The sequence below is a fragment of the Oncorhynchus masou genome, chromosome 4 (assembly GCF_036934945.1).
Source record: "Oncorhynchus masou masou isolate Uvic2021 chromosome 4, UVic_Omas_1.1, whole genome shotgun sequence".
Lineage (NCBI taxonomy): Eukaryota > Metazoa > Chordata > Actinopteri > Salmoniformes > Salmonidae > Oncorhynchus > Oncorhynchus masou.
In genome coordinates this window covers 15,542,205-15,603,152 of record NC_088215.1, presented here as the reverse complement: position 1 = coordinate 15,603,152, position 60,948 = coordinate 15,542,205, and the positions used below count along the sequence as shown (strand labels likewise).

The 60,948-nt window shown below is 44.8% G+C and overlaps 2 protein-coding genes across 3 annotated transcripts; one reads left to right on the top strand and one right to left on the bottom strand.

The window, feature by feature from the left end:
* Positions 1 to 206: 206 nt before the first annotated feature.
* LOC135524472 (protein transport protein Sec23A) lies at positions 207 to 18,672 on the bottom strand. The gene is made up of 17 exons (XM_064952040.1): positions 18,520 to 18,672; positions 17,031 to 17,256; positions 16,551 to 16,608; positions 16,202 to 16,288; positions 15,048 to 15,284; positions 14,072 to 14,299; positions 12,620 to 12,778; positions 11,660 to 11,775; positions 11,197 to 11,401; positions 10,900 to 10,989; positions 10,602 to 10,708; positions 10,083 to 10,236; positions 9,617 to 9,694; positions 8,419 to 8,580; positions 7,835 to 7,921; positions 1,567 to 1,788; positions 207 to 1,288 (listed from the first exon to the last, which is right to left on the bottom strand). The coding sequence occupies exons 2-17, from the start codon at positions 17,249 to 17,251 to the stop codon at positions 1,199 to 1,201; spliced, it is 2,301 nt and encodes a 766-aa protein (XP_064808112.1). The 5' UTR covers positions 17,252 to 17,256; positions 18,520 to 18,672; the 3' UTR covers positions 207 to 1,198.
* Positions 18,673 to 18,980: 308 nt separating this feature from the next.
* Positions 18,981 to 48,736, top strand: LOC135524463 (coiled-coil domain-containing protein 85A-like). Of its 2 annotated transcripts, XM_064952017.1 has the most exons (4): positions 18,981 to 19,653; positions 20,800 to 21,958; positions 46,193 to 46,250; positions 47,308 to 48,736. In XM_064952017.1, exons 1-4 carry the CDS (start codon positions 19,417 to 19,419, stop codon positions 47,324 to 47,326), a joined length of 1,473 nt encoding a protein of 490 aa, XP_064808089.1. In that variant the 5' UTR covers positions 18,981 to 19,416; the 3' UTR covers positions 47,327 to 48,736. The 2 variants fall into 2 exon arrangements, with proteins under 2 accessions (XP_064808089.1, XP_064808099.1); XM_064952027.1 differs by lacking the exon at positions 46,193 to 46,250.
* Positions 48,737 to 60,948: the final 12,212 nt, after the last annotated feature.

Below are 60,948 nucleotides of genomic sequence, written 5' to 3'. Positions count from 1 at the left end.
AGTATTCTAATTCCTAGTTCTATGCTTCACACTTCCACTAGTCATAGGCTCGCTTGCCAGGGACAAACATTTGAATATGGTGTCCGTTTACACAGACCAGAGAAATGGAAGGATGAATGATTCTCTGGTATTGCTGATCTATTGGACACATTTATATGACATACAAAAACAAGAATGAGGGGAACATAAAATACATAGCTGGTGAATAAGGTTGTCTTGACATACTTTATATGCATAGCATTGAGAAACAAATCAGTCAGACTAAATCAATCAATTACGTTCCCTTTTGTTACAGTAAGTACAAGTGTTAACATCAGGAACAGACTAGAGTAGGCGAGTGAAAGAACAGTGATGAGGGGTTTCGGGGTAAGTAGTACAAAATGCCAGATGGTGCGAAAACGGATATGTGGAAAAAGTATCAGTTGACGAGACTATGTAAAGGATGTGTTAGGAAAAAAATAATAACATTTTTCATTGAACTTCCAGTCTTTCTGTATTCACAAGGAAAACAGTAGCACTACAAGGATAGATTGACAGTTACATCAGAACATTATTTAAATGAATCATTATTTAGGGGAAATTTTATGGAAAAAATAAACTATAGGACGTTATCAAGCACATAAAAATATTTAAAGCGTCTCGAGCAGTAATCACTGACCAAACTACTACAGTAGCTACATGCCTTACCACAGACAGACAAACAAGGAAACCAATTCTAAATCATTAGCCAAATTATTATTATAAAGGTGAAATGGAATGTAAGAACTGTGATAAATATCTGAGGATGCCTGGTCCCAGATCTGTTTGTGCTGTATAAGCCAACTCCTACGGTCATTGTCAAGGCATGAAAAACTGATCTGGGACCAGGCTACAACCGAGGTGCAGTAAGGCTTTTCCAGTATGGGGGAGAAGTTCATGTCAATCACAATTTTAGGGAAGAAAAATTCCAGAAACTTAAAGCAGGAATGATAATAACTTAGAGGATTTGAAACCATCATAGGTCATATGTGGGGAAAGGAAAGGTTACCAGGTCCCTGTATTCATACAGGAACGTCTCTCTCTTTCCTTCTCATCCCTCTCTCCTTTCACGTCCTTCACTTTGGTAGCCTCGTAAACCAGACGTATCGTGAAGTGAAATAGAACGGTGGGCATATCGGTCTGGTCACGAGGCGACCACTTGGGTCCCGGGACTGGGAATTTAAGTGGCGCTCGACACGGCCAGCTTCTTCAAGTGGTCCATGAACACCTGTAGACTGACGTCGTCTGTCAGGATGGGGGCTCCGGTCTCCTATGAGAAGAGACAGAAATGTGATGAGTATGGTGGAAACACTAGAGTAAAGCTTCCGTCAGTTGGATCAGATTCAAAATGGCCAGCAGAATAGAGACAGATGGTACATGAAGCTCTACCACTTGTAAGACTAGAATTCCTTTAAGAAAAATACAATTGACTTCCCATGATGAAACTCCAGCCTTGACAGCCATTTCCAAATCAAGTCCACAGCTGTTATTGTACATAAAAACGGGATCTCAGTTTACGTTTTGAAGAATGAATGAACATTGTATTACCTGCCCCCAGGAGTAGAGGTTGTTGTGTGTCTGGGAGGGGTTGACCTTGGACAGGAGGAAGCGGGCCTGGGAGCCTCCGTGCTCGGTGTCGATGTACCGGGGCATGGGGAAGCGGGTCTGCAGGATCTCCTGGGCGTCATCCACGGGTGCTACCAGTAGATGCTTGAAGTTCTCGTACTCCGGCTGCTCCTGGTAACCCGCCTTACGCCACTGGGCGATGGTCTGGTGGAGAGAGAGAGATACATCAGGGTTATAGTCATGGTAGGATGTTGTGTGTTGGTGTTAGTTATATAGGCCAGGGTTATTGTCATGGTAGGATGTTGTGTGTTGGTGTTAGCTGTATAGGCCAGGGTTATTGTCATGGTAGGATGTTGTGTGTTGGTGTTAGCTGTATAGGGTTGGAGCGAGCGGTCGCATCTACACTTCGGTCCGCAGGTAGTATAACTTTTCATTACATTTCATTATAGTACAACGGTTTGATTTGTCTAATCTTAGCAATTTCTTCTTAGCTAGCTACATAGCCGTCTTTGTATCAAAGATAATTGCGTAATTATCGTATTTCGTCGTCCTAACGTAGTCTACACTGCTATCTGCCCAGCAGCTAGCTAACGTCTACCGTCTACTAGCACTGTAGAAACTATTACACTCAACTGAACGACTCGATTAGTGTAGTGTTAGCTAGCTACATAGTTGTCTTTGCTGTCTTCGTATCCAAGATAATTGTGTAGTTTAGAGTGTGTAGACTTAGAGTGATTATCTTAATTTACCGAGGTTAGCTAGCCAGCTATTTGTCGTCCTTAACGTAAGAGATACTGCTAGCTAGCTAGCTAGCCAACAGCTAGCCAACGTCTACCGAATTAACTTCAACAACCCGGTCAACATTCCGCTTCGCTCCACAGGTAGTATCACATTTTCATTTCACTTCATTACAGTACAACGGTTTGATTTGTTTGATCGTAGCTAGCTAGCTACATAGCCGTCTTTGTATCTAAGACAATTGTGTAGTCTGGAGCGATTTTCTAGGTTAGCTTGCCAGCTATTGTCGTTCTTTTAACGTAACGTAACGTAATCAACACTGCTAGCTAGCCAGCTAGCCCCCGAATAGCAGCACTGTAGAAACTATTACACTCGACGGAACGACTTGATTAGTGTAGTGTCAACAACGCAGCCACTGCCAGCTAGCCTACTCCAGCAGTACTGTATAATTTCAATCATTTTAGTCAATAAGATTCTTGCTACGTAAGCTTAACTCTCTGAACATTCGAGACGTGTAGTCCACTTGTCATTCCAATCTCCTTTGCATTAGCGTAGCCTCTTCTGTAGCCTGTCAACTATGTGTCTATCTATCCCTGTTCTCTCCTCTCTGCACAGACCATACAAACGCTCCACACCGCGTGGCCGCGGCCACCCTAATCTGGTGGTCCCAGCGCGCACGACCCACGTGGAGTTCCAGGTCTCCGGTAGCCTCTGGAACTGCCGATCTGCGGCCAACAAGGCAGAGTTCATCTCAGCCTATGCCTCCCTCCAGTCCCTCGACTTCTTGGCACTGACGGAAACATGGATCACCACAGATAACACTGCTACTCCCACTGCTCTCTCTTCGTCCGCCCACGTGTTCTCGCACACCCCGAGAGCTTCTGGTCAGCGGGGTGGTGGCACCGGGATCCTCATCTCTCCCAAGTGGTCATTCTCTCTTTCTCCCCTTACCCATCTGTCTATCGCCTCCTTTGAATTCCATGCTGTCACAGTTACCAGCCCTTTCAAGCTTAACATCCTTATCATTTATCGCCCTCCAGGTTCCCTCGGAGAGTTCATCAATGAGCTTGATGCCTTGATAAGCTCCTTTCCTGAGGACGGCTCACCTCTCACAGTCCTGGGCGACTTTAACCTCCCCACGTCTACCTTTGACTCATTCCTCTCTGCCTCCTTCTTTCCACTCCTTTCCACTCCTCTCCTCTCCTCTTTTGACCTCACCCTCTCACCTTCCCCCCCTACTCACAAGGCAGGCAATACGCTCGACCTCATCTTTACTAGATGCTGTTCTTCCACTAACCTCATTGCAACTCCCCTCCAAGTCTCCGACCACTACCTTGTATCCTTTTCCCTCTCGCTCTCATCCAACACTTCCCACACTACTCGGATGGTATCGCGCCGTCCCAACCTTCGCTCTCTCTCCCCCGCTACTCTCTCCTCTTCCATCCTATCAACTCTTCCCTCTGCTCATACCTTCTCCAACCTATCTCCTGATTCTGCCTCCTCAACCCTCCTCTCTTCCCTTCCCTTTCTGCATCCTTTGACTCTCTATGTCCCCTATCCTCCAGGCCGGCTCGGTCCTCCCCTCCCGCTCCGTGGCTCGACGACTCATTGCGAGCTCACAGAACAGTGCTCCGGGCAGCCGAGCGGAAATGGAGGAAAACTCGCCTCCCTGCGGACCTGGCATCCTTTCACTCCCTCCTCTCTACATTTTCTTCCTGTCTCTGCTGCTAAAGCCACTTTCTACCACTCTAAATTCCAAGCATCTGCCTCTAACCCTAGGAAGCTCTTTGCCACCTTCTCCTCCCTCCTGAAACCTCCTCCCCCTCTGCAGATGACTTCGTCAACCATTTTGAAAAGAAGGTTGACGACATCCGATCCTCGTTTGCTAAGTCAAACGACACCGCTGGTTCTGCTCACACTGCCCTACCCTGTGCTCTGACCTCTTTCTCCCCTCTCTCTCCAGATGAAATCTCGCTTCTTGTGACGGCCGGCCGCCCAACAACCTGCCCGCTTGACCCTATCCCCTCCTCTCTTCTCCAGACCATTTCCGGAGACCTTCTCCCTTACCTCACCTCGCTCATCAACTCATCCCTGACCGCTGGCTACGTCCCTTCCGTCTTCAAGAGAGCGAGAGTTGCACCCCTTCTGAAAAAACCTACACTCGACCCCTCCGATGTCAACAACTACAGACCAGTATCCCTTCTTTCTTTTCTCTCCAAAACTCTTGAACGTGCCGTCCTTGGCCAGCTCTCCCGCTATCTCTCTCAGAATGACCTTCTTGATCCAAATCAGTCAGGTTTCAAGACTAGTCATTCAACTGAGACTGCTCTTCTCTGTATCACGGAGGCGCTCCGCACTGCTAAAGCTAACTCTCTCTCCTCTGCTCTCATCCTTCTAGACCTATCGGCTGCCTTCGATACTGTGAACCATCAGATCCTCCTCTCCACCCTCTCCGAGTTGGGCATCTCCGGCGCGGCCCACGCTTGGATTGCGTCCTACCTGACAGGTCGCTCCTACCAGGTGGCGTGGCGAGAATCTGTCTCCTCGCCACGCGCTCTCACCACTGGTGTCCCCCAGGGCTCTGTTCTAGGCCCTCTCCTATTCTCCCTATACACCAAGTCACTTGGCTCTGTCATAACCTCACATGGTCTCTCCTATCATTGCTATGCAGACGACACACAATTAATCTTCTCCTTTCCCCCTTCTGATGACCAGGTGGCGAATCGCATCTCTGGCAGACATATCAGTGTGGATGACGGATCACCACCTCAAGCTGAACCTCGGCAAGACGGAGCTGCTCTTCCTCCCGGGGAAGGACTGCCCGTTCCATGATCTCGCCATCACGGTTGACAACTCCATTGTGTCCTCCTCCCAGAGCGCTAAGAACCTTGGCGTGATCCTGGACAACACCCTGTCGTTCTCAACTAACATCATGGCGGTGGCCCGTTCCTGTAGGTTCATGCTCTACAACATCCGCAGAGTACGACCCTGCCTCACACAGGAAGCGGCGCAGGTCCTAATCCAGGCACTTGTCATCTCCCGTCTGGATTACTGCAACTCGCTGTTGGCTGGGCTCCCTGCCTGTGCCATTAAACCCCTACAACTCATCCAGGATGCCGCAGCCCGTCTGGTGTTCAACCTTCCCAAGTTCTCTCACGTCACCCCGCTCCTCCGCTCTCTCCACTGGCTTCCAGTTGAAGCTCGCATCCGCTACAAGACCATGGTGCTTGCCTACGGAGCTGTGAGGGGAACGGCACCGCAGTACCTCCAGGCTCTGATCAGGCCCTACACCCAAACAAGGGCACTGCGTTCATCCACCTCTGGCCTGCTCGCCTCCCTACCACTGAGGAAGTACAGTTCCCGCTCAGCCCAGTCAAAACTGTTCGCTGCTCTGGCCCCCAATGGTGGAACAAACTCCCTCACGACGCCAGGACAGCGGAGTCAATCACCACCTTCCGGAGACACCTGAAACCCCACCTCTTCAAGGAATACCTAGGATAGGATAAAGTAATCCTTCTCACCCCCCCTTAAATGATTTAGATGCACTATTGTAAAGTGGCTGTTCCACTGGATGTCAGAAGGTGAATTCACCAATTTGTAAGTCGCTCTGGATAAGAGCGTCTGCTAAATGACTTAAATGTAAATGTAATGTATAGACCAGGGTTATTGTCATGGTAGGGTGTTGTGTGTTGGTGTTAGCTGTATAGACCAGGGTTATTGTCATGGTAGGGTGTTGTGTGTTGGTGTTAGCTGTATAGACCAGGGTTATTGTCATGGTAGGGTGTTGGTGTTAGCTGTATAGACCAGGGTTATTGTCATGGTAGGGTGTTGTGTGTTGGTGTTAGCTGTATAGACCAGGGTTATTGTCATGGTAGGGTGTTGTGTGTTGGTGTTAGCTGTATAGACCAGGGTTATTGTCATGGTAGGGTGTTGTGTGTTGGTGTTAGCTGTATAGACCAGGGTTATTGTCATGGTAGGGTGTTGTGTGTTGGTGTTAGCTGTATAGACCAGGGTTATTGTCATGGTAGGGTGTTGTGTGTTGGTGTTAGCTGTATAGACCAGGGTTATTGTCATGGTAGGGTGTTGTGTGTTGGTGTTAGCTGTATAGACCAGGGTTATTGTCATGGTAGGGTGTTGTGTGTTGGTGTTAGCTGTATAGACCAGGGTTATTGTCATGGTAGGGTGTTGTGTGTTGGTGTTAGCTGTATAGACCAGGGTTATTGTCATGGTAGGGTTTTGATGTTAGTTATATAGACCAGGGTTATTGTCATGGTAGGGTGTTGTGTGTTGGTGTTAGCTGTATAGACCAGGGTTATTGTCATGGTAGGGTTTTGATGTTAGTTATATAGGCCAGGGTTATTGTCATGGTAGGATGTTGTGTGTTGGTGTTAGCTGTATAGACCAGGGTTATTGTCATGGTAGGGTGTTGTGTGTTGGTGTTAGTTATATAGGCCAGGGTTATTGTCATGGTAGGATGTTGTGTGTTGGTGTTAGCTGTATAGACCAGGGTTATTGTCATGGTAGGGTGTTGGTGTTAGTTATATAGGCCAGGGTTATTGTCATGGTAGGATGTTGTGTGTTGGTGTTAGTTATATAGGCCAGGGTTATTGTCATGGTAGGATGTTGTGGGTTGGTGTTAGCTGTATAGACCAGGGTTATTGTCATGGTAGGGTGTTGGTGTTAGTTATATAGGCCAGGGTTATTGTCATGGTAGGATGTTGTGTGTTGGTGTTAGCTGTATAGACCAGGGTTATTGTCATGGTAGGGTGTTGGTGTTAGTTGTATAGGCCAGGGTTATTGTCATGGTAGGATGTTGTGTGTTGGTGTTAGCTGTATAGACCAGGGTTATTGTCATGGTAGGGTGTTGTGTGTTGGTGTTAGCTGTATAGACCAGGGTTATTGTCATGGTAGGATGTTGGTGTTAGTTATATAGGCCAGGGTTATTGTCATGGTAGGATGTTGTGTGTTGGTGTTAGCTGTATAGACCAGGGTAATTGTCATGGTAGGGTGTTGTGTGTTGGTGTTAGCTGTATAGGCCAGGGTTATTGTCATGGTAGGGTGTTGTGTGTTGGTGTTAGTTATATAGGCCAGGGTTATTGTCATGGTAGGATGTTGTGTGTTGGTGTTAGCTGTATAGGCCAGGGTTATTGTCATGGTAGGGTGTTGTGTGTTGGTGTTAGCTGTATAGACCAGGGTTATTGTCATGGTAGGGTGTTGTGTGTTGGTGTTAGCTGTATAGACCAGGGTAATTGTCATGGTAGGGTGTTGGTGTTAGTTGTGCCAGCTAATCTCTTTTTTTGTCGTTTGTGAGAATTCTCTTAACATGTTGAGAATAGAAAATGACAGGGCATTGTGAATGAACATAATGAATCTACTAATATGTATCCCATTTCCTCAAACCCATCACATCAGGCAGGTACACACACAGGTACACACACCTTGTTTCTTGTTGTAATATTGATAGTGATTTACATAGTCGTTTATGCTTCTGTTTTCCTGTGTGACCTCTCACCTCTCCGTGGTAGATGACCAGCTGGAAGAAGGTGTCCATGAGGAGGATCCTGTCTGGGAGAATACTGCCACTGTCCAGGAGAACAGGCTGTAGAACAGACAGACGGGACAGGATAAGTCTCACATCCATTTTCATACAGAGAAAAGGTAGTGTGGAACTCATTGAGCATGTGAATATTTGACTAAACTAATTAGTTCTTAGGGAAATGTGACCTAATTATCTAATATACCAGACTGGTTTTATAACAGCGTAGACTGGAAAACAAATCATTTAGAAAGTGAATTAGAATTAAATTCAATATTTAATAATTGATTGGCCGCATACACAATTTGCAGATGTTACTGCAGGTGCAGTGAAATGCTTATGTTTCTAGCTCCAACGGTGCAGTAATACCTAACAATACACACAAATGCAAAAAATAAAAATTAAGAAATGTCTGTAAGAAATAACATTAAAAAAAAATACTGCAAAGTTTCCAAGGAGCTAGAAACTGGTCGACAAAGTTTTTCGTGGCCATCTAGTACACTATAGAGATAGAGAGTGTGTCATTAGTGTGTGTCCATAGTATTTGGTAAGAGTCTGACCTCTGGTGGTCCGTGGAACGAGTAAGAGTACAGGATGGGCTGGATCATGATGAGAGACTGGGTCAGGTCCTGGCGGACAAAGTGGTGTCTGTAGTAGGAACACTCATCTGGGCTGTTGTTGAACACCTGCAGGAACGGCGACCGCCGCAGGTGGAACATAAACTAGAGGGAGGACAGAGATATTCATTCTAACGATTATAATGAAATAGGATTTTTATTTATTTAAAAAATATATATATTATATACATATTTTTTTATATTTGGGATATTGCTTCTTGCATCATCAAATGTTCCTGTACATATCCCACCGAGGTCAACTAAACTAAGCCCAGTCAAAACTGTTCGCTGCTCTGGCCCCCCAATGGTGGAACAAACTCCCTCACGACGCCAGGACAGCGGAGTCAATCACCACCTTCCGGAGACACCTGAAACCCCACCTCTTCAAGGAATACCTAGGATAGGATAAGTAATCCTTCTCACCCCCCCTTAAATGATTTAGATGCACTATTGTAAAGTGGCTGTTCCACTGGATGTCAGAAGGTGAATTCACCAATTTGTAAGTCGCTCTGGATAAGAGCGTCTGCTAAATGACTTAAATGTAAATGTAAGTGGAAGTTATGAGTTGTGATTATCTGTGCAATGGGAATATTCTAGATGAATAAAGTTAACATTCAGTTTAGAGTGTTTAGAATATTTATACATTTTCCATTTCTGTAATAAACATGATATTTCAGTGTTCTGTTTGTGACACTCGGGTTGATGGCCACTAGACACAGTGCTGTGTGTTATGGATTAAACTCCTGTCTGTTGACAGTGATTGACTCCAGACTGGAGGTACAAGGACACACTATTGTGTGATTCTGTAGCAACTGACAAAGTCACTGCCTTTTGTTTCAACGTCATACAAGCCTCTGGCTGGCGTTAAGTTGTCAGACAAGGCCAATTACACCGTTCTCTGCTTCTGTGCTGGGTGGTGTTAGGATACAGCCGTTGACTACTTTTTCATGTACATATATCCCATTTGACATAAATATTATTTGTTGCTAAAGTTAGAGGTAAGCACTCAAGTAATCATTCAGATCTCGATGAGCTAGTTAAATCTATTCCACTTCACCTCTATTAGAAGGACTTGTAATTGAAGGGCTCTCATTAAATAGCTTATATAGTTCCAGAGTGTACCACTAGGTGTCAGTCTTACCTGTGGGTAGAGTGAGAGGGACTCCGAGAGCTGGAAGGAGGTGGGGTCGTCTTTGTTGAACTGACCGAATTTCTGACACTGTAACCAAGGAGACAAGACAAACGTCAGCGTCTTGAACTAAGGCATCAACACATTCCTTCAGGACTTCAGTCAAGTGCTGTTGGATACCTAACCTAACACAACTTCCAAAACATCACAGAGGGATTTAAAAACTGTCAGCAAATTAGTATTTGTGTCATTCTGCTTCACATTCCAGACAACTCCTTTCTACATTCTTCTACAATGAATAAGAACAAAGAGACACAAGAATACAAAGGATTCTTCTATCCACAATCACCCACAAGTCCTACATACATTCAGCTATGTGAAGAACAACAGGCTACTCTCTTGGAATAGCCAAGGTGGGACCAATGCCCAATGACATTACAAAGCCTGTCACACATTGGCCAGCCTAGCTGTCACTCACCAGGCGAATGAGCTGTCTGTCCAGCCAGCGCAGGACGTCCGGCCCCTCTTCCGACTCGGCCCTGAACACGCCCAGCCTGGCCATGATGACCGCCGACGCCTCCTGGTCGAAGGACGACTCGATGTGCTGGATCTGGGACTGGGCGTCGGCCCAACTGGATGGAGGGAGAGAGAGGGAGTGGACAGGTTCGGGGCAGGGCGAGACTGACACACGTGTGGGTAAGCACAAATCTCGGCTGCACGTCCACTTCCAGTCATTTAACAGGGCAGGGTGAATGTCAACCTCCTCATTTGTACGGCCGATATGGACTTTGTCTTTAAGCAGTGAGTTACCACAATGTGAGAAATGCGACGTGGCCAAAATGCCGAGTCTTGCATATATATATATATATATATATATATATATATATATATATATATATATATAGTACGGGCTGTCAGTTCATTCACACTTCAGTCAAGAACGATGTAGCAGTTCTGCAAACCCACTTCCTGTTTCAAAGCGAGAGAGAAGACTTACTTCCTGGCGACGGTGGTAACCCTGATCCTCCTCTGGGTGTTGGAGTGTTGGTACTGGGTGACAAACTGGACCGCTCCTCTACCACCCTGAGGAATTGGGGCATTGTGCTGCACAGAGAAAATAACTACAATAGTTGGTATAGGAGGACATTTAATATCAAAACCACGTCCTAAGGAATCACTGAGGTGTGAATGATGAATTGTCACATTACATTGGTTTGGACGACCCAAATCAAATCACTACTTTGAGTAAGAATGAAATGAGGAACAAGTGTTTGATCAAAGGGAAGTGTGTTCACCTGATTGACGACCTCGAAGTACAAGGCCAACGTAGTGGAGGGACTGAGACTGCAGATTTTCCACTGCGTTGTTCCTCCAACACCGACCTCCTGTAACAGAGACAAAGGGCCGTTGAAGTCAATGAAAAACATCTTCCCAATTCACTTCCAGAGGGGAAAATGCTATTAGAATAGAAGGTTGAACAATTCCGCAAAACATTCCTGAAATTCTGGAAAAACTGGGAAATTTGGGACCGTTTCTGGATTATATATATTTTTTAACCCTATTTGGATTCTGTATGGGCCTGAAAGACTCACGTTCTCTGATATACACGGTCCCTTAGCGTTGAGGGAGACACAGTGCCCGATGGCCCCCGATACCTTCAGCTCCCTGGACACCTTGACTTCCAGCGTGCCTCCGAAGGCCATGCGGAACTCTCCGTTGTGGTCCTTACTGAACACCCTCTGGAAGGTCTGCTTGAACAGAGAGGTGTTGAAGGAGTCGCCCATCGCTATGTGACCTCTGACAGGACGGAAACCGGGAGGAAAGAAAACATTCATATCCAGCAGCATAATTCAAATACAAAAATGAAAAGTCAATGAGCTAGTGAGGATGAAGTCTCTGGAAAAGTCATTCTATCCAATGTAGAGGGAATTGTACAAAAGGTATTTTTGGAGACAGTTCTCAATCACCAGGGACATGAGGGATTCAGCACAACTAGGGGAATCAGGTGAAGACAGGATACAGGTAGGTCGTAGGTCGTCTGAGGCTGGTACTAACCCAGTGAGGTTGGATAAACATTTCATCTCTAGAAGTCCGGTCTGATCCAAGGCACAGGCGTAGATGTCAATACTGTGGCCGTTCACTGCCGCACGGTTCGCCAAGGCGTCGTAGTACTGAATAAAACAAAACAAGGGAACCGTTTGCAACATATACAAACAGTGCTGGGTAGCACCTTGAGAACTCTTTGGAGCATCGGTGTCCATGAACATACCTCAACAGAAGAGGTATGGAGAGAGAAGAGAGCGCAAACTTGAGCGAAATATTTGACACATCGTGAGAGCTTGACGTGAGTGAAAGAAAAATAATTAAGCTAAACTATATTAAGACAAAAATCGCTTAAGTTGTTTCATCCATCTTAGCTCTCAAAACTAGCGTAGTCTTAAAGATGGAATCCGCTAGCTGCCCCCAACACAATTGTTAGTGTTTTTTTGTTGCCGAGCTAAGGATTGTCGCACAGCATGGTAAAACAAAATTGCACCAGTGGAGGCTGCAAAGGGGAGGACGGCTCATAATAATGTCTGGAATAGAGAGAAGGGAAGAGCATCAAACACATGGAAACCATTTGTTGATGTATTTGATACCATTCTACCTATAAAAGTTCCAGCCATTACCACAAGCCCGTCCTCCCCAATTAAGGTGCCACCAACCCCCTGTGAATTGCACCAGGTATTGTGTTCTATCGAGCGTGCAATGACATCCGAGAAAAATACGTGTTCGTTGTTTCCAGTAACAACTGTTGTTGTTGTAGTAATATCGCAAAGGACGCGGCAGTTCCACCAATTAAGGATTCCAGCTTTAACTCTAAAAACTAGCCCACTAAGAACAAACAGTGACAAAACAACACCTTTTACAAGATAACCAACCCACATACAAGTTCTCTTTTTCACAGTGTCCATGTACGACATGGACAATAAAACTTCCATTCTGCGCTATCCATTCTGTTATTCTTGGACTGACCTTGGTGGCTTTCTTCAGATGCCGTGCGTTGTCCTTGGTGATGTCGTGCCAGGAGCGGATGGGGGTCTTGAGTTCGTCTCCCACCACCATCCCGGGGCCCTGGGTGGGGGGTCCGCCCATGAACATCATCACACGGGCCCCTGTGTTGGGAAACGTACCCTGGGGGTGGAACGATGGTGGCTATGGTCAGTATGGTCAAGATTTGATTTATTTATTTAGGTAATTCAACCATGGTATCAAACATGGTATTTCTGACTGAGATTTGACTGCCAACACAGAAGCTGCCATTAGGTTATTTTAGTCTGATTTAACTGTGGTATGATATACCGGAATGTACTGGGAATTTCCAGGTGAACAATAACGACAGCAATCGTTGATAACAGCAATCTAAATCCCGTCGGTTTTAGAAGTTGGAACAGGGAGACGCCTCCAGAGCAGAAGCAGAGAAAATGTATTTCATCCCCTACATTCTAATCTCACAGCACCAATGTCCTGTAAAAACCCACTGAGAGGCTTGGAGGAAGTCACAACCTCAGCCGCTACGGAATCACAGTGTCACAGAACACATTAACAATCAGTGTCCTGTGTCCTTGTACCTCCAGTCTGGCATCCCCATCAACAGATATGACAACAATCCAGAACATTCACTATCAATTCTAGTGACCACCGACCCGTACACAAATGACCGTCCCAAACAGAACACGGGATATACTGTGTATTACATGAAGGGAAAACATACGCTAAGCCTTGTGTTAATTACTCTAAATTGAATCATTTCCACATTACAGTGACATCCCAAGTGATTTGACTGTGAAATTGTATGCAAATGCTCCCTCAGTCACGGTAAGGATTCACCAAACTACCGATAACCCTTCAAGAAACTCATTCCTATTAAGTTACCATACAGACCAGAGGCCGGTTTCCCAAAAGCACCTGAAGGGGAAGTTCATTGTTAGAACCATCAGAATGGATGAAGTTAGACTTCAGATGTTTCTCTCTAATCATGACATTATCAGTAGACATCAGCACCAGAGGACCGGACAGCAGGGAACACAGCTGTTTTAACATGTACCTACAGCATGTTAGTTGTGTTACCAGAAAGAGGAAGAGAGGATAGTGGAGAGAGAGCAATAAGTCAAAAAGAAAGAAGCTGACCTTTGACCTAAGAAAGTACAAGTGGTACTATTGGCAGACCGAACTGAAGAGATAATGTCAGTGTGTGAGTGAGAGAGAGAGAAAAAGAGAGAAAAGGAGAGAGAGAGAGAGAGAGGAAGTGTGTGAAAGGTTAGTTGAAACGTGGCCATTCAGTGAGGGCAAGGTTCAGTTTAGTTTTGAAGGTCAGTTGTCTATGTTGACTACATTGAATCAGGTTATTTGTACACCGCACAAAATGTGTACATAGGACTGTGTGCTTGTGTGTGTGTAAGTGTATGTTTATGTAACTGTTCATACCTCCAGCAGGCCCACTGCGATGGACAGTGCTATTCCAGTAGACCGCAGTGGTCTCTTCCCCTGTGGTACAGGCCAGGGATCTCTCTGCAGCTCTCCCAACAGGTCTGTCAGGTTCATGTCTACCTTATGGACCGGCTGCAGGAACCGACAGGTGACGGCTGGATCCTGAGGGGCCACGGGACGACCCTGAGGCCCAGATGCCGCTGGGTTCGTCAGGCCAAGCATCTCCTGAAAGAGAGAAAGAGAGCTATGAGTTCTCATGGACTTTCAACAATGGCATTGTGGAATATTGCATGGCAGCCTAAGAGTTTCTCTTGTCCTGGCCAGTCTCTTGACTGTATTCTATATAGGCCTAACGCTCTAACTGTACACAATATCATATATAAACACTATTTATACAACACTGTATTCCAAAGTACCTCTGACAATGCTTTTGAATATTACATGGCAGACTAAGGGAGTTTTCCCTGTCGGCTGTATTCTGTATAGGCCTAACGCTCTGTTTCTGGGTGTTAGGAACCTAGGGCTTTTTTTCTGTATAGAACACTACCCCTGTAGTGGCATAGACCCATTATTTGTCATTCAGAACCATCCCAAAGAGCCAATCATATCTACTTATCCTATCCTGTGACATCTGGCTGTCTTTGACCTGTATCCTGTCCCCATTCTACTGTTTTATTGTCATTTAATTTCCAATTGATACAAGGACACCTAGACATGATCATATGACAAACGACCACAACAAAGATCCTATTCTATTTCTATGGACAAAGCAGACTTTGACCTAGATCAGAGGTCTCAAGCATACGGCCCTCGGGCCAAATGCGGTCCTTGACAGATTTAATGCGGCCCGCGGTTGTCGTCATAAATATGGCCTACAGTCATCTTAGTACAACTAATCCAGATCTTTTCCCAAAACGAATCAATGCATTTTCAAGACTACTTGCCTTCCCGTATGTAACAGTTACTGACTGACCTGGATCTGTTTGGAGGAAAGCTCCTTGGTTCCTCTGAACACGTAGCTCTTTGCAATGCCCTCGCAGCTCAGCTCGTGGACCTGCACCATGCGTCCGAAGGTGATGAGGCCTACCAGGGCGTTGGGGGGCAGCAGGGACAGGGACATCTGTAGGGACTCCTTCAGGGCCTGCAGGTCCTCCTCCTCCAGACACGTGTCCACCACGTACAGGAAGATGAGGGGGTTCGGGGGGCCGCGCTACATTGGTGGCAGAGACAGGATTGGAGAGGTAATTTTACAGAAACAAAGTGCTGGGTCTTTAGTTGAGTTGACATGGTTTTTCTATGTTGCAGTGTTTTGAGTTCTTCCATGTTGGGATGGTGTCACATGACACCATCAAGTGACTTTTGTAACCCGATGTCACTTTGTAAATTGACAACGTCCATTACAATAAACAGCAAAGACAAAGAATGTCTAAAGAAATCATCACCTTTTATTCGTTATTTTACCAGGTTAAGTTGACTGAGAACACATTCTCATTTGCAGCAACGACCAGGGGAATAGTTACAGAGGAGAGGAGGGGGATGAATGAGCCAATTGTAAACTGGGGATTATTAGGTGGTTTGAGGGTAAGATTGGGAATTTAGCCAGAACACCGGGGTTAACACCCCTACTCTTACGATAAGTGCCATGGGATCTTTAATGACCTCAGAGAGTCAGGACACCCGTTTAACGTCCCATCCGAAAGACGGCACCCTACACAGGGCAATGTCCCCAATCACTGCCCTGTGGCATTGGGATATTTTTTTTTAGACCAGAGGAAAGAGTGCCTCCTATTGGCCCTCCGACACCATTTCCAGCAGCATCTGGTCTCCCATCCAGGGACTGACCAGGACCAACCCTGCTTAGCTTCAGAAGCAAGCCAGCAGTGGTATGCAGGGTGGTATGCTGCTGGTACCTAAAACTTAAAAAGTGATGGTAATATCATGTGGTGTCTACATTTTTCAGTACATTCTTTGTGGCTGGTAACTCAACTTGAGGATCAAAGAAACATTCATATTTGATGTAGCAATTTTGTGGGTTGAGACGCACAACTACAAAGCCAGGCGCGTGTACAGAACATAGCGTCTACGTGCAAAGTTCAGAGATCTCCATGTAGAACTGTATGTGTTTACCTGCACTATGTACTCAATGGTTGAGAACTGTGGCATGAGCTCAGCCGGCTGGTTTACGTCTGATATGCCGGCGTATGACGGGGGGAACTGCGAAGGAGAGAACGAGAAGACAAAAGTGGTTAGCTTCAACTGCTAAAGGAATGTAGACAGGCCACTTTAAAGATATTCCTATTACCACCAGCTGTGTACCTTTGTGGAATATGACTAGTATAAACACAGGAATGTATGTAGTCCACCGACAGATATGGCTATTATTATAGGTCTAAATGGTACATTATGCGCCTCGTTATGCTATGGTGGAATAGTGTTTGGTCCGACAGCTCAGTTTAGTCCATTGTGGTGTACTCACTGGGTTTCTTTGGAAGCAGAAGTTGCACGCCCATATTTTGGCTCTGTAGTCAACTTGGCTACAAAGGGGGGGTGGGGGGGAGAGAGACAGAGCTACTTGGATACAGTGTACAGCAGCAGTCAAACAGACCTGTCACATAGCCTGAGGCTTTTAGAGCTTCTAGAGCAGATGTACATTGGATTGTTACGGTGTGGATAGGGTTGATCCACCACACCTGTCCCTGAGTGATATAGCTACACCTAATCATTCCTAAAGATATTAAAAACTTAGTTGGTGATCCCTTTCTTCTCCTACTCTTCCCTTCACCCGAGACATAAGTTCTCAGAAGAATAAAATGCTGAAGTTGAAAACAAAGAGATGCCAAGTAAGTTGTTGGACATAGCTTAGCTTCTAGCTAAGTGCTTGTAAAAACATCAACAACTAAGAAAAACTCACTCAGCCTAAAACAACAAAATTCACCTCCACTCCTCAAATACTCACCATAGAGGGTTTAGTACGGCCTTGCAGTTGGCCCTGCTACAGAGGACTGGTTCGTACTGCACCGGTGGCAGGTCTGGCCTCTCCTTGAGTGGGGTGAAGAGGCAGGAGACAGGCACTACCAGCCGGGTAGCTTCCAGCCTGCTCGAGGGCCACAGGTTCCAGCTAAAACGCACGCCGTCCCGATCCTCATTCTGTTGGATAAACTCCTGGTACGTCGCCATGGCAACTTCAATGGGAAAGAAAGTGAAGAGATTCTTAATAAACCCGTCTGGTTAAATAAAGGTTAAACAAATAAATATGGAGAGAAGTTAGTCCGATAGCTAAACTAGCTCTAGCTCAGGGCAGGTAGTCTGTCGTAGCTTCTCCGAGAGCTGTTTGAGTCTGGAGTTCGGTGTGAGCTAACTCTCACTTTCAACTCTTTCCATGGCTTTGTTCCAAGTTCATAGGTGGAGGCCTATGTGGAACATGAATGACGATGACGCTCGTCATCAAAACCTGTTTGGCATGTTTTGATACTTAAGAATCCCTGGGCTAATTTTGAATCCTGATATTGGTCACACCTATTTCAACTACGTAACATTTCAGGGACGAGTGAGGCAGGGGCTTACATGCCTCGGTAGGTATGAACGGCAGTAACCAGATGTCTTAGATATCTATAGCTCTGGAAGTCCAGACATATGCTGTGTTTTGGACAATCATGTGACATGTACACATTTTTTGTTTTATCTGATCTTATCTAGAAATGAGAAATACACAAAAAGTATAATAAATTGTCGGACAATGGCATTGGAACATCTGATGTGAAAAGGGGACATTGAGTTCAATGGAAAAGCATTTTTTTTTTAAAAGCATCCACTCTCTCATTCAGGGGAACCCTCTGCATCAAACAGCTCTACCAGGTGATTGACAGCTGGCCTACAGGACCCTTCACTCGAAGTAGCATCGATCCATTGATTACACAACGGAGTGCTTAAATGGACAGACTAAAAACGGTCTCTTCTAGCTATGCTATATACTGGCACATCTTAGCTATTACTGGCCATTACTAGGAACCAAATGATGATCATCTTGGCAACATTTAGCTACACGCATGTTGTAGTAGTTAAATGGTTAGACGGGTATCACAAATCACATTTTAGGATCTCGTCCCTGGTAGAGATGGCTTCCTGAAATGAGGCGGATGCTAGTAGCAGCAACAAGCTAGTTAGCAACAAGCTAGTTAGCGACAGGTTCTAGTTGATTTTAGGTAACATTTTTATCAAATTCCGGGAGTGTTTCTAAAGTCAATCTGCCATCGACATATCATGTTAACTTGATATAAAACACGATCATGCAAGTTATATTAACGATATATGTTAACTAGGCTAGCCTTGCTAGCGGACTTTTTTCGGCTTTTTTCCTGGGCGAACCACCAAGGAAACGCAAACAGAATGGCCTGCAAGACACTTTTCATCAAATTGATGCAGGAAGATCAGACGGAGAACCATACCTTTTATACAGATCCGGTTGGAAATCCAGACGAAGGTAAATATATATTAGACTGTAATAAATCGGATCAGCATTTAGGTGATAAATACCGATGCGCAAACAGAATGAGAGGGCAACTCCCGGCCGGTGTGCCTCTACTTCAGTAGAATGACGTGTTACTACATATTCTGGCTCTCGTGTCCATGATGTAGGATTACAAGCACGCACACGAGGATCATGGGAAATGAAGTCTTGAATGTATTATAGGCCCATAATAAAGATGACGAAATGCTGTAGCCCATGGATTTTGATCTGTAGATGGCGCTGGGTCCCAACGCATACCCGTCACCCTCGCATCATTTGATGGAGACACTTGGATGGAGAGAGAGAGAGAGAGAGAGAGAGAGAGAGAGAGAGGAGGTTCTGCTAGTCACTGCAGTCACGTTCTCTCCCTCTATTCACGCGCAGTGCACTTGCCTAGCGATGCTTCAGCGGTTCCTCCTCCCTTATGTATTGGACTGTACAGCTACAAGAGGCGGGAGATGCGCATCAGCAACCCGCTACCCGCCGAAGCTCTCTCCACTTCAGGACGGAAGAGACTAAATGTGGATGCATTCAGGTGCAAACTTGCATTAACAAAAAAATAGTCCATGTCGGGGTTTCGGGATGTTATATAGCTGCACGTAGCCTTTTCTAGGGCTATATTTCACTGTTGGAAAAGGGATTCGGCGGCGTCCTCAGCTGTTGCATTTGGGGGCTGAAGTGTTTGGAGCACAGAGAGAGGTCAGGCAACTATGCATTTGATTTCGAACGGTAATTCCGGATCAGTTTGACTGCGAGCGGAGGTTGACTGTCAGTGCCCTCTGAGTTGTATTTCAAGCCTTTTGTCGCCGGTATTCCCGACAACGGAACCGTAGGGATGGAAAAAGCTAGTCAGCCACAGCTTTCGCTGTCCATAACAAAGAGTGAAAGTCCAGCGGAGGACATCTCAAATATACAGGACGAGGACCTTCTCAAGTGGACCAAAGAGGATTTGGTGCGGCGGCTCCGGCGGTCTGAAGCCGATAAAATGAGCGTGATACTGGACCACAGCAATCTGATCCGCGAGGTCAATCGCAGCCTCCAGCTGCACTTGAACGAGATAAGAGGGCTGAAGGTGAGGAATGGGCGCGCATGGCATTTCTAAAAAGATGAGATCATAGTTAACGGCGGGGAGGCCGCACTGGCGCACCTGAGCGCGCACAGCATGAGAGGGTGTTCGGGGTTGAGTTTGCGCGTTCTTTAAAGGGCGCCGCTGTCCACACGATGAAATGGAGGCAGGAAGTATATAAGTTCATTTCATTTGACAAGATCTCTCTCCCTCCCCCAGTGCATGTATCTGTGAGCGCGCATGAGCCTACCTGTGTGTGCATCCATCATTTTCCACCAGAAAGCATAGTGAGAGGGCATCTGGGCTGAATGTCAAGCATCATCATTCTTCTCCCTTTCTCACTCACTCACCTGTTGTCTTTAGTCTTCATCTCCTTTGCAAAAGCTTTGGTGTGTAGGCCTGTGGCGCAACCTTGATGCTTGCTCTTGGAATATCACCAACAAATTCTACTAGGCGACAAGAGTAAACCGATTTAACCCAGAATACTCATTAAACTCCCCAAATATATGACTTCTCTCTCCCAAATCTTATCTGGTGCAGTGTAACTAGCAATAATAATCCCGGCATAATCTTATTATTTCTCCAAGCTACATAGCCTTGATTTAACATCCTACTCCGATACTCTGAGTTTCATTAAAATGAGATAGAAGCGACTGAGATGAAGCACATGGTGATGAAGGATCCTTGGCTGCTTCAGAGAGCAGGCCCAACAGGCCCAGCCCGAAGCACCATGGTACCTAATTAAACTACACGTGCTGGAGGGTCTGAGGTGCATGTTATTATGGATAATTAGGGGAGGTGGAGAACTTTGGGCAAAGATGCCATCATGTTGCAAATGAGAGAGAGAGAGGTATGTTCTGGCCTGGTGCTTTGCTTGCCCTCCCTCTCTCAGCTCACTCACATACTATTTGCCCTCTACCACTCTTACATCCAACATTTTCACATCCATATTTATGTAATACAGAGGTTTATGAGCAGCTGAACTTCATTTTTATTTGACTCTGTCTTTGATTGACATGATATTAAAGCGAGGTTCCCTCGAATATGAGATTTCTACCTCAGCAGGGACCTAGATAAGAGGGAATGAATAAAATAGCACTAATGAACACTTCTCACCTCTCTTTCTCCACTCATCTCGTCTCCTCTCCTCAGGACATCAACCAGAAACTGCAGGAGGACAACCGGGAGCTGAGGGACCTGTGTTGCTTCCTGGATGACGACCGTCAGAAGGGCAAGCGGGTGTCCAGGGAGTGGCAGCGACTGGGGCGCTACAGCGCCTCCATCATGAGGAAGGAGGTGACGTTGTACCTTCAGAAGCTCAAGGAGCTGGAGGTGCGGCAGGACGAGGTGGTCCGGGAGAACCTGGATCTCAAAGAACTCTGTTTGTTGCTCGACGAGGAGAAAGGAAGAGGTGGTGGAGGGGTGGGGGTTGGTGGAGGAGGAGGAGGAGGGGGGGGAGGTTGTGTGGTGGGGGTGGCAGGAGGGTGTAGGAATTCTATCGATAGCCAGAGTAGTTTGTTGCTGGTCCCCGGGACAGGGTTGTTGATGAGGGACGTGGGGGACGGGAGTAGTACGTCTAGCGCGGGGAGCGCCGACAGCTCCGATCACCCCCACCACAAGCAGCTCCACCTGGCTACACACGCCGGTAGCCTCGGGGGCAGTGGAACTGGGAGCCCGGAGCATCTCCAAAAGCCCCGGGCTGGCAGTGTGAGTGGAGAACGTGAGATCCCCTCCAGCCCTGAACCTCCTCACCCCCAGGGCAGGCACCGTAGCACCAGCCTGGAGTATCCCTACGCCATGCCCCAGCTCTGCCGGCCCCGCTGCGGCTCCATCTCGGTGCCCGACCACACCCATAGCGCCCGTTCCATGCGGGGGCTCAGCCCCGAGAAGTACGGCCGCAACGTGGGACGCCGGAGCCCCGAGTCCCAGCACCCATCCACCAAGCACCACCACCTCCACAGCTCCGACCTGCTTCTCTCCCAGAAACAGCAGCACCTCCTGGGGTCGGGTCAGGGCGGCAGCGCTGGGGAGCTCTACCAGAGGCACCACAGGGGGAGCATCGGGGGCGGTAGCTGCTGTGGAAGCCCCGAGCCCAGACAGGCACATCTAGGGTTGGGGACTCCAGAGCACCAGCACCATGAGAAGGGCTGTGTGATGTCAGCCGGGGGCAGTCCAGAGACTCACAGGCACCAGTATAGTGGGAGTCCAGACCACATGAAGTTCGGCAGCCCTGGGAGAGAGGTACAGAAGAGACCGGCCACCGCTGAAGAGCTGTCACCGCATCACAGGAGCATCTACAACGGCATGAACGGTAGGCGTTATAAGACTGGTATACGACTGGTATAAGACTGGTATAAGGACTGTTATAAGGACTGTTATAAGGCGAGTAAGAATACAGGGGTTAATTGAGATTTCAAAGAAGTATTCATTCACATACAAACAGAACGCATGCGCACGCACACACACAGACTACAGTCCCCCCAACCACACATACCAGGGAAGTACTGTAATCTGAAATTCAGGAAGTAAACTGAAATTACAATGAAATAATGGAATAAAGGGCATTTATTTTCAATGACTTTTCAATAAATGAAAAACTAGAAAGATATATATTTCAAAGGGTTTTACATTTATGAATGTTAAATTGAAATCACTTCCTGAATTGACTGGATTCAATTTAAATGGACCCCAACCCTGACACATACAGACCCTTATACACTGACTGTACAAAACATTAAGAACACCTGCTCTTTCCGTTACATGCAGTAGACTGACCAGGTGAATCCAGTTGAACGCTATGATCCCTTATTGATGTCACTTGAAGGAGAGGAGACGGGTTAAAGCATCATTTTTAAACCTTGAGACAACTGAGACATGGATTGTGTCCTGTATGTGTGCCATTCAGAGGATGAATGGGAAACACAATATATTTAAATGCCTTTAAACAGGGTATGGTAACAGATGCCAAGCACACTGGTTTGTGTCAAGAACTGCAACGCTGCTAGGTTTTCCCCTCTCAACAGTTTCCCGAGTGTATCAAGAATGGTCCACCACCCAAAGGACATCCAGTCATCTTGACACAACTGTGGGAGGTATTGGAGTCAACATGGGTCAGCATCCCTGTGGAACGCTTTTGACACCATGTAGAGTCCATGGCCTGACAGATCGAGTCTGTTCTGATTGCAAAGGGGGGGGGGGGGGTGGGGGGGGGGGGGTGCAACACAATATTAGGAAGGTGTTCCTAATGTTTATTATACTCAGTGTACATTTCTAAACTGTATATGCACATATCACATATACCTCTGCAGACAGTTAATACCAAAGACATCTACATTTTTCATTAGCTATGTGGCTCATAAAAGTCATTGAAAAAAAGTTTGCTCAGAGAAATAGAGACAGAGAACAAGAAAGAGATTGAGAGATGTCGGGAACTGGTGTAATTAAATTAGAAAAACTGAGAAGAACCGTGATTAGAATCCATTAGATGTGTATAACCATATCTCTGGAGGTATTGGATGGGAACTGAAGGGTGCTGGGAATAGAGGCTTGATAAGAATGAGGTTGAATGAAGCTTGGATGTTTCTAATGGAATCCAAGGTGGCTCCAAATCAACTGCACTTAAAGTGCACACTGAGGTGCAGGGTATAGTGTAGTAAGACGTTCTCGTAATAAGTCATTCCCCGAACTTCCCCTCCCACCTCATTTGCCGCCTCCACTTCAACCGTTCCACTAACATACTTCCTCGTTCTTCCAAATCTGCGGGGGGTTTCCACCCATCTCGTTGGGAGATCCGCAGGTCTTAGGGTGTCAGGGAGAGAATATCAAAGTACCCCCTTGGCTGGTGTTTGGATACCCCACGGAGGCTGATGAGGATTTCTCTAGCTGAGGTAAAAGTGCTGAGTGGCTCTGCTTGGCGGAGAGAGGAAGGCAGGGATGAAGAGGACAGAGAGGGGTAGCGAGAGAGAGAGAGAGAAAGGGGAGAGAGAGAAACCACAGGACATTTTCCGCAAGGTGAAATATTTGCCTTACTTTGCAATATAGAGCAAAACATATAGAACCATAGCATACATATTATCTACATTATAGTACCACTAACCACTGTCCCCAGAATAGGCTAATAGCTAGTAGTAGTTTTCTACACATTGTTACCTTACTTTGCAATATGCGGCGGCAGGGTAGCCTAGTGGTTCGAGCGTTGGGCTAGTGACCGGAAGGTTGCAAGTTCAAATCCCCGAGCTGACAAGGTACAAATCTGTCGTTCTGTCCCTGAACAGGCAGTTAACCCACTGTTCCTAGGCCGTCATTGAAAATAAGAATTTGTTCTTAACTGACTTGCCTAGTTAAATAAAGGTGAAATAAATATGGACCCAACCATATGATTGATCCGTACAATATAGATTAGAAGAACTAACTACTGCTCAAGAATACGCAGGACTGAAGTCGAAGTGCACATGTTTGACTAGTTTTGAACTTTCATTTGCCTTACTTGGCAAAATGAAGAAAAATGCATAGGCGTAGAACTATTTGATCTAGATTAGACCAACTAATGCCCAAATAAAGCCTAGACTAGTAGCAGTAGTTGTAGTAGCAGCAGCAGCAGTAGTAGTACTAGTTGTAGTAGCAGCAGTAGTAGTAGTAATAGTAGTAGCAGTATCAGTAGTAGTAATAGTTGTTGTAGTAATAGTAGTAATAGCAGCAGTAGTAGCAGCAGTAGTAGCAGTAGCAGCAGTAGCAGCAGTAGCAGTAGTAATAGTAGCAGCAGTAGTATTAGTAGCAGCAGTAGCAGTAGTAATAGTAGCAGCAGTAGTAGTAGTAGTAGCAGCAGTATTATTAGTAGCAGTAGTAGTAGCAGCAGCAGTAGTAGTAGTAGTAGCGGTAGTAGTAGCAGAAGCAGTAGCAGCAGTAGTAGTAGTAGCAGAAGCAGTTGTAGTAGTTGTAGTAGTAGCAGTAGTAGTAGTAGTAGCAGAAGCAGTTGTTGTAGTAGTAGTAGTAGCAGTAGTAGCGGTAGTAGTAGCAGAAGCAGTAGCAGCAGCAGTAGTAGTAGTAGCAGAAGCAGTTGTAGTAGTAGCAGTAGTAGTAGTAGTAGTAGGAGTAGCAGCAGTAGTAGCAGCAGCAGTAGTAGTAGCAGTAGTAGTAGTAGGAGTAGCAGCAGTAGTAGCAGCAGCAGTAGTAGTAGCAGTAGTAGTAGTAGTATTAGTAGCAGTAGTAGCAGCAGCAGTAGCAGTAGTAGCAGTAGTAGTAGTAGTATTAGTAGCAGTAGTAGTAGTAGCAGCAGCAGTAGTAGTAGCAGTAGTAGTAGTAGTATTAGTAGCAGTAGTAGCAGCAGTAGTAGTAGCAGTAGTAGTAACAGCAGTAGTATTAGTAGTAGCAGTAGTAGTATTAGTAGCAGTAGTAGCAGTAGTAGTAGCAGCAGCAGTAGTAGTAGTAGCAGTAGTAGGAGTAGCAGCAGTAGTAGCAGCAGCAGTAGTAGTAGCAGTAGTAGTAGTAGTAGTAGTAGCAGTAGTAGGAGTAGCAGCAGTAGTAGCAGCAGCGGTAGTAGTAGTAGTAGTAGTAGTAGGAGTAGCAGCAGTAGTAGCAGCAGCAGTTGTAGTAGCAGTAGTAGTAGTAGTAGTAGCAGTAGTAGGAGTAGCAGCAGTAGTAGCAGCAGCGGTAGTAGTAGCAGTAGTAGTAGTAGTAGCAGTATTGTACACCCCAGGAGGTTGGTGGCACCTTAATTGTGGAGGACAGGCTCATGGTAATTGTGGGAGCGGTATCAGTGGAATGGTATCAAATACATCAAACACATGGTTTCCATTTAATTCTCTCCGTTCCAGCCATTATGATGAGCTGTCCTCCCATCAGCAGCCTCCACTGTTGTACACATCCTCCACTGGTTTTGAACTGTCATTTGTCTTACTTTGTAATGTGGAGCAAGAACCTAGAACCATACTGTCTAGATTAGATTCATATTACTTCCCCAATAGGCATTTTAGGCAGGCTAGCTAATAGTAGTGTAGAATGTTTTCTACTCATTTAGAATCCTCCATGGATTTTGAAGGATTAGGTTTAAAGCACAACTTTGAATTGGATTATGTGTCTGGATAGTATTAGCTGATTGCAGTTGGGCACTCAGTAGTACAGTATGCACTGTGTGTATGTCTGTGTGTTTCTGTGTGTTTCTGTGTGTGTAAGTGTGTGTAAGTGTGTGCCTGTATGTGTATGTCTGTGTCTGTGTGTTTCTGTGTGTGTAAGTGTGTGCCTGTGTGTGTGTATGTCTGTGTCTGTGTGTTTCTGTGTGTGTAAGTGTGTGCCTGTGTGTGTGTATGTCTGTGTCTGTGTGTTTCTGTGTGTGTAAGTGTGTGCCTGTGTGTGTGTATGTCTGTGTCTGTGTGTTTCTGTGTGTGTGTAAGTGTGTGCCTGTGTGTGTATGTCTGTGTCTGTGTGTTTCTGTGTGTGTAAGTGTGTGCCTGTGTGTGTATGTCTGTGTCTGTGTGTTTCTGTGTGTGTGTAAGTGTGTGCCTGTGTGTGTGTATGTCTGTGTCTGTGTGTTTCTGTGTGTGTGTGTTTCTGTGTGTGTAAGTGTGTGTATGTCTGTGTCTGTGTGTTTCTGTGTGTGTGTAAGTGTGTGCCTGTGTGTGTATGTCTGTGTCTGTGTGTTTCTGTGTGTGTGTAAGTGTGTGCCTGTGTGTGTATGTCTGTGTCTGTGTGTTTCTGTGTGTGTAAGTGTGTGCCTGTGTGTGTATGTCTCTGTGTGTGTGTAAGTGTGTGCCTGTGTGTGTGTATGTCTGTGTCTGTGTGTTTCTCTGTGTGTGTGTTTCTGTGTGTGTAAGTGTGTGCCTGTGTGTGTATGTCTGTGTCTGTGTGTTTCTGTGTGTGTGTAAGTGTGTGCCTGTGTGTGTGTATGTCTGTGTCTGTGTGTTTCTGTGTGTGTAAGTGTGTGCCTGTGTGTGTATGTCTGTGTCTGTGTGTTTCTGTGTGTGTGTAAGTGTGTGCCTGTGTGTGTGTATGTCTGTGTCTGTGTGTTTCTGTGTGTGTAAGTGTGTGCCTGTGTGTGTCTGTGTCTGTGTCTTTGCGTGGACAGATGCGGTGGCTGTGTACAGAATATTCCCACCACAAGTCTTAGTGACAGCGAGCGTCCGGTCATTTGTCACTGTCTGTCGCCAGGTCATTGTCTGAGGGCCACAGTATACCCACTGACCTGAGGGTCACAGTATACCCACTGACCTGAGGGCCACAGTATACCCACTGACCTGAGGGCCACAGTATACCCACTGACCTGAGGGCCACAGTATACCCACTGACCTGAGGGCCACAGTATACCCACTGACCTGAGGACCACAGTATACCCACTGACCTGAGGGCCACAGTATACCCACTGACCTGAGGGCCACAGTATACCCACTGACCTGAGGACCGCAGTATACCCACTGACCTGAGGGCCACAGTGACTCCTATATAATAGGAGGACCGCAGGGGCCACAGTATACCCACTGACCTGAGGGCCACAGTATACCCACTGACCTGAGGGCCACAGTATACCCACTGACCTGAGGGCCACAGTATACCCACTGACCTGAGGGCCACAGTATACCCACTGACCTGAGGGCCACAGTATACCCACTGACCTGAGGGCCACAGTATACCCACTGACCTGAGGGCCACAGTATACCCACTGACCTGAGGGCCACAGTATACCCACTGACCTGAGGGCCACAGTATACCCACTGACCTGAGGGCCACAGTGACTCCTATATAATAACGTCTGTTTCTGTACATCATTTATATCACCTCCTGTTCTCTGTACATCATGGAGACTTTACCATAGTCATACAATCAAGAGTTCTGTGTTTCTCCTGAGGGACAGTCATTCTCTGCACGTCACCTCTTCTCTTCATAATGAACAGTAGCCTAGGCTCTATATTCCACATTCAGAAAAGGAAGTGCATATATATATATATATATATATATATATATATACATTTTGCTGCAGTGGTATGACAATGTCACGATGGTTACGCTGAAACTCAACCCTGAGGTGGTCTATGACTAGTACCTCCTGACCATGTGATCTGGTCAGGACACACTCTGTGCCAGGTTATACGGGCCTGGGTATGAACTATAGCTAAGATCTCTTGTGTTTTTACACATGATGATGTTTATTGTCATGAGTATTGTCATGAGATTTCCCCTTAAATAGGCCAGTTGCAAAGTCAATATTGGCTATATTGTAAAAAGTTATGAAAACAAAAATGTGCTTTTTGGTCTTAATTTAAGGTTAGGGTTATGCATTAGGGTTAGCAGTGTGGTTAAGGTTAGGGTTTAGCATTAGGGTTAGCAGTGTGGTTAAGGTTAGGGTTAGGTTTAAAATCATATTTTATGACTTCATGGCTGTGCCAGCTAGTGAACACTTTGCAGAACTGCCTCCGGAACAATATTCATGACGAAAAACGTTAACCTGCTTTTTTTACGGTGCTCTTTAAATGCCACTCACAATATTACTTCTGAAAATCTATCTGTAATGGAAGGCTCTCTGAAACACCTTTGTTACAACACTACAAAGGATGGGTTGGAAAAGTCTAGATAGTAATGGCTGGCTTTAGAGATACCAGAGGATTGGGAGCAGTGTTAGAGCCTCATTATGTTCATGTACGTCAGTCTCTTCCTCCTGCCAAAAAACACAGAACAAACCTTTTTGGAGGGTGGAATTAATCGTGTGTATTTGTTAATGTGTGTGTGTTCTGTGATTATGTGGTGTACTCCAGCCTGAGTGTGTGTGTGTGTGTGTGTTTTTGTGACGATTGAGTGGTGTCCTCCAGCCTGAGTGTGTGTGTGTGTGTGTTTTTGTGACGATTGAGTGGTGTCCTCCAGCCTGAGTGTGTGTGTGTGTGTGTGTGTGTGTGTGTGTGTGTGTGTGTTTGTGACGATTGAGTGTACTCCAGCCTGACTCGTCATCGCCATGGGATTATCCTCTAAGCGGTTTCCACAACATTTTTTGAAGTGTGTGTGTGTCTGTGTGTGTCCGGCCTCCTCTGCCACAGTCCACACACTCACGCATGTGCGTGGGCAAACACACACACACCCATGTAAACATGCACACACACACACGTTACAACAAGCCAACCGGCCATGCAAACAAATGGTGAAAGTCTAAATGCAATCCCATTTAAATTGTGGAATCTGGGCTGGGTGAAATCCCAAATGAAAACACAGCAGGCGTTGACCTAGACAGCTCTTTTAATGCTCTCATCTGTTGTTGCTTATTTTAGGACGTTGTCTAAATCACAGCCAGCCGTGGTTGTGTGTGTGTGTGTGTGTATGTGTGTGTGTGCGTGTGTGTGTTTACAGTGTAAAAAATTAATAAATAATCATCCTCACCAAAAGCGAGCAGGTTCTTACTAGTGCCTATTAAAATGAGATTGATGCCCCAACCTTGTTTTATTTGTGTTGTCACAACATTGTCAAATGGTAGTGTCATTATAAACAACCTTCTCACAACCTATTTCAACGTTGTGACAACTTCATTTGTTAGTAGGGGCGAATATTCTTTATAGGTCAGAGCATTGGGATGATAATACAATTCAATGATATAGTAGTTCATCATCAACCTGGGTTGCATTCGCTACGCACCAAACGGGCGAAAAATGGGCGAAACAGGGATGGACAACCTGAACTTGTCTAATAGGAAGCTTGTTTTTGTTTTCTGTTGCATAACCTTTTGTTACGGTGTATCCTAATGAATTACGAGCCTGATGTAGCCTACCACCAGACATCTCAGACAGAATGACTTTGCAGTATCACACCAGTATGTGGATTGACATGCAGCATAGGATAGTGCTGGCGAGTCTTCTCCATCCATTTAAGGACAGATAAGTCTGCGGCTAAATCATGTTTTCTGCCTTGGTAATCACATGTTCTGGATATTGGCTTAAGCTGCTCAGATGATCAGGAGAGAAAGGCTGTGGGAGAAAAGGGTTACAGTGGATGCATCCAAAACAGCACCCTCTTCCCTATATAGTGCACAATGGGCCCTGAGTAATCAAATCAAATTGTATTTGTGCAGGTGTAGACCTTACAGTGAAATGCTTACTTACAAGCACTTAACCAACAATGCAATTTTAAGAAAATCCCTAAAAAGTAAGAGATAAGAATAACAAATAATTGAAGAGCAGCAGTAAATAACAATAGCGGGGCTGTATACAGGGTGTCAATGTGCGGGGACACTGGTGTCGAGGTAATTGTGGTACTTATGTACATGTAGTTAGAGTTATTAATGTGGCTATGCATAGATAATAACAGTGAGTAGCAGCAGTGTGGGAGTGGGCGGAGCAATGCAAATGGTCTGGGTAGCCGTTTGATTAGCTGTTCAGGAGTCTTATGGCTTGGTGGTAGAAGCTGTTTAGAAGCATCTTGGACCTAGACTTGGTGCTCAGGTACCGCTTGCCGTGCGATAGCAGAGAGAATAGTCTATGACTAGGGTGGCTGGAGTCTTTGACAATTTTAGGGCCTTCCTCTGACATCGCCTGGTATTGAGGTCCTAGATGGCAGGAAGCTTGGCCCTGGTGATGTACTGGGCCGTACACACTACCCTCTGGAGTGCCTTGCGACCGGAGGCTGAGTAGTTGCCACACCAGGCAGTGATGCTACCCGTCAGGAGGCTTTTGATGGTGCATCGGTAAAACATTTTTGATGATCTGAGGACCCATGCCAAATCTTTTCAGTCTCCTGATGGGGAATAGGTTTTGTCGTGCCCTCTTCACAACTGTCTTGGTGAGCTTGGACCATGTTTGTTTGTTGGTGATGTGAACACCAAGGAAGTTGAAGCTCTCAACCTGCTCCACTGCAGCCCCATCGGTGAGAATGGGGGCATGCTCGGTCCTCCTTTTCCTGTAGTCCACAATCATCTCCTTTGTCTTGATCACGTTTAGGGAGAGGTTGTTGTCCTTGAACCACAAGTTCAGGTCCACCCTATAGGCTGTCTCATTATTGTCGGTGATCAGGCCTACTACTGTTGTGTCTTCAGCAAACTTAACGATGGTGTTGAGTCGTGCCGCTGTGCAGTCATGAGTGAACAGGGAGTACAGGAGGGGACTGAGAATGAAACCCCGAGGGGCCCATATGTTGAGGATCAGCGTGGTGGATGTGTTGCTACCTACCCTTACCACCTGGGGGTTGCCTGTCAGGAAGTCCAGGATCCAGTTGCAGAGGGAGGTGTTTAGTCCCAGGGTCCTTAGCTTAGTGATGAGCTTTGAGGGCACTATGGTGTTGAACACTGCGCTGTAGTCAATGCATAGCATGATGTTGATGTGAGCAATGACCAGCCGTTCAAAGCATTTCATGTCTCAGACATGAGTGCAGATTATCTTAGTGTTCTTGGGCACAGGGACGATGGTGGTCTGCTTGAATCATGTTGGTATTCCAGACTCAGACAGGGAGAGGTTGAAAATGTTAATGAAAACACTTGCAGTTGGTCAGTGCATTCTCAGAGTACACGTCCTGGTAGTCCGTCTGGCCCTGCGGCCTTGTGAATGTTGACCTGTTTCAAGGTCTTACTCATATCGGAGAGCGTGATCACACAGTCATTTTACTTGCCTCGAAACGAGCATAGAAGTTATTTAGCTCGTCTGGTAGGCTCGTGTCACTGGGCAGCTCTTGACGTCCTCGATGCACTTATTGATATGTGGTGGATCTGACGTGGTGTACTCCTCAATGTCATCGGAAGAATCCCAGAACATATTCCAGTCTGTACTAGCAAAACAATCCTGTAGTTTAGCATCTGCTTCATCTGACCACTTTTTTATAGACCGAGTCACTGGTGCTTCCTGCTTTAATTTTTGCTTGTAAGCAGGTATCAGGAGGATAGAGTTATGGTCATATTTACCAAATGGAGGGTGAGGGAGAGCTTTGTACACGTCTCTGTGTGTGTTTAATTAAGGTGGTCTAGAATTTTTTCCCCCTCTGGTTGCACATTTAACATGCTGATAGAAATTAGGTAAAACTGATTTAAGTTTCCCTGCATTAAAGTCCCCGGCCACTAGGAGCTTCGCCTCTGGATGAGTGTTTTCCTGTTTGCTTATAGCGGAATACAGCTCGTTGAGTGAGTGCTCTTTTAGTGCCAGCCTCGGTCTGTGGTGGTGGATAGACAGCCATGAAAAATGCAGATGAAAACTCTCTAGGTAGATAGTGTGGTCTACAGCTTATCATGAGATACTCTACCTCAGGCGAGAAACACCCTGAGACTTCCTTAGATATCGTGCACCAGCTATTGTTAACAAATATGAATAGGCCCCTGACCCGTGTCTTACCAGAGACTGCTGTTTTGTCCTCCAATTGTCATTTACAACATTAACAATGTCTACACTGTATTTCTGACAAAAAAAAATGTGCGTTTCTTTCAAAAACAAAGACATTTCTAAGTAAGTTACTAAGTGTACTTTTCCTTTTTCCACGAATCACAAGGATCTGGGCCTGGTCGGGTGTATGTAGTATATCCCTCGTGTCCAACTAATTGAAGAAGAACTCCTAATTTGAGGTTCTGATGTCCAGAAGCTCTTTTCGGTCGTAAGAGACGGTAGCAGCAACATTATGTACAAAACAATTTAAGAACAACGCGAAAAAAACAAACAAAATAGCATGGTTGGTTAAGAGCCGATAAGACGGCAGTCCTATCCTCCGGCACCATCTTACTCGTCAGTGAATGCACTGCAACGGAAATAGGGTGCCATTTGGGACATAGAGAGTGTGTGAAGCCCTAGTGCCAATGGGAGATTGGTAATGTAGACTGTCTGGCAGTAGTCACAGAGGGACAGGATTTAATAGGTTGAGGCGAGGTTTCTGACAATACTCTGTAGGTGTGAAAAGTGTTTTTCACTCCCGTCTCCTCTCTCTCTCTCTCTCTCCCTCTCTCTCTCTTTCTCTCTCTCTCTCTCTCTGTCTCTCTCTCTCTCTGTCTCTCTCTCTGTCTCTCTCTCTCTCACTCTCTCTCTGTCTCTCTCTCTCTCTCTCCCTTACCCCTCCCTCCCTCCCGTGCACTTACTCGTCAGTGACTGCACTACAACGGAAATAGGGTGCCATTTTGGACACAGAGTGTGTGTGGGAGGGAGGGTAATGTAGACTGTCTGGCAGTAGTCACAGAGGGACAGGATTTAATAGGTTGAGGCGAGGTTTCTGACAATACTCTGTAGGTGTGAAAAGTGTTTTTCACTCCCGTCTCCTCTCTCTCTCTCTCTCTCCCTCTCTCTCTCTCTCTGTCTGTCTCTCTCTCTGTCTCTCTCTCTCTCTGTCTCTCTCTCTCTCTTTCTCTCTCTCTCTCTGTGTGTCTCTCTCTCTCTCTCTCTCTCTCTCTCTCTCTCTCTCTCTCCCTTACCACTCCCTCCCTCCCGTGCAAAGGGGAAGCCTGTGGTTCAGCAGCGCCTCTCTCTCCCTCTTCCTCTCCCTCTCTGTGACCTTGGGATATACTCCGCTTTGACTTGAGCTCTAAATATAGCAGCAGACCAATACCCACCCTCCTGTTTACCCCCGATACCTTTCCCCTGCATTCATACACACACATGCCCTTCATTTAGCAGACGCTCTTATCCAGAGCAACTTACAGGAGCAATTAGGGTTAAGTACCTTGCTCAAGGGAACATCAACAGATTTTTCACCTAGTCGGCTCTGGGATTCGAAACAAGTGACCTGTCGGTTACTGGCCCAACGCTCCTAACCGCTAGGCTACCTTCCACACACACACAGACACAGACACAGACACACACACACACACACACACACACACACACACACACACACACACACACACACACACACACACACACACACACACACCTACCTGTGTGCAAGCTTGCAAACACACCCACACCTACACGCACACACATCTGCGCACACACGCACGCATTCCAAAAATAAACTAATTTCAACTTCCCACCTGGCTGTCAATCATTGTTGAATGCTGAATTGTCTGTCTGAAATTGAATTGATCTAAATCGAGATGTGATCAATTTTTCCCATGATATTACTTTCTCTAGAGTATTGCTTTATTTATGGATGCTCTTATTGTATTTTGGGGGTCCAAGGTGCTTTATTGTAAAGATATACAGTACTGACTGACTGGCTGGTGGAACCAATTTTTTTGTGCATATTGAGACAACTATTTTACAATCTGTACAATACTGTATTGGTTGTAGAGAACGCATCCATTAGATTGAAGTCGTATTGCTGCCCTAAAATGTCTATAGGGCAGTGACAGGACAATTACTGGCCTGTGTGTGTGTGTGTGTGTGTGTGTGTGTGTGTGTGTGTGTGTGTGTGTGTGTGTGTGTGTGTGTGTGTGTGTGTGTGTGTGTGTGTGTGTGTGTGCTCCTCTCTCTCTAGACTCCACGCTCAGTCTGTCAGGGAAAAGTACCAGGATGTTTCTCTCTCTTCCTAATTGGTCAACAGTGTTGAATCACCTGTCTGAGGAGTAGCACCATCACAAAGCCTTGTTTCAGACACACACACACACACACACACACACACACACACACACACACACACACACACACACACACACACAGAGTGGATTAGAGAGAGCGAGTGTGTTGTCACTCTTCCTCTCTCCTCTTCTTCCTCGCAAGTCTGCCAAAAGATGTCACACTCACAAGCTACATTCATGTGCGAACAAATTTGTAGCTGATAGTTACAGGAAATCCAACATTTAGTCACTGATTCTGTGTTTGGAGATATGGGAGTATTAGGCAGACAGTTTTCACATGGATTAGTATAATCAGAAAGTTTTAGATGTTCTTAACATACACCTTACCTCTTGCACTTCGGAGATGTAGTTATTTAACAGAGCTGGTTTGGAACTATGCACACTTGTGTGCTGAGTAACCTTGCCTAAGACCTGAAGACTCAGAGGGCTATCAGAGGACCAGCACAATCTCATGGTACCCAGGAGACCGGGTTTGAATTACGGTCTTTCATTTTCTATTTGTTTGTGTTCACGTCCAGGACACATAACCTTATAGCAACAACCGACGTTCCTTCGGAGCACACATTATAGCAAGAGTGTTATTTAACATTTTGCTGATAACCCTCATTACCTTAATGTCTGCTCCCTTTGGACAACTGTGTGTGCGCGCATGCATGCGTTCATGGCAATGTGTGTGTGTGTATGTTTAACACAGAGATGTTTAGCAGATTACTACTAATATTAAAATAAAAATATATATTTTTGGTGTCGTTCTCACAGATAAACGGTTTCTACTTTTTGAGGCGAACCATTTTATTTTGGCACTTCAGTGTGAAAATGACATGGAGAGTTGAATTGTAGCTAAACTATATTGAAGATTAAGTCCAGATATCGTAATCTTTACAGATTAAAACCAGGCATTTCTTAGTTAAAGGCCTCAACTCTCACCTTCACACCCCTGCCCTGTGGTCAGTAATGGAAGGAACCAACTCCAAGCATTTGCTCCGAGGCCTCATCGCAAGCTCCTGAGATATGTGACAACTGTTCCAGAGTCTGGCCTGGGCCGTTGACATGCAATCTCATTCCAGAGAATAGACTGTCAGGGTCCTCCCCTGGTCTTCTCTCACCTCCGGTGTGCCGTGCCAATGAGATGGACCAGTGGGCTGAGACAAATCAGCTCTAAACCTAACGGCAGACATGACAGAGAGGAGGGGGGGTTGAGAGAGTGGAGAGAGGATGAAGAGAGGGGAGAGAGGTTGGAGAGAGAGGAGAGATGAGGATGGAGAGAGGGGAGAGTGGATGGAGAGAGGGGAGATGCAGGCATCAATTCCAGGGGAGAAATTACCTCAAGGAATATTTCAATTTTTTTCATCTTTTGAAGACCTGGATGTGACCTTGACTTGATGTTTTAGAGAAAGTAGTTTTTGTCATTTCTGGTAGATGGATTCAGTTCAAAGCGGTTCAATTCATACGATCTTGAACATTGCTCATCTTGGATGTTATTACCAGGTTGTGACAGTTTGTGTCATTCCTGGTGGGCAAGAAGTAGTTGAATTAATGTCAACCTGAATGTCATCCATCTTGGAAGAGACGTTCACAACGAGTATCTGAACTAACCTCGCTTTCACATTCTCTGTTGCTAGCCAACTGGCTTCCGCTGCTGTTAACAATGCTATCTTGACGAGCATCAATTTACAGTATGTTATCTAACAGTTTGATCAATGATCAAGGGACACCTCCCAGAGTTATATTGTCTCCAGTAACAACATGTATCTGGTCTCACCAAAGTCTGATACCATCTATCACAACAGAACAGGGACGGGAAGAGAGATAACGCATCATTAAAGGTACAGTATGGGATCTGGGCATCTGTTCCTCAGTTCAATTCAGGGCTGCTGTTTTTTTATTTATTTTTTATCCCAGAATGTAGCTTTAAGATAACGTAGGATGTCAAAGCTAAGCACCGACCACATTATTCAACATTTTTATCACATCCCCTCAATGTAGCTTCTAATCTTTTCAGTGCCTGGGGCGTTCATTATCTGTTTGTTTTAATGCTTTCTATGTTTCAGACAAGATGGTATGTACAGTTGAAGTCGGAAGTTTACATACACCTTAGCCAAATACACTTAAACTCAGTTTTTCACAATTCCTGACATTTAATCCTAGTAAAAATTCCCTGTCTTAGGTCAGTTTGGATCACCCCTGACAGGGGCGATCCAAACTGTGGTTAGAGCGTTGGACTAGTAACTGGAAGGTTGCAAGTTCAAATCCCCGATCTGACAAGGTACAAATCTGTCATTCTGCCTCTGAACAAGGCAGTTAACCCACTGTTCCTAGGCTGTCATTGAAAATAAGAATTTGTTCTTAACTGACGTGCCTAGTTAAATAAAGGAAAAAAAATAAAGAGCTGGTCTAACTGAGTCAGGCTTGTAGGCCTCCTTGCTCGCACATGCTTTTTCAGTTCTGCCCACAAATGTTCTATGGGGTTGAGGTCAGGGCTTTGTGATGGCCACTCCCTTGACTTTGTTGTCCTTAAGCCATTTTGACACAACATTGGAAGTATGCTTGTATCATTGTCCATTTGTCCTTTTATCTTCCTGACTGATGTCTTGAGATGTTGCTTTAATATAGCCACATAATTTTCCACCCTCATGATGCCATCTGTTTTGTGAAGGGCACCAGTCCCTCCTGCAACAAAGCACCCCCACAACATGATGCTGCCACTCTCGTGCTTCACAGTTCGGATGGTGTTCTTCGGCTTGCAAGCCCCCCCCTTTTCCTCCAAACAGAACGATGGTCATTATTGCCAAACAGTTCAATTTTTTGTTTCATCAGACCAGAGGACATTTCTCCAAAAAGTACGATCTTTGTCCCCACGTGCAGTTGCAAAATGTAGTCTGGATTTTTTATGGCGGTTTTGGAGCAGTGACTTCTTCCCTGCTGAGCGGCCTTTCAGGTTATGTCGATAAAGGACTTGTTTTACTGTGGATATAGATACTTTTGTACCTGTTTCCTCCAGCATATTCACAAGGTCCTTTGCTGTTGTTCTGGGATTGATTTGCACTTTTCGCACCAAAGTTCATTCATCTCTAGGAGACAGAACGTGTCTCCTTCCTGAGCTGTATGACGGCTGCGTGGTCCCATGGTGTTTATACTTGCGTACTATTGTTTGTACAGATGAACGTGGTACCTTCAGGCGTTTGGAAATTGCTCCCATGGATGAGCTAGACTTGTGGAGGTCTACAATTTTATTCTGAGATCTTGGCTGATTTCTTTTGATTTCCCCGTAATGTCAAGCAAAGAGGCACTGAGTTTGAAGGTAGGCCTTGAAATACATCCACAGGTACACCTCCAATTGATTCAAATGATGTCAATTAGCCTATCGGCTTCTAAAGCCAAGACATCATTTTCTGGAATTTTCCAAGCTGTTTAAAGACACAGTCAACTTAGTGTATGTAAACTTCTGACCCACTGGAATTGTGATACAGTGAATTATAAGTGAAATAATCTGTAAACAATTGTTGGAAAAATGACTTGTGTCATGCACAAAGTAGATGTCCTAACCGACTTGCCAAAACTATAGTTTGTTAACAAGAAATTTGTGGAGTGGTTGAAAAACGAGTTTTAATGAGTCCAACCTAAGTGCATGTAAACTTCCGACTTCAACTGTATGTGCTCATCCTTTGATCGGGATGGATCTGTGATGTGTCTGAGCCAAATGCCTGTAAGCATAATAATGATGTATATTTTCACTGGAAAATGGATAATCACGTTTGTTACTTAAACTTGACATCGGAATGATTGGCATCAAGGTCAAACGCCTGATTTCCTGTGTCTAGCATACTGTCTGCTTCTCCGTACTGTGGAGAGATTTCTTCCTCTTGATAGGACACCATTACCAGCAGCAGCCTGCAGATAATGGCTACTGTATCTCATTACCCCCCATTGCTAGAGCCCAACTCACTCTTTTTTTCTCCTCTGCACGGTTACATCCAAATAACATTTCATGAATGTTTTGGTCTTGGCTCTAAGAGGAACGCTCGCTGCAGGTGAAACATATAATTGCGAGTGTTTCTTGCTCGACTTTTAGTCAAGAAAATGCTGGCGTGACTTCCGAGGCTCTGATTGGTCTGTCTTTCCAAGGGGAGGTCATGGATACATGACCTTGTTGCTGAGGTTGAGGGATTTACTGCAGGGCTGTTGTTCAATTGGCGTTTGTCAAGAAGCGTGTGCGCATGTCCACATGCAAGTGTGTGTGTCTTCGTCTGTCCATGTGTGTTGAACTGGCATTCATCAAGCGTACTCCCTCGTTGAGTTGTGTAATCCCCCTCCTGCCTCTTCTCCCAGCGCTGAGATAGGAGTGTGAATCTCACCTCGGCTGCACCGTGTTAGAAGAGCCCTCGTTGATCACAGTGAGAACGAGATGCTATGGGAAAGACAGAGATGTTACATGGGAAGGAGATGTCTTCTGTATCTAGTAACGGCATAGATGCCGCCGTTATGACATCATCACCACACCTGTCTGCATTGTGTTCATCAGAAGAATGCCTTTGTTTTTTTTTAATGACGTGTTTTCTGTCTTCAAAGCGTTCCTTTGGTAGATTACACAAGACTGGCCCTTTGCCTATTATTCCCATATGAAATAGAACAAAAGCTTTAGATTGAAGGGAAATAGCGTGATGCAACAGCTACTGAAGAACTGCATGAGATAGAGAGGGCAAAATAAGAGTAAACGATTGATCCCCTAAGGAAGTGGATAACCAAGGTATTGAGTTGAGACTGCGTGTGTGCGCGCGCGCGCGCGTGTGTGTGTGTGTGATATTTGTTGAGAGAAACTCATTAAAGTTAGACCCTGGGCACTAGAAGAAGCGGTGGTGGAGTGGTGCATAGTGGGATGCTCGGAGGCTAACGTTGGGGTAACACTGTCGTCAACAGTGGGGAGAGGTTGCCAATAACGTGGTCCCTTCCTTGTTTATAATTTATCACCAATGAGAGGTTACCGTGGGCTACTGTGTTTGTCTCCGAAACTAGGACAACAGCAGTTTATCTTACAAATGTACGCTTCAATATTTAATTTGCCTTTTGAGAGTCATTTCCGAAACATGCCTCCTGTACAACTAAGAAGGAAGTGACCATTTTTGAATACGGGGTCGTATTCCTTACGGCACTTAACGGAAACGTTCTGAGACGGAAAACAAAAAAGAGCTTTTCTTATTGGATTCTTAATGAGCATTACTTATAAGTCCAAGCAGACCCTCCCTGTGTTAGTCTGTTTTCGTCCGTTTGGTGCCTAATGAATACAACCCAGAGTGACCATGAAGTGACCATCTTTGAATGCACAGGGTTATAGCCTATATTAAGCCATGAAATGAGGCAACAGATTAGCACAATTAGTTGATGCTGAGACAGTAATACAACTACATTGGAATCTGTGAGCTCCCTCTGACACCCGACACTCAGTTCTATTTTTAACTATTTAATTTATTCAGAATAAATTAGAGGATCTCGGCAGATTTACCAGGCGTGAAGGAATACTGTTTACTGTGTGTGTGTGTGTGTGTTTATTTACCCCTACAACCCCCCCCCCCCCAGTAAAGACTCAACATTCATTTGATCACTGTAAAAGTAGGTCCTATTCTGTAATCCGCACGATATGGCATCTGTACCGGGAGTGTGTGTCAGTGTGTGTGCGTCTATTGATGTCTGTGTGTCTCAGTCTGTCTCTTGATTGGAGGCAGTGATAAGTAGAACTGAAATCAGAGGAGCAGCAGAACTGAAGAGAGGCAGGTATCTAACACACAAACACACATACACACAGACCATTCTGCTGTAATCTGCACAATATGGTGTCTGTACCATGTGCGTGTATGATGTGTGTGGTGTGTGTATGATGTGTGTGGTGTGTGGGTGCGATTTGTTGGGAGAAACTCATTCAATTTAGACTCTGGGCACTAGAAGAAGCGGTAGTTGTCACGATCGCCGTCGTCATGGAAATGACCGGACCAAGGTGCAGCATGGTGAGCGCACATTTCTTTTATTGGTAAATGTCACCAACAAAACAAAGAACAAGGACACGACCGTGAAGCTTACTTAGGCTATAATGCCCCTAACAAAGACAACTACCCACAAATACAAAAGGAAAAAAGGCTGCCTAAGTATGATTCCCAATCAGAGACAACGATAGACAGCTGTCCCTGATTGAGAACCATACCCGGCCAAAACATAGAAACAAAGAACATAGAGTTTCCCACCCTAGTCACACCCTGACCAACCAAACATAGAGAATATAAAGATCTCTAAGGTCAGGGCGTGACAGTAGTGTAGTGGTGCATTATGGGATGCCCGGAGGCTAACGTTGGGGTAACATTGTCATTAACAGTGGGGAGAGGTTGCCAATAACGTGGCCCCTCCCTTGTTTATAATTTCTCACCAATGAGAGGTTACCATGGGCTACTCTGTGTGTGTGTGTGTATCTTTTGATGTCTCTCTGTCTCAGTCTGTGGATCTTGATTGGAGTCAGTGATAAAGTAGACACACGTACACACACACACACACACACACACGCGCATGCACACACACACACACGCACACACACACAGCCCCAGGCATGGTCAACCTCATTAGCCAGCTCCACTCTGGTGAGTTCCACGCTCCAATCACCCACAGTCAAGCTTCCGCAGCCCAGACTGTGTGTGTGTGTGTGTGTGTGTGTGTGCGTGTGTGTGTGTGTGTGTGTGTGTGTGTACAGCCGGATACGGAGTCCTGGGCTTAGCAGCAGACAGCCGACAGGTTCTTAAGAAACCAAACTGTGGAATTCACTATCATTCAGCTCTCCTGTCATACAATTGAACTGTGCTACGGCATAAAGATAACATCTTTACTCTATGCTGTAACACAATACAGTATCTTACATTACTAACATATACATTACATACAGAACAGTAGATGTCATGTTTAGCATTCAGCCCTCCAGCTATGCAATGCACTGTAACTGGCCTTCATCCTATGAGTACTGACCTGAAACAACACACAACACCACTGCTGCAGAGATAGAGAGAGAAAGAGAGGAGAGGAGGGAGAGAGAGAGAGAGACAGAGAGAGAGAGACAGAGAGGAGTGGAGAGAGAGACAGAGACATAGAGAGAGAGAGAGACAGAGAGGAGAGAGAGAGAGAGAAGGGACAGAGACAGAGAGGAGAGAGAGAGAGGGCTGGATTGCTACTCCACAACGTTATGTGAAAGAGATTCTAGCTTCCTGGAATCACTCTCTCATTCTCATCTGCATATGTAACACATTTGGTAGCCCTGAACAATACATACAGTACCCTACAGTACAGAGACAGAGAGGATAGCGAGAGAGAGAGAGCGAGACAGAGGATAGAGACAAAGAGAGAGAGGAGAGAGAGAGAGAGCGAGACAGAGAGGAGCGAGAGAGAGGAGAGAAAGAGAGACAGAGTGAGAGAGACAGAGAGGAAAAAGAGAGACAGAGAGGAGAGAGAGAGAGAGACAGAGAGGAGACAGAGAGAGAGACAGAGAGGAGACAGAGAGAGAGGAGAGGCGAGAGAAAGAGACAGAGAGGAGAGAGAGAGAGAGAGACAGAGGAGACAGAGAGAGAGAGACAGAGAGGAGACAGAGAGAGAGGAGAGGCGAGAGAAAGAGACAGAGAGGAAAAAGAGAGACAGAGAGGAGAGAGAGAGAGAGAGACAGAGAGGAGACAGAGAGAGAGGAGAGGCGAGAGAAAGAGACAGAGAGAGAGGGAGAGAGAGAGACAGAGAGAGAGAGAGAGAGAGGGCTGGATTGCTACTCCACAGCATTATGTAAAGGAGATAATTCTAGCTTCCTGGAATCACTCTCTCGTTCTCATCTGCAAATGTAACACATTTGGATGCCCTGAACAATACATACAGTACAGTACATAGATGCAGATGCATTTCTCCTATACAATGCCCCAAGGCATCAGTGTTCTTTTTCAGCTCGTACTCCTTTTCCCCTGGTAATGTAGCTGGACAGTTCATGTACTGTAAAGGTTACATTATAACCTATATTCAGCGTGGTGATGCTGTAGTGACATTTTAGTTATAGGAGATGTTCAGCAGTTGGTAGAGCATGACGCTTGTAGCGCCAGGGTAGTGGGTTCGATTCCTGGGAACACCCATACTTAAAATACTTAAAATGTATCCAAGCATGACTAAAGCGTCTAGTAATTGGCATATATTATATATAACTGTGTCTGCCTAAGGGGCGGACTGACTTACTGATAGACAGACTGACCGCCAGCTAAGCAGAAGGTCACTGATCTACAGTGCATCTCAAAATCTCTCACCCGTGCCCCTAAATAATTAACAAAGCCTGTTTTTAGGAGATCTGAGGGTCGTTAACGACCTTGGGTTGATCTGGTTCACTTGTTTATAACTGACTGTCTGGTGTCATACCTAGGAGTTTAACTTCCTCAACGTGACCATGATAACTGACCGTCCGGTGTCATACCTAGGAGTTTAACTTCCTCAACGTGACCATGATAACTGACCGTCCGGTGTCATACCTAGGAGTTTAACTTCCTCAACGTGACCATGATAACTGACTGTCCAGTGTCATACCTAGGAGTTTAACTTCCTCAACGTGACCATGATAACTGACCGTCCAGTGTCATACCTAGGAGTTTAACTTCCTCAACGTGACCATGATAACTGACCGTCCAGTGTCATACCTAGGAGTTTAACTTCCTCAACGTGACCATGATAACTGACTGTCCAGTGTCATACCTAGGAGTTTAACTTCCTCAACGTGACCATGATAACTGACCGTCCAGTGTCATACCTAGGAGTTTAACTTCCTCAACGTGACCATGATAACTGACTGTCCAGTGTCATACCTAGGAGTTTAACTTCCTCAACGTGACCATGATAACTGACCGTCCAGTGTCATACCTAGGAGTTTAACTTCCTCAACGTGACCATGATAACTGACCGTCCAGTGTCATACCTAGGAGTTTAACTTCCTCAACGTGACCATGATAACTGACTGTCCAGTGTCATACCTAGGAGTTTAACTTCCTCAACGTGACCATGATAACTGACCGTCCAGTGTCATACCTAGGAGTTTAACTTCCTCAACGTGACCATGATAACTCACTGTCCAGTGTCATACCTAGGAGTTTAACTTCCTCAACGTGACCATGATAACTGACTGTCCAGTGTCATACCTAGGAGTTTAACTTCCTCAACGTGACCATGATAACTGACCGTCCAGTGTCATACCTAGGAGTTTAACTTCCTCAACGTGACCATGATAACTGACTGTCCGGTGTCATACCTAGGAGTTTAACTTCCTCAACGTGACCATGATAACTGACCGTCCGGTGTCATACCTAGGAGTTTAACTTTTTCAAGCTGACCATGATAACTGACCGTCCAGTGTCATACCTAGGAGTTTAACTTTTTCAAGCTGACCATGATAACTGACCGTCCAGTGTCATACCTAGGAGTTTAACTTCCTCAACGTGACCATGATAACTGACCGTCCAGTGTCATACCTAGGAGTTTAACTTCCTCAACGTGACCATGATAACTGACCGTCCAGTGTCATACCTAGGAGTTTAACTTCCTCAACTTGCTCAGTGGCCACACCCTTTATACACAACTCCAGTTGAGGTTTAGGTCTTGTGTCGTTTTGAACCAAATACAATGCTTGAGGTTGTAGATGTATTTAAGACCAGTTTATTATTAATCTCCCATTCGCATACTGAGGCTTTTCCCGTTGTGTTTATTGTCATTTTGTATTGTATTTCCTTTCTTCTTTTTGTTAAGTTTCGTCCATTGACAGAATGTCCACCAATCTGCTGAGCAGACTGACCTGTTTGCTGCCTCTTGTGCATCATTTCTGGAGCGATAGAAAGGACCGAAGGGGTTGACTGGGTCGACTGGGTCCACATGGAAGAGTTGATGTGTTTCCTGCTTTGATTTAGACGTAAATTATATCTCGATTACACATTTTGAAAATACACAGGTAGTTTGCAGCCATGGGTAGGATTGGTCAATCTATACATGTGATAACTTCCTTGAGTTCCTAAACATTGAGGGACAGTTTTCTAAACACAGATTAAGCCTAAATCAACAACTATTTTAATATAGTGTATTTCAATGCTTTTGAGAACGACTTTAGGCTTAATCTGGGTCTGGGAAAATATCCTGTCCTGAGCGTCAGTGTTTCCTTAGAAAAAAGGTCTCATTGGCTAATTCCTTTCTCTCTGTACTTTAGAAGAACGATCAGTTATGTAAAGTCATGATCAGTCTTTAGTTCTGAGCTGCATGGAAAGTGTTAGATTCGGAACCGCGATGTATTAGTGGGACCAGATTTTCTGCACAGCAAATCACGCAAATCTTTTTGAGGAAAAGATAAATGAAGAGCCGTCCCGCTGAGCACAGCGGTGAAACTCTGGGAAAGTTAAGCTCCACTTTATTCTTGAATAATCACGTCAACTATTCTTTCTGTGACCCCAAATCCAATTCCGGTCAGCGGTATAAAACCCAACCCTCTGAATATCTAAATGTTCTGAGGAACTGTTCCTCACTTTACCGTTCCTGTCAGGTTTGAATATATCTCCAATGTCATTGTGAATATTGGGAGAGTGATTCTATCAGTTTGTGATCAGTTGAATCCATTACATCAGTTCTAGTCAGTTCATACTGGAAGGGGTCTCAGCATGTTGTCAGTATCAGTCCAGTTGATGCCAAACGTTCTCCAAACGTTACATCATCACCCTATCACAAGCCCGTGATTAAAACCGTACGATCACATGACCTGCGTCGCATTCATGAGTTTGGGATCGGCTATTCCGTTTAAGGCTAATTGTTCCCACTCTCCTCCACATTAAGCTGTCATCTTACAAACAGAATGACCCACCTATCACAGAACACCATGTCATCAGCAGTTTGCCTATCCTCCCTCACCTTTCTAATGTCACTATTAGCGTCTGGGTCAGACTACTGTCAGCTGCTTATACACTTAAAATGGTGTGTGTGTGTGTATGTGTGTGTGTGTGTGTGTGTGTTCTCATACACGATCTCTATCCTCACACACGCATACACAGACAGACACACACAAAGACAGTTTTTGCTATTTTCTCCCTCCCGTAGATAGATTGAGGCGTGCGTGATGACTAGCGTAGTGGAGGCTTACAGTGGGATTTTTTTTGTAGAAGTCTACAGTCACAAGATCTTATGAATAGTTAATAGGCAATAGAAGTCAGCCCAGAAAGCTGGGGGAGAGAATGTGCTGCAACCGTTATTATAGTCGCATGGGGAGGACAACAGTGGAGGAGAGAGAGAGTAAACTAAGAGGGATAGTTCTGTATTTTATTGAGACATCCGTGTTGGACAGAACTACGGTGTGCTGTCAGAATCAGTGCCACATTACAATGATGTGTCCTTGTGTTAATGTCATGTATTGTAGATATCTCACATCCTGTCAAAAGGAGTACAAGAGGAAATGGATTGAACTCCACAGCGCCTTGTTTGTACCTCTCTCCTCTTTCCCCCATATCCCTCTCATTCTCTCCCGTCCTCTCACCTTCCTTACTATTTGACTGTCCTCACCTTCTCTGTGTTTCATACTTCTGTGTGGCTATCAGATTGTGTAAACCTTTTTTTGCGTGTACATTTGTTCACATCCACACAGGGGGAATATGGTGGAAAACTAAGCCAGAACTTAGACAGATTAACAGTTACTTAGCTGAGCCTGTGAAGGCAGGCTGACGTTACAGGAGAGAGGCCTGTCTGGTGGCTGTCAACTGCAGCGCTGCAGCAGAGGGTTGAAACAGTCGAGGGGGTGGGGGGGGGGACGCCTCAAAGCCTGTGCCCACACAGTCTGGAGTGGAGTTATCACACCAAACACACGATAGAGCAATCAAATGGAACGTTGTGATGTACCATCTATCTATCTATGACTAAACAGTCACGTACAGTCCCTCTCATCTCCTGTTTCACTCCCCGCCACAGTTGTTCCATTTAACACCCAAACTGTAGAACTAAAGGATCTGGCACCGAACTACATCTCTTCTGTTTCTCTCTCTCTCTCTCTCTCTCTCTCTCTCTCTCTCTCTCTCTCTCTCTCTCTCTCAGCTTTGATGTCAGCTGGATGCTGTACCACCAACTGTAGAAATGTGAAAATATGGGACAGGTAAGAATCATTCAATAGGACACATTTGAACGTTTTTAGTAATTAGCAGATGCTTTAATCCAGAGCGATTTACAGTAGTGAGTACATACATTTTCATACTTTCCCCCCCTTGTACTGGTCCCCCGTGGGAATCCAACCCACAACCCTGGCTTTGCGAGTGCCATGCTCTACCAACTTTGCTCCTGAGTGGTGCAGCCTTCTAAGGCACTGCATCTCAGTGCAAGAGGCGTCACTACAGTCCCTGGTTCGAATCCAGGCTGTGTCACATCCGGCCATGATTGGGAGTCCCATAAGGCGGCGCACAATTGGCCCAGCATCGTCCGGGTTTGGCCGGTGTAGGCCATCATTGTAAATGAGAATTTGTTCTTAACTTGCCTAGTTAAATAAAGGTTAAATAAAAAAATGCTCAAAAAATATCCCTTCCTTAAAGTAGCCCTCAGCAAAACTTTACAAAGCCTGTATAAGCAGACCTGAACCAGAGGGAATAGAAGAATTGTAACTCTAGCTGTGTCATCCTATGAGTCAGAGAGAATACACCCAGTGTGGTAGCCTGGTCCCACATCTGTTTGTGCTCTCTGGAATGCCAATGACCAGAAGTTGACAAGACACCACAAACAGATGTGGAACCGGGCTACCAGTGTGGTAACTAAGGTGTGCCTCACATCAGCCAAACTGGGTGTATAATAATCAAGCTCTGTGGCAGACAGTGGGACTGTAGTGGGTTTATAGTAATGAAGAGATAGAGGTGACCTTGCCATCTTAAATCTTGGCCCAGCGGGGAGAGAGCAGATGACTCTGTGTGTATAGGTGGCTGTTTTAATATTGAATGATTCAGCGACTGGACATCCCCTCTCTCCTGGGGGATTGCACACCACCTTACATACACACAATCACTTCTTGATGTTTCATTCTGCCCAAAGATGGGACATACTCGTTTCCTGTTCTTTACTTTCTCTTTCTCTTTCTCACCCTCTCTGCCTTTAGTCACATCATAACAGTAAGTATATCATTGATGCATTCAAAGTATGCCTAAAACATGTCTTCTTCTCCCTCATAGCTTCGATGCCTCTTCTTGACCACACTGCACCCCAGCTGGGACGTTTGGGGTGAGACGTACCTCCTCAACGGGGGGGGATAAGGAGGGTCCAACACTCCTGCTGCCCTGGCCCAAACAGACACTAGGACAACTGGCCACCCCTCTCCAAGATCCTGATGTTCTGTCCCATCCGTCCTCACATACTACTATGTTTTAATTTCTACATATCTAGAGTTCGGGACAATTTGGGGGAAAACTTGGGAACGCTATTAGGACAGATGGATGGCATTCCCAAAGACTGCCACAGCTATATGGATGAGAGCTAGACTGGATACCTAATATGAGCTCCCTGCCAACCACCATGACAAGACCTACCCCCCAGAGAGGGAAAGATGCAGGGGAAGAAGTGAAAAGAAGGAGAGAAGAAGAGGACCACTCCTCTGTTTACAGATTAATCTCATCAGTCTGGGGTCCACTATCTCTTTCTCTCTCTCTATTTATCTATTTTTATCTCCCTCTTATTATCTCTTTATCTCTCTCTTTATATCTCTCTTTATCTCTCTCTCCTATTCATCTTTCTCCCTCTGCCTCTGCCTCTCCTCTCTGTCTCTCTCTCTCTCTCTCTCCCTCAGCCTCTCCCCTCTCTCTTAATCTCTATATCTTCCCTTCACTTCCACTTTCTTCTTCTCTTTCCTCTCTCCCCTGCTATCTCACTCTCTCCCACCACCCCCTTTCTCATTCCATCCCTCCCTCTACCCCTCTCCCTCCCTCCCCCTCCTTCCCACCCTACCTCCAGCAGCCTCCACAGATATTCATCATCTTCTTCTGTGTACTGAGACAGTAGTAATCTAATGTTCCTCCCCTCGTCTGCAGCCACAAATCTAGATGATAAGATTATCCTATCCTCGCCCAGTCATCATCTCAAACTTTTGTTGACCAATTTCATTAAACAGAGTGAAAAAGCTGAAGTTTGTGTTAAAGGGAAAGTTCAGCGGAATTGCATATTTAGATATTTGTTTCCTCACCTTGAAAACAGTTTCTCAAATATCTAATTTTGCTGAACTATCCCTTTTTTAGAAGTTCCTAGGCAATTACCCTCCACCACCAACATGCTGTGTCTTATTACAAAACTACAAAATGGCCGCCAATGTTAGCTTGTAGGGTAACGTTGTAGTTCTAACCAGATACAGTGTTACGGTGTTAGCCTAGTTTTCTTTTTTGTAAAATCTTGCTCCCTTCCGAGCACCTATATTTCCAGCTAGGGAGGTGAGTATACATTCTCCATGTTGTTTTATACAAGAAAGGTAAAGTCAAAGTACATAGTAGTTTATTGGGATTAGTTTTCTATACATATATATATATATAATGATTATTATTTTTGACTGGTATTAGAACAATTCTATGAAGATATCTGTGTATACAAAATAATAAAGATTCTTCTTTATGTAAACTTTGTTTTTTGGAAAACTTATTTTTGCATGATACTACTACGACTATACATGTAATTAAGGCTGGGATTCAATCCGATCGCGGGTTGTAGGCAATGCGACAATTTCTGAATGGGCCGACATGTGCCATGTTTACTGTGAATGCAATCTCAGCGAACGCTGGAACATTGCCTACAACACCCAATCGGATTGAATCCCGGCCTTACCTTATTTTATGCAAAGATACTGTATGTTCTACGTTGTATATAGATGACTATAATATTAGTGTGCGTTTGTATGAATTAGTCAAAGGTTCCACTTTGATATATAGTAAGTACGCAAACAGGACTTCTCTATGGTGATTTAGATGGACATGATCTCAACAGTCTGAAAGTCTAACAATAGTAGGTTATGGTGTCCGCTCATCACCATCAACTCCCCTTGTCCCATCATATCAGACAGAGTCCGTAGTAACTAAACCTTGTCCCATCAGATCAGACAGGGTCCGTAGTAACTAAGCCTTATCTCATCAAATCAGACAGGGTTAGTAGTAACTAAGCCTTATCCCATCAGATCAGACAGGGTTAGTAGTAACTAAGCCTTATCTCATCAGATCAGACAGGGTCCGTAGTAACTAGGCCTTGTCCCATCATATCAAACAGAGTCCGTAGTAACTAGGCCTTGTCCCATCATATCAAACAGAGTCCGTAGTAACTAGGCCTTGTCCCATCATACCAAACAGAGTCCGTAGTAACTAGGCCTTGTCCCATCAGATCAGACAGGGTTAGTAGTAACTAAGCCTTATCTCATCAGATCAGACAGGGTTAGTAGTAACTAAGCCTTATCTCATCAGATCAGACAGGGTTAGTAGTAACTAAGCCTTATCTTATCAGATCAGACAGGGTCCGTAGTAACTAGGCCTTATCCCATCAGATCAGACAGGGTTAGTAGTAACTAAGCCTTATCTCATCAGATCAGACAGGGTTAGTAGTAACTAAGCCTTATCTCATCAGATCAGACAGGGTTAGTAGTAACTAAGCCTTATCCCATCAGATCAGACAGGGTCCGTAGTAACTAAGTCTTATCTTATCAGATCAGACAGGGTTAGTAGTAACTAAGCCTTATCTCATCAGATCAGACAGGGTTAGTAGTAACTAAGCCTTATCCCATCAGATCAGACAGGGTTAGTAGTAACTAAGCCTTATCTTATCAGATCAGACAGGGTTAGTAGTAACTAAGCCTTATCTCATCAGATCAGACAGGGTTAGTAGTAACTAAGCCTTATCCCATCAGATCAGACAGGGTCCGTAGTAACTAAGCCTTATCTCATCAGATCAGACAGGGTCCGTAGTAACTTGGCCATTGGACAGGAAGCTGCTTCACCCCATAGGGACTCAGTCCATTGTGTAACCGTAGGATGAGGTCTCTTCCTAACTCTTCCTAACCAAAGCTCCCAAGTTGTCCCAATCCCATTAAGTTACCATGACATCTGCTTCTCCGGATTTTGGATGGAAGAGGGGTTTGGTAACGGGGGTGTAGTGGAAGTGTGTGTGTGTGTGTGTGTGATTGAAATCAAATTCCGGCTGATCTACTTCATCTGTATGTTTATTTGGAGAGATTAGGGTTCACTTTATTGCCCCAAAAGAATCCCTTTAATGAGACTTACTCCCAGCCAAAGTATTTGTGTGTTAGTGCCGTGGTATCTGTGGTGTCAGTGGGTGTTACCCTATGGGATCCCGGATGCTTCCTGGAGATCAGGCTGCTGATGGAATCGAGTGATCCCCTTATTAGACGGGAGAGCTCTGACTCAGAATGAGGTGAGGATAAGCGAGGAGTGTGTGTGTGTGTGTGTGTGTGTGTGTGTGTGTGTGTGTGTGTGTGTGTGTGTGTGTGTGTGTGTGTGTGTGTGTGTGTGTGTGTGTGTGTGTGTGTTATCAGGGATGCTGCATGGGCTCAGAAAGATAGAGGAAACTATGTGTTTGTGTTTATGTTCAACTTGTGTCTCTACTTAGCTTGTGGTCTTGGTTTGGAGTGTGTTGAGATGAAAGGGGCTCGGAGAAGATATATGGTTTCTGAAGAGTGAAGTGTGTGTGTTGGTGTTGAGAACAGAGTGTTTCCCTAAGGAGCTCACTTGCTAGTCAAGTAAAGTCAGACAGCAGCACAAGCACCAATGTTTGTCAATGTTTTCTGAACTGAAAGTCTTGGATATGTTTAAGTGATGTTTGGTATTACTGCACTGTATTGTGCTGTAGTAGGTAGGCTACTGTGTTGAACTGTACTGTAATATGCTGCTGTGGGACTATGCATATAGTATGTCTCTCGTGTGTAATGCCATTGTAATGCACGTTGGACTTCAAAGAAAACTGTGAAATGTTTCTACAATGACATCAAAATGGATGAAAAGCATGACATGTGATGGAAAATATTGTCTAACGGTATATTATATATATATATATAGTATAAAACATCTGCAATTAAGTCATATTTTGTCTGAAATATAGACAAATTGATCAACTTGACCAATCCAACATATATTTTTCAAAGGATAACATTTTGTATGTACGGAGAACAGCTAACTTTGTCACGTTCTGACCTTAGTTCCTTTGTTTTGTCTTTTGTTTTAGTATGGTCAGGGCGTGAGTTGGGTGGGTTGTCTATGTTAGTTTTTCTATATTTTTCTATTTCTGTGTTTGGCCTGGTATGGTTCTCAATCAGAGGCAGCTGTCAATCGTTGTCCCTGATTGAGAACCATATTTAGGTAGACTGTTTTCCATTGTGTTTTGTGGGTTAATTTCAGTCTTTGTGTGTTTGCACCAGATAAAAAAACTTTTAAAAAACGAAACAGTTCTAAGTGTTCAGTTTCATTAAAAAAAAGATGAACACTAACCATGCTGCGCTTTGGTCCTCTCCTTCTTCCCAAGACAGCCGTTACAAACTTACTTTGAGAAATATCTGGTTGCTTATATGGTTGTTTCTGTCTTCATTTGGAGAGATAACCTCCTATCTTCTTTACCATGAAATGAATGATCTTCAATGGCATTGTTCTGTCCGCATGAACCATACTGTACATACATTTTTGTCCTTTTAATGCCGTAGGAGGGGGGCATCAAAGTTACTCTTGAAGTGTTTGATTGCCCATATTTGTAGAATATAGAAGGGAAACAATCTCTCTAACTTGTCTCTCAATATATGAATGGGGCCCAATGTCTCAGTTTGCAACCCGTTAAGCCCAATGTTGCGTTTTTGCAACACTTACAAATCTACCTCTAGCTCTGGCTCAGAATGTTTGTTTCTCAATGTTCTATTCCTCTACATAATCATTACACCTTAGAGAAGACGGGGAAACATATTTCAAGTCATGTACTTGCATGGATGGCCTACAACAGAGTATGCTTGTGTAGGGGACCAGTGTGGTGTCAGACGAGTGGACATATTTCAAATCAAAACAAATCAAATTGTATTTGTCACACAAATGTTTACTTACAAGGCCCTAACCAACAACGCAGTTAAGAAAATAGAGTTAAAACAACACAAAGTAAAACATATATATATATATATATTTTTTTTTTATATATTTTTTATTTTTTATTAACACAATAAAATAACAATAATGTGGCTATATACAGTGCCTTGCGAAAGCATTCGGCCCCCTTGAACTTTGTGACCTTTTGCCACATTTCAGGCTTCAAACATAAAGATATAAAACTGTATTTTTTGTGAAGAATCAACAACAAGTGGGACACAATCATGAAGTGGAACATTTATTGGATATTTCAAACTTTTTTAACAAATAAAAAACTGAAAAATTGGGCGTGCAAAATTATTCAGCCCCTTTACTTTCAGTGCAGCAAACTCTCTCCAGACGTTTAGTGAGGATCTCTGAATGATCCAATGTTGACCTAAATGACTAATGATGATAAATACAATCCACCTGTGTGTAATCAAGTCTCCGTATAAATCCACCTGCACTGTGATAGTCTCAGAGGTCCGTTAAAAGCGCAGAGAGCATCATGAAGAACAAGGAACACACCAGGCAGGTCCGAGATACTGTTGTGAAGAAGTTTAAAGCCGGATTTGGATACAAAAAGATTTCCCAAGCTTTAAACATCCTAAGGAGCACTGTGCAAGCGATAATATTGAAATGGAAGGAGTATCAGACCACTGCAAATCTACCAAGACCTGGCCGTCCCTCTAAACTTTCAGCTCATACAAGGAGATGACTGATCAGAGATGCAGCCAAGAGGCCCATGATAACTCTGGATGAACTGCAGAGATCTACAGCTGAGGTGGGAGACTCTGTCCATAGGACAACAATCAGTCGTATATTGCACAAATCTGGCCTTTATGGAAGAGTGGCAAGAAGAAAGCCATTTCTTAAAGATATCCATAAAAAGTGTCGTTTAAAGTTTGCCACAAGCCACCTGGGAGACACACCAAACATGTGGAAGAAGGTGCTCTGGTCAGATGAAACCAAAATTGAACTTTTTGGCAACAATGCAAAACGTTATGTTTGGCGAAAAAGCAACAGCTCATCACCCTGACCATACCATCCCCACTGTCAAACATGGTGGTGGCAGCATCATGGTTTGGGCCTGCTTTTCTTCAGCAGGGACAGGGAAGATGGTTAAAATTGATGGGAAGATGGATGGAGCCAAATACAGGACCATCTGGAAGAAAACCTGATGGAGTCTGCAAAAGACCTGAGACTGGGACGGAGATTTGTCTTCCAACAAGACAATGATCCAAAACATAAAGCAAAATCTACAATGGAATGGTTCAAAAATAAACATATCCAGGTGTTAGAATGGCCAAGTCAAAGTCCAGACCTGAATCCAATCGAGAATCTGTGGAAAGAACTGAAAACTGCTGTTCACAAATGCTCTCCATCCAACCTCACTGAGCTCGAGCTGTTTTGCAAGGAGGAATGGGAAAAAATTTCAGTCTCTCGATGTGCAAAACTGATAGAGACATACCCCAAGTGACTTACAGCTGTAATCGCAGCAAAAGGTGGCGCTACAAAGTATTAACTTAAGGGGGCTGAATAATTTTGCACTCCCAATTTTTCAGTTTTTGATTTGTTAAAAAAGTTTGAAATATCCAATAAATGTCGTTCCACTTCATGATTGTGTCCCACTTGTTTTTGATTCTTCACAAAAAAATACAGTTTTATATCTTTATGTTTGAAGCCTGAAATGTGGCAAAAGGTCGCAAAGTTCAAGGGGGCTGAATACTTTCGCAAGGCACTGTAGACTACCGTTCAAAAGTTTGGGGTCACTTAGAAATGTCTTTGTTTTTGAACGAAAAGCACGTTTTTTTTTGTCCATTAAAATAACATCATATTGATCAGAAATACAGTGTAGAAATTGTTAATGTTGTAAATGACTATTGTAGCTGGAATCGGCAGATTTTTTATGGAATATCTACATAGGCGTACAGAGTCCCATTATCAGCAACCATCACTCCTGTGTTCCAATAGCTGTTTGTGTTAGCTAATCCAAGTTTATCATTTTAAAAGGCTAATTTATCATTAGAAAGCCCTTTTGCAATTATATTAGCACAGCTGAAAACTGTTGTCCTGATTAAAGAAGCAATACAACTGGCCTTCTTTAGACTAGTTGAGAATCAGCATTTGTGGGTTCGATTACAGGCTCAAAATGGCCAGAAACAAATACCTTTCTTCTGGAACTCGTCAGTCTATTCTTGTTCTGAGAAATGAAGGCTATTCCATGCGAGAAATTGTCAAGAACCTGAAGATCTCGTACAATGCTGTGAACTACTCCCTTCACAGAACAGAGCAAACTGTCTCTAACCAGAATAGAAAGAGGAGTGGGAGGCCCCAGTGCACAACTGAGCAAGAGGACAAGTACATTAGAGTATCTAGTTTGTCCTCAACTGTCAGCTTCATTAAATAGTACCCGCAAAACACCAGTCTCAATGTCAATAGTGAAGAGGTGACTCCGTGATGTTGGTGATGTTGACAGAGTTTCTCTGTCCAGTCTCTGTGTCCTTTTGCCCATCTTATTCTTTTCTTTTTATTGGCCAGTCTGAGATATGGCTTTTTCTTTATTTTAATGGACAAAAAACGTGCTTTTCTTTCAAAAACAGGGACCTTTCTAAGTGACCCCAAACTTTTGAACGGTAGTGTACATGAAACATATATATAATGTTTCAGAGGCTACTGATGCCATGATATCATACTGACAACCAACACACTAAGGGATACATCTGGGTCTAAGGAGATGAACCAGGTAGTGTTTGACATGATTTTATAGTTTGATACCTGTACAGGATGCAGTTTAGGAAACGTATATTGGCAACGTCGGGTCTCCCAGGGATATGCATAGTCATGGGTGTGAGAGACTGTGTGCCTTTCACTGAGACAGAGGCAGGGACACAGACGCAGGTTGATTAAGAAGAATCTCTGCCAGCTGATCCGTGAAGTGTGTGTGTTTGTGTATGTGCGTAACTGTGTGTCTGTGTGCTCCCGAGCATGTGTGCTTTGGAGGGTGTGTGGCTACATCCCTGTGTGTGTGTGTGTGTGTGTGTGTGTGTGTGTGTGTGTGTGTGTGTGTGTGTGTGTGTGTGTGTGTGTGAGATCACTGCTCTGATCCGCTCTGCTGCATTGCAGTGCGTCAAGCCACAGCCCCAGCTCCTGCCAGCCTGCCCGGGTCTGTAGAGTACTGTCTGTTGTCCAGGGCACTTCTCCAAGGTCACACAGGTCAATCTATCCCAATCTAGAACACACACATAGAGAGACAGTTGTTAGGTTAATCTACAAACACCACAGAGATACACTGGATGTTTACAACCCATCTGTCTGAGGTGACACACACACACAGTGTTTACTACCCATCTGACGGAGATGAACCGTGTACTTTTACGACCAGGGGGATATTAGTGAGGCTGCTGGCGGCTACGCTATGTGCTAGTGATGAACTCTGAGGTTTAGGGACTAAGGATTCACTTTCTGGGGTGATGTGTAAGAATTACGGTATTATATTTCTCTTTCCTGTAGGTTGTCACGCATAGGTGTATAGGTGGCAGGGAAGTCAAGCGCAGGAGAGTCAAACGGAGTGTAAAATGGAGTCTTTTAATAAAGTCCACGTAACATGCTCCATAACACTAAAAGGTACATACATAAACAAACATGGGTGCGAGGACCCGACGCGCACCTATACAACATAAAACTACACTGACAATAAAACAATCTCTGACAAAGACATGAGGGGAAACAGAGGGTTAAATACACAACAGGTAATGAATGGGATTGAAAACAGGTGTGTGGGAAGACAAGACAAAACCAATGGAAAATGAAAAATGGATCAATGATGGCTAGAAGACCGGTGACGTCGAACGCCGAGCACCGCCCGAACAAGGAGAGGCAACGACTTCTGGAGAAGTCGTGACAGGTTTGCCTTTAGGTATATAGTGATTAACTGTAGTTCTAGTATAAAGTAGGCCAAGGAGAGACTTTTTACACTGTATTAATTAATCTTACGTTCCATGGCAATGAGTCTATGGCATGTAGGCTAGAGAAACAACATTTTCAAAATGGCGCTACAGAGAAACTTGATAGATTGATAATCAAGTTCTTCCGGATTCCCGTCTCACATTAAGCTCTCTGATACACACGCACACTCACACTCACATGCACAGAGATCCCCACCTTTACCCCCTCCCCCCACACACACACACCCTCAAGACACAACACACTCATCCTCTAATTCCAGTGAGCCTGATTGTGATAAAGCACAAAGCAGCGTTCAAGGGCACGAATCAAACAAACTCTGAAATCCCAGTCCTCGGAGTTGTAAAACATCTTTCTGCAGCCGCCGAAGACGGAGAGCAGCAATTACTCAAGTGTTCAAGAGCCTTGAGAGGTCTAATACGCCGCCTCGGGAAGAAAACCACACAGGCCGGCTTGTCATTGTCTTCTAAGATCAGTACTATACACAGCTCTGGAGATAACGTGAGACAAACATTTCTTCTGGTATGAAGTGGATATATTGGTCTCCCCTGGTGATTTCTATGAAGGCCAGAGGAGTTGGGGTATAAAGGTGTATTCATATTACCAACAATAAGTAAGAGGTTTGTTTAGGGGAGATGCATTGGCATTGAGAAGTGTTTGCTGTTTAGAATGTACATATCTTCCCTATGGGCATAAGTCAAGACTGGAATACAATTTCTGCTTATGTACCCGGCAGTCCAATTCATACTGACTCTACTCTTCAACTACGTTGTATAACAGTCATATTCTGAATATCATACCAATACAGACAAATGCACACAGCCACCTGTCTCCACCTGTCTCTGCGAGTGAAAACATACCGCATACCGAGTCTTACGCACAGCAAATCTCCTGTACTACATGTCAGGAAACAAGATGGAGTGTGACAGGAAACAGGCCCAGTATACTGTGTGTGTGTGCATGTGCGTGTGTGTGTGTGTGTGTGTGTGTGTGCATGTGCGTGTGCGTGTGTGTGTGTGTGTGTGTGTGTGTGTGTGTGTGTGGAGGTGTGTGTGGAGGTGTGTGTGGAGGTGTGTGTGGAGGTGTGTGCGCGCGTGCGTGTGTGTGCATGTGCGTGCGTGTGTGTGCATGTGCGTGCGTGTGCGTGCATGTGCGTGTGTGTGTGCGCGCGCGTGTGTGCGTGTCTGTGTGTGGAGGTGTATGTGGAGGTGTGTGTGTGTGTGTGTGCGTGTGCGCGTGCGTGTGAGACACAACATAGATAATATGGGCATTCATCTAACAGATGACTCGTGGTATTCTGGGAATTGTGGTCTCTGTCGTGTCACTGAGCACACTGGGCTGCATCTGTGTCTGTGTGTAGCTGTGTATTTCTCTCTGTGAGGAGTTGTCGTGCTCATTGACTGTGCCGAATGTGACTTCAGGGAGCTTTTTGGTGTAGGACTGGCTCATCATGCAGATACTCAAACCCAGTACGTTAGGAGATGTTCATTGTTATTACATATGATTTGTTACAGGCCTGTGTCGTGTCCAGTGGGGCATTTCAAGGTTTAGCAGCTTCGTCGTGGATATCGATGTTATAGAATCAATTCAAAATTATTTGCGGTATTTCTTCTACAATTTCGCTTACAAGGAAAACGACTTGTCTTTCCACCCAAAGCCTTGTGGACTCTTGAAGTTAAGCGACTATACGACTGCATCAAATGATGTACATTCAATTCCACAAACTACAGTAAGCCAAGTTGACGTTCAATTTTCTTCAACAGGCAGAGGAGAGATTCCAAATGTGGAAAAAGTCCACAATTTCCACCTCTCACAATAATAACAACTGTACTTCAGTGAGCCTGCAAAGTAAATTGTTGTGTTTTTACCCCTGAGCCTCCTGTGGTGAATCTTAACCAACTGAGACAGGAAAGCACAGGCACAGTGGGACGCACATACAGAGAGACCACCCGTCACTAAGGATATATCCTCAAAGCATCCCTCTTTTCCACCAAAGCATTCACTTTTCCACTGTTTTGCACTCAGGGGCCCACTGCATACAGAGTAGCTAGGGTTGAACTGCAGGTTCTTTGGGGCAGTGATAGATAGAAACGACAAGTATACTGCAGAAGCAGTAGACATACTTTTATAAAAAATTATTGAAGTAAAAGTGAAAGTCACCCAGTAAAATACTACTTGAGGAAAAAGTAAGTGGTTTTAAATGTACTTAAGTACAGGGGTGGAAAGGTACTCAATTGTCATACTTGAGTAAAAGTAAAAAGTAAATGCTATACATCAAATTCCTTGTATTAAGCAAACCAGACGGCACAATTTTCTTGATTTTAAAATTGACTGACAGACAAGGGCACACTCCAACACTCAGACATAATTTATACATGTAATATTTGTGTGTAGTGAGTCCGCCAGATCACAGGCAGAAGGGATGACAAAGCATTATATTGATAGGTGCCTGAATTGGACCATGTTGCTGTCCTGCCTGAGCATTCAAAATGTAAGGAGTACTTTTGGGTGTCAGGGAAAATGTATGTGGTAAAAAGTACATATTTTCTTTAGGAACGTAGTGAAGTAAAAATAACAGTTGTCAAAAATATAAATAGTAAAGTACAGATCCCCAAAAAACTACTTAAGTAGTTCTTTAAATTATTTTTAATTAAGGATTTTACACCACTCTCCAGAAGTAGAGTTATACTATCTCAGTACCTTCTTCAACTTTCACTGATTTGAACATTTGTCATGTTAGGTAATCCAAACAAAAGTTGCGGCTAAGAGTTGAATGAGCACATTTAAAGGCACAGTACACTGCCTTCGGAAGGTATTCAGAAAGTATTCAGACCCCTTGACTTTTTCAATATTTTGTTACGTTACAGCCTTATTCTAACATTTATTAAATACTCCCCCCCATCACTACACACAATACCCCATAATGACAAAGCATAAGCATTCAGACCCTTTACTCAGTACTTTGTTGAAGCATCTTTGGAAGCGATTGCAGCCTTGAGTCTTCTTGGGTATGACACTACAAGCTTGGCACACCTCTATTTGGGAAGTTTCTCACATTCTTCTCTGCAGATCCCCTCAAGGATTGTCAGCTTGGATGGGGAGCATTGCTTCACAGCTATTATCAGGTCTCTCCAGAGACATTAGATTGGGTTCAAGTCCAGGCTCTGGCTAGGCCACTCAAGGACATTCAGAGACTTGTCCCGAAGACACTCCTGTGTTGTCTTGGCTGTATGCCTAGGGTTGTTGTCCTGTTGGAAGGTGAACCTTTGACCCAGTCTGAGGTCTTGAGCGCTCTGGAGCAGATTTTCATCAAGGATCTTTCTATACTTTGCTCAATTCATCTTTGCCTAGATCCTGACTAGTCTTCCAGTCCCTGCCACTGAAAAACATCCCCACAGCATGATGCTGCCACCACCATGCTTCACCGTAGGGATGGTGCCAGGTTTCCTCCAGACACAATGCTTAGCATTCAGGCCAAAGAGCTCAATCTTGCTTTCATCAGACCAGATAATCTTGTTTCTCATGGTCTGAGAGTCTTTAGGTGCCTTTTGGCCAACTCCAAGCGGGCCTTTTACTGAGGAGTGACTTCCGTCTGGCCACTCTACCATAAAGGCCTGATTGGTGGAGTGCTTCAAAGATGGTTGTCCTTCTGGAATGTTCTCCCATCTCGACAAAGGAACTCTAGAGCTCTGTCCAAGTGACCATCGGGTTCTTGGTCACTTCCCCGACCAAGGCCCTTATCCCTCGATTGCTTTGTTTGGCCGGGCGGCCAGCTCTAGGAAGAGTCTTGGTGGTTCCAAACTTCTTCCATTTAAGAATGGTGGATGCCACTGTGTTCTTGGGAAACTTCAATGCTGCAGACATTTTTTGGTACACTTCCCCAGATCTGTGCCTCGACACAATCCTGTCTCGGAGCTCTACGGACTCCTTTGACCTCGTGGTTTGTTTTTTGCTCTGACATAAACTGTCAACTGTGGGACCTTATATAGACAGGTGTGTGTCTTTCTAAATCAGGTCCAATCAATTGAATTTACCACAGGTGGACTCCAATCAAGTTGTAGAAACATCAAGGATGATTAATGGAAATTTAGAGTCTCATAGCAAAGGGTCTGAATACTTAGATTAACAATGTATTTCTGTTTTTTTCTTTGTCATCATGAGGTGTTGTGAGGACATGTTTTTGCTTAATCCATTTTAGAATAAGACTGTAATGTAACAAAATGTCAAAGGTTCTGAATACTTTCTGAAGGCACTGTACATGACAGCCAGGAGGTTTTCCCTGTCCAGGATCAATTCTAGGCCCTGGTTATAGCCTTTGCTAGCCCCTCACATGACCACACTTACAACAACAACATCCCATTCTGATCTCTGTGCTATAATTCCCCAATGATGAACCAGAAACACCCCCCCCCCCCACAGTACACAACTACATAACTGACTACTACCCCTTATCTATACCACACAACAGAACATAAACACGTCTTTACTAGATGTAGGTCAAACATAGTCGGATAGAAGGCACGTTTTGTTAACAATTCTCCTCGAGTACAATAGCAGCTAATTACCTCTTCTAATGACTGTTAGCGCTGCCGTGGCTAATGGCTGTAGGAGATACAGATCTCTCATTACCAAATCCTCCTCGTCGTATATATCCTCTAGCTGGAGGAGTGGCATGTGTGTGGTGTGTGTGTGGTGTGTGGTGTGTGTGTCCGGTAGCTGGAGGAGGAACACATATTACAACAAACTGCTGCTTCACTACTGGTGAGA

Coding starts and splice junctions, on each gene's coding strand:
- LOC135524472 (XM_064952040.1), bottom strand. CDS start 17,251: ATGGCGACGTACCAGGAGTTTATCCAACAGAATGAGGATCGGGACGGC. Junction 11,402..11,659: donor TGTTTATCCAACCTCACTGG/GTTAGTACCAGC, acceptor CCGTCCTGTCAG/AGGTCACATAGCGATGGGCG. Junction 1,789..7,834: donor TGGTCATCTACCACGGAGAG/GTGAGAGGTCAC, acceptor TCTCTCCACCAG/ACCATCGCCCAGTGGCGTAA.
- LOC135524463 (XM_064952017.1), top strand. CDS start 19,417: ATGGAAAAAGCTAGTCAGCCACAGCTTTCGCTGTCCATAACAAAGAGT. Junction 19,654..20,799: donor ACGAGATAAGAGGGCTGAAG/GTGAGGAATGGG, acceptor TCCTCTCCTCAG/GACATCAACCAGAAACTGCA. Junction 21,959..46,192: donor CATCTACAACGGCATGAACG/GTAGGCGTTATA, acceptor TCTCTCTCTCAG/CTTTGATGTCAGCTGGATGC.